This window comes from Rhea pennata, chromosome 17 (genome assembly GCF_028389875.1).
Source record: "Rhea pennata isolate bPtePen1 chromosome 17, bPtePen1.pri, whole genome shotgun sequence".
In the NCBI taxonomy this organism is placed as follows: Eukaryota; Metazoa; Chordata; class Aves; order Rheiformes; family Rheidae; genus Rhea; species Rhea pennata.
In genome coordinates, this window is record NC_084679.1 from 17,114,958 (window position 1) to 17,183,392 (window position 68,435).

Here is a 68,435-nt window from a genome sequence, read left to right on the forward strand (position 1 = left end):
CTCGACATCGCCCCCACGGGCCCGGGGCGGCACCCTGGGGCCAAGGGCCATGGTTGTTGGGGAACCCCGGGGGCGGGCACGGAGCGCCGGGAGGCCAGGTGACCCACAGGCCGCGCTGCTGCCAGGCAACGGGGGCGGGCGGGCAGCAGCGAGGGGTCGTGTCACCGGCACGCAGGCCGTTGGCAGGCAATGGCGGGCAACCGCAGGCGGCCCTGGCGGTGGTGTCCCCAGGCGGCAGTGCGCAGCGCCGGCAGTGCCAGGGCAGATTGCTCCTACAGCTGTGAATTCCTCCATCTCTAAGCCGTTCCTTTCCAGCATTGCAGGCGTTTTATTTCAGTACCTTCTGCGAACTTCACACGCAGGAAGGACATTCAAACCTAGGCTAGCGTGTGCCAAGAACAGAGCGAGGCGCGGACAAGTTTGCCCCAAGGGCTGATGCAGTTCCTCACTGTGGAGGACCAGGGCTTGGGCAAGCATCTCTTGGCAGGGATGCGGGTCAGGCTGGAGGCGGCCTCGAGAGCCTGCCTCCGTGGGGAGGTTCACAGGGCAGGTTCTTTGGCCGTTTTCCCCGTTAAAAGACACCACGGGCAAGTGTGCCAAGAGGAAGGAGAGCCGCTGAGGTTGGAAGATGCCTCTGGAGACTGTCTAGTCTGACCCCCGCTGAGAGCATGAAGCAGCCAGGGATCGTGCTCTTCCTCGCTCCACACTGCCATGGGGTGGCCAGCAGCTCCATCTTCCTTCTCTTCATCAGCCTACACCGCCATGGGGCAGCAGGGCAGACCAAACTCCTCTTCCTCCCTCCGCAGTAGATGGACGGGGACACCTTCCTCGCCCCACATGCCCCTGGGCTTGTGGGGGGGCTCCATCCTCTTCCTCGCCCCAGGCTGCTTCCCCCATGGCAGACCCTGCATCCCGCCGCCCCTCAGGCCCTCTAGCTGCCCCAGGGGTGATGTCAGGGCCCTTTGTGACCCCCATCACATCACCTGGTGCCTCACGGCCCCTCAGTGAGTGGGGACGAGGACAGCTGGGATCTCTCCAGAGAGGACCCTCAGTCGCCCCACGGCAGGGACCCACGGTCCTGTGCAGGACCCTTTTCTCCCTGCTGCTTCGCATCCCACCTGGGCTCCGGCCACGGGATGGCGGAGAGATGCCCCAGCCGCCCCACATCGGCACGGAGCGAGGAAGATGCCTGTCCTCCCAGCCACCCCATGGAGGCCTGGATTGAGGATGGGGCTGGAAGCCCCAGCGAGCCCCTGGAGGGCTGGGATGAGGAGGAGGACGGACTCCCCGGCTTCTCCGTGGGCGCCTGCGTCGAGGAGGAGGATAGAGCTCCCAGCCACGCCACGGGGCCGCACACAGACGTGGTCCTCATGGCCATCGAGGGGACGAAGCACAGCAGTGCCCATGACACCCCAGGCACAACCCGCCTGCTGGAGGATATGATGGAATACTGCGCCGCCAACCCGCAGCACGTAAGCCTGCAGCGCGCTGGCCGTGGTCGCCAAACCCAGGGCTCTGCAGTGCAGTCAGAGTCTGGGCAGAGGTTCATTCGCCTGTGGCAGCAGGCTGGTGCCACCCCCACCCCGTCCCTTGCAGCTGCAGCTGATCGTGCAGGACATCCACGAGAACCTGCCACGCGTCAGTGAGGCCACAGTCCAGACCCTCAGGACCTTCCTTCTCCTCCTGACGTGCCGCTGCCCCAGCGAGGTGGTCGCTGGCCTGCTGAGCTGCTCGCTGAATGTTGACGGGTACAGCTGCCGCGTTGCCAGCCTGAGTGCAGCATCCCTGGGGCTGGAGCTGTGCACTCTCCAGGCCTCCTGGAGCCCCCGCCCGAGCCAGGTCTGGCAAGGGTCAGCGGGATGCAAGGACACTGACCCAACCCTTTGTGGCTGTCCTTTGCAGCATTGCCGGGACCATGTGGGAGGCGATGGTGTCGCAGTCATCGACTGCTGAGAAGGTGCTGCAGGAGCTTCTCTGCGTGCTGCAGAAGCGGTCCGTCTGCACGCCAGACACCTCTGTGCAGGGCCTCACCTGCATCTTCCCGCTGACTGTGAGTTGCTCCACGGGCTCGCCGGGCGAGGGAGGCCTCCTTGCGCATGCACGCGTGGCACTAGCGAGGGCTATCTTTGGCATCCTTGCAGGCGATCCGGGCATTGAAAATCATCCTCCTGCAGCACACCTGCAAGCAGGCAGTGAAGGCCCTCTTCCCCCGCATCTACGTGGCCCTCCTGTTGCAGATGTCCTTTAGCCTTCAGCGTGGGCAAAAGGACAGCGCTGCCTTCAGCCACGAGGGCAAGCCTCCTTGCCCTGTCAGGTAGCCTGCTGCCCCGGTCCCTGCCCCACTGCCTGTGCGGGAGCATGGGGTGGTAGACCAGCGCTCTTCTCCCTGGCAGTGCGGCAGTGCAAACCATGCAAGTGCTCCTGTGCTGCGCTGGCTACACGGACCAGGTGACTGCTGTACAGCAGCGCGGTGGCTGGGACAGGATCAGCCGGCCCGAGACCAACGTCACGGGGGTTTCCTTGCTGGCCAGGTAAGCCCCCCCCAGCCCTCCTTGGCCCCTCATCTCACCCTGCGGTCCCAGCATGGTTTGCCCATTCGCCTTGGGTGCAACGGTGCCTCTCTCACCCGTTGCCAGGCACCTGGAGGAGAACCCCCTGGAGGAGCGCACTGCCATCTTCCTGCACTTGAGCCTGGCCCTGAGGGGCAACGACATGTGCGAGGAGATCCCCTCCATGACCTTCCTCATTGAGGCAGGATGCAGGCTGCTGGCATGAGTGGGAAGGGGCGGGCTGGTGGCGGCAGAGTTTGGGCTCTGCCAATGCCTCCGTTAGTCCCCAGCTGTCCCCTGTGTTTCAAGCAGCCTCTGTGCTGGCCCCCTGCACCTCACGTCGTCTACAGAGAGGCCAGAGGGCTGCAGATGGGGAGAGGCTGAGGGGATGGGGACCTGAGCATGGGGGCACAGGGCTGGGGTGGAGGGGCCATGGAGGAGCAGACAAGGATGAGGGAGTGCAGACTGGGCTGGAGATGAGGGGCAGCGGCCAAAGCTGGGCACGTGGGGCCACAGCAAGGGCCAGGCGATGAGGATGAGGACAAGGACAAGGGGCTGGGGCTGAAGGGCCTCTGGTGGGACTGGGGCCGAGCGTGAGGGGGCAGCTGGGATGCCATACCACGTGCCGGGCTCCCAGTCCTGGGGGTGGCAACCAGGCCGCGTGCCAACGTGGCCACTTGCCGTTGCAGCTGCTGCAGAGCTCTAATCTGGGTGCGGCGGTCGACGAGGTGGCGCTGCACCTCTGCCACGCGCGGCTGGACAGCGAGCAGCGGCTCATGCGCTGGCTGGCGCTCCGCGGCCTCCTCTCCCTCTCCCAGAATGCCGCCACGGTGAGCAAGGACCCGCTGCCGGCGCCCGTGTCCGCAGCATTTGCACTGGCAGCATTCTGAGGCAAATGCTGCCCATCTGCCTGCAGGCTCAGAAGATGCAGGAGCTGATCCCAGCCGTGATGGAGCGGCTGCATGACGCTGACGGGCAGATGAACGCCAAGGCGCTGGCGGTGCTGCGCAATGTGCTGCGGCATGCCGAGCCGCGGCAGACCGGCCAGCTGGCTGTGCTGCTGGCCCGCGACCTCCCGTCCTTCTTCCCCAACGTGAGGATGGGGGCAGGGAGGCGGCACGGGGCCCCTTCTCGTTGCCCCCAGCACCGCTGCAGAGGTTGCTGTTTGCCATGGCAGGAGACCAGTGCCGTGCGGGAGCTGGCCCTGGTGCACTTCGGGGAGCTGCTGAGCCGAGCCGTCGGCCGCGAGAGGCGGCAGATGAAGCAGCTGGCGCGCCAGGGACTGCTGCGCCTCTTCCTCCACCTCAGCGACCCCGATGTCGGCGCGGCACAGGTACAGGGCGCCGTGGCGTGGCGTGCGGCCACCGCGGTGGGCACCCTGGGCACGGCAGCAGCCGTGGGGGAGACCTGGCCTGGCTGCGGTGCCATCGCCCGTCTCCCTGCTCCTCCTCAGGCCGCCCGGGCAGCCCTCATGGACGCTGCAAAGCTGCTTGGCTGGAAGCAGCTCCGGAAGCTGGCTGAGACGGTGCAGACCTGGCGCATTGGCGAGTGCCTGGTGAGGAGGCCCCGGCAGTGGCAGGCCTGTGCTGGCGGTGCTGGCTCCCGTCCCAGTGGTGCCAGCAGAGCTCCTGGTAGAGCCAGCGCTGTCCCGCGGGTGCCAGCCAAGTTCTGGCTGGTGCCAGCCCCTGTCCCAGCAGTGGCAGCCTCTTTCCTGAGGGTGCCAGCCACTGTCCCAGAGGCGCTGGTCCCTGTCCTGGAAGGAGGGACAGGCCCAGCGTTGCCAATGCCTGTCCTAGGGAGGGGAAGGGTTGTCCCAGGGAGGGCAACAGGCCCGGCAGTGCCAACACCTGTACCGGGGGTGCCTGCAGCTGCAGAAGGCCAGGCCAGTAGCCAGGGAGTACGTGAGCCACAGCTGCCGCTACCTGGAGGACCCCCGGGCTCCCCTGCGTGAGCAAGCCGTGCGCTTCATCGGTGAGACCCCCGCAGACACCCACAACCCTCTCCCAACCTCCCACGTCCCTCTCCCCCACCCCCAGCTCCTTCTCCCTCTCCCAAGCGCCCAACTCCCTCTCCTCAACGTCTGGGACCCTCTCCCCAGCCCCCAACTCTTTCTCCCCAGCCCCTGTCCCCTCCCAAGTGCCCACGTCCCTCTCCCCAGCCCCTGGGAGCCTCCTGCCAGTCCCCAGGTCCTTCTCTGCAATGCCTCCGTCCCTCTCCCTAGCCCCTCCGTCCCTCTCTCCAGTGCCACGTCCCTGTGCCAAAGCCCAGGTCCCTCTCCCCAGTGGCCAGGTGCCTCCCCCCAGCCCCAGGTCCCTCTTCCCCTGGCTCAGGCCTTGCCTTGTGACGGGCCACGTGTGCCTAGGGCTCGCTGGGCGGCTCCTGGACTGGCACGGGCAGAAGCTGGAGGAGATGTGCAGCCGTGCGTAGCGCGCGGGGAGGTGGCCGGGGCTGGCGGGAGGAGGCCGGGCCTGGGGACAGAGGGGATTCCTGGAGCTTTTGAGGGCTGGTGCTCTTGGCCAGGCCGAGAGCGCCCATGGCTTGCGCCAGGCTGCAGGGCTCTCACATGAGTTCCTGGAGGGACTTTTGGGGGTACTGGGGGTATTTGGGGTATTGCTGAGCATGGATAGATCCCCTTGTGCCCTGCTCTTCCCCGGTCCTCTCTCTGGAGGAGCAGCCCGGGGTCTCTGCTGATACCGGGCTTGATGGCCACTCTCTTTCCTCCCTTTGCAGTCCTCCAGCGCTTGGAAAATGACAGCAGCCCTACGGTGCGCTGCCTGGCTATGCAGACCATCTTCATCCTCCAAGCGCCCAGGAGAGCACCCTTGTCAGGCTGCATCTCCCGATCCCTGTGTGCCCGCCTCCGGAGAGCCTGGCAGCACTGGCACCCAGGCCCAGGCAACGGCACGGCCTGAGCATCCCCAGATTCAGCACTGCCCGGTTGCCAGTCCAGCCCCTGTGCGGGGCACCTTCATCAAAGCAGGTGCCTCTGGGCTGTGTCCCCCTGGGCTTGCACAAGGATGAAGACACCCCAAGGCGCCTGGCTCTGCCCATGCCCATATTAAAAAGAGGCTTTTTCTTGTGTTTACTTGGAAGGCTGGGTGAGACGGGGCTGCGAGGCAAGCGGGTGGGGAGGAGCGCTAATGCCCAACTTTGGCTGTGGAGACAAGGCAGATGCAGCTGGAGGGCAGGAGATGCCGGAGAGCGTGGGGGTGCACATGCTTTGTGGGGCAAGCAAGCAAGCCAGGCCCCTGCCCACCACCCCTGGGGCATCTGAAGGAGCATGATTCACCCTGCAGTCCCAGCAGCACACATCCGTGCGCCTTTGGGTGCACCCCAGGGCTCTCGGTGAACCTTGCTGCACACATGAGGCCCCTCCGTGCACCTTTTGGGCTATCCCAGGAGCCTCCGTGCACGTTTTGCAGTGCACCTCAGGCCCCTCTCTGCACCTTTTGGTGCTCCTCGGGACCCCAGGGACGGCCTGTCCGAACCCCCACAGAGCCCCCCCGAGCCCTGCCCCCCCGGTACAGCTGCCCCTGAGCCACAGCACTTCCCAAATCCACACGTGGTGCTAGGTCCCACATCGCCTCTTGCATCTCCCCAGGCACCTACACACCACATGGGGCTCTGGGTGGCTCCAGCAGTGTTGTGGCAGCCCGGTGCCTCCTCCAGAACGTGGGGCCCCATAAAATCCTCAAACCCTGACAAGCATCCATAACACCACCCCCCTCCCCCGCCTTCCTAAGAGCTCCCAACAAAGACCAGAACCAGCCTCTGGGCTCCCATAACACCCCACACCTGATGCAGGGCCATGTAAAAGCCCCACACCATGCCTCAAGGCCCCCTTAGCACCCCACAACCTGCCCCAGGGATCCCATAAAACCCCCACATACTGCCTCGGGGCCACAAACCCCGCACTAGGGCTCCGTAACACCTGCCAGCTGCAGCCTACAAGCAAAGCCGCCCTGGGGGCCATTTCCTGCAGCTCTCCAACCTCTAATCCTCCTTCATCACACTGCACTAACCCAAGTCCACGATTTCCTCTCAAAAAGCAAGTCTGCGGGCAGCCGAGAAGTCCCGCAGCGAGCGCAAAAGCACAAGCGTTGTGCAGTCGCCCTGCGATTTCAATGGGGGCACAGAAGTATTTTAACTGATTGCTTCTGCTTTAGATTGCGTACTCCTGCTCTGTCTTGGCACCCATGTGCTATCGTGGAAATGCACACTGAAAACTCCCGACTACGCAGCGTTGAAGCTCGACTCCGACTGCTTTATAGCCCCTCATGCCCTCAGACCACCTTCTCCCTATTTCACGCGCCGCATCTCATTAACTGTCACATTTCTGGTGACAAAACACACAAGAGCGCCCGGTGCGCACGGCAAGGCGCACAGACCCGTTGCCTGAGGCTGCGCAGAAAAGAGCCCGCAAGCGGCCGGGTGCTGCCACAATTGCCACAATGCTATAATAAAGCCCTGTCTCTCAAGTCAAAGCTACAGGAAAAAAAATCCCCTTAACGTGACACGTGGCCGTGGCAGTTTTGCTGCCCCCCCACCCAAGGGGGCCAGGTCGCCTGCAGCGCTCCCACGTCCGCGTCCAGCTGCCGCTGCTGCAGTTCTGTCTTTTCCCAACTAACTCCCCAAGACTGAGCTTGGTCTCGACCCCGGATGTCTGATGTGTTTTGCAAGACCGTGAACACGCTGCTTTACAAAGACGGGAAGGGCCACCGGGCAGCTGTTTTGCAGCGCGGGAATTTCTGCTCCCTGCTAAGTGCAGGGCACGCGCGATTCCTCAACAGGTTATCCGACCACCTGCGGGTGCCGAGGGCGACGCACCGGGAAGCCAGGCACTAGAAAGAAGGGGCGCCGAGACGCAAGAGCGTGCGACTGTCCTCTCTAAAGCACAACCCTGAAGGGACGGTGAACCTCTGTAAGAAAGCGCAGTCAAACACCTTAAGGAGTGCTGGAAACAGCTCTTCAGCTGACCAGATCATTTTACTAAACTGAAGCGCTAATTTGATGCTTCGTGTGAAATAAAGAGAACACAGGCGCTGTTTGGATGACATTAAAGAGCGAACGGAAAAGGGAGACGGAGTCCTGGGAAGCTGCGCCAAACCCTTACGTGTTTCCTTTCAGAAGCCTTATGGAAGAAGCAAGCTTTAACAGGAAGACACGGCCTCTCTGCACAGAGACGGGGAGGGCAGAAAGGAGGTGGCCGAGCTGAGACCAGAAGCCAAGCCGCACGCGTCTCTGACGAGCACCCGAGGGAGAAAAAGCCAAACAGCAGGCGATACCTGCTCCTCGTCCCCTCAGAGGATGCCCAAACAACAGGCTGCAGCTCAAAACACGGCAAACCCAAGACTGCAGGCTGTATTTACCCTTCTGAAGGGTAACAGCAGCATGAGAGACCCCCACTTATTTGGATTTAAAGCCCACCGAGAGCATACAGCCAATCCAACAATCACTCTCCTTTCATTTGCTCAGATAAACAGATGCCAAATGCTTCCAACTGCCACTTACTGAGCCACAAGATGGGACTCAGAAATTTGGGTTTGTTTACTAATGCTCCACAACACCTCCATAACGAGCTTTTAATTAAAATCTCATTCTGTTAATCACAAAGGAGGCCGGAAATGCAGCCAGGTGTAACTCGGCAGGTGGTGTGGCCGAGCACATTTCTTGGTGGCTGCCCGAGATGGAGCGTGGTGGGTACAAGGGAGGACAAGCTGCAGTACCTGAGGCGGACACTGAAGCGAGTGGTGCAGGGAAGGGAGCCAGGGATGGCCCAGAGCATCGTTTCCAGTACTCAGGGCAGGGCTGCGCAATTTAAGCAGGAACGTAGCGACGTGATGCAGTGGAAGAAGCTCCAAGAAGCGTCGAGAAGGACCTTGCCCCTCCAGGGGCCTCCCATCTTCTCTCTCAAGACGAGGCTAAAGGCACGCTCAGGTCCCACCGCAGTGCCCCTGCGCTGCTGCCGCAGAGGCTACGGAAGGCACCTCCGTGCGGAGGATTACTGCGGGCACTCTGCACGGAGCCAGACGCAGGGGGCATCTCATGGCAGGCGAGACTCCCCCCGACAATCCGTCACCTGTCGGGAGCTTGCCGCCACGGAAAGCCGAACCACCTGGAGTCCACGACGCTGGGCAACGTGGGGAAAAAAAAGTTCAGGCTTGCCCCAACGATTTGCAAGTTTATCCTTGAATGACTCAAAGCAAAACCTTGTGCGCTCTCAGGTGCTCGCCTGCTTGATTTTCCCAAAAGTGCCGCCTCCAAGCTGCCAGCAGATCGTTCCCAGAGCCGCTTCCCTGCTCCAGGGCTTCCAGCCTGGAAACCCGCCCAGCTGAAAGACACTAGCTGTACAAAAAAGGTATGAAAGGGCATCATAAGGAGTAATTGTAAATGTTGCTCAAAACTGCAGTCAATACCAGAAGAGAAAGACATGTTTCCGTCTCAAACGTCGTCTCGCCTCCCCCTTTGCGTGAACATGCTTCCTTGGCACTAAGCACCGAGTCAGGGGACCGGCAGCATTTTGGAACCTTCAAATATGAAGTCGGATGAGAAAGCCTACCACTTTCCTGGTTGGTTGGTTGGTTGGTTTTTAAAAGAAACCCACGTCGGGAGCAACCAAACGGCACAAACTCCCAAGCACTTCCAGCCAAGCGAGACGGAAGCAGGGTAGGGGTACACGAGGAACACAAACGCCACCTTGCCAGCTGGTATCCCGACCATTTACTGAAGATCCCTTTGTAGCCGAGGGGATTCCTTCTCGCAGCTTTTTTGTGTAGCCGCTACTGCCCACAGATTTGCCTTTTCCACTCCAGCCTTCTGCCAGCTTGCAGAAGCTCTGCAGCCTCCAAAGAGGTCACTGTTGTTACTAACAGCAGTGAGAAGCTGCAAAGCGCTCAACCAGGGATGGAGGAACCTCTACACAAGCCCTCCCGAGTATTCACAGAGCCGAGGGAAGCTGCCTCATTCCCTGTTTGCTTCCTGTGCCTTTCAGTTTTGGGGCAGGGACCAGAGTGAGGTCAAAACCACCCCCATTTCTGGCACCTGCTCTTACACAGGAACTCCAGGTTCGCATCAGTGCTATGAAGATGGCTACAGAGCAACAGCCTTGGGGAAAAGCGCTACCACCCCAAACAGAGAGCGCTACGGCCCAGCCGCAGCCGCTGCAACAAGGAAGGGGCAAAGACACACCCGAGAATGAGACCAGGGCTCTCCCATCAGCCAGCTACCTCGGGTCCCAGGGAAAAGCCTGCACCTCAGCACATCGGAGCAGAAAACTTGACCACAGCAGCTCCTACGCGAACGAGATCCTGCCAGAGGAAGAGCATGGAAAAAAGCCTCAAAAGATCCAGAATGCCATGGGGCTAAGCCATGCCAGGGAGGATGGACAGCAGACCACCTCGTCTGGAAGGGGCGCCAGCACACCGAGTTGTGCAGACCTGGGGCTGACCAGCTTGTTTTCATTGGGACAACCACGAGTGACGACAGCAGGTACCGCCAGAAAGCAGCAGCCGCAGAGGAAACTCTCGGCAACGGCACCTCGCAGCAGTATCAAAACCCTTGTGATTCAAGTACCACCACGCTCCAGTAAGCTCCGATTTGGCCTACTGACACGAGTAATAACTTCCCGAGTCGCTCCTTGGGCAGCACCCAGCACATCACTGCTGCGTCCATCGCAGGAGAACATCTGCTCCCAGCGCCTTTTGGGAAGCTTTCTCGGGCAGCTCTGCTCGTACTACGGCCTCTCCTCACCGAGGGGTGGCAGCCCCAGCACCAGGAGGATGCGGGCAGCGTGCTGTGTTGATCATGGGGCCTGCAGCCGGAGGCCACCCAAAGGTGCAGCTCCTACTCCGAGGGACTCACAGCCCTGCAGAGGAACCGCCAGACCCTCGTTGCCTGCTACCTCCATCCCACAGCGGCGCCGGGAGGCGGCTGCAAAGCGGCAGCATGGACAGGGACAAGCACGCGGAGGAGCAGCCGGAAGCGGCAGCCGTTCCCTATATCCTCCTCCCAACCGGGCTCCCCGGGAGAGGTCGGCTCCTCTGCAAGCGGAGAGCAGCGCTAGCAACGCCCGACTCCCCCTCGGCGCGTTCAGACGGGGCCACCAAGGACCGAGCGAGCTCCCTCTCTGCCTGACTAAGGCTCCCACCGCTCCTGCGCCACGCGCGGTGTGAACCAGCCCTGTGACCTCCCTGCTTTGCTCAGGTTTTCCCCAGCTCGCGTGCTCCACTGTGCTCAAAGACGACATCTGGCCACCCTCTTCCCCGCAGCAGCGGGGTAGGATCCCTCCTGCAGCCTCGCAGCTCCTTCCCGGGTGCAGGGAAGCCACTTGGCAGCGACGACCGTTTGGAGCAGAACCTGCCGACGAGCCCTCTTCAGAGGCACGAGTCACACCGCCAGACTTGACTCGAGCGCACTGCGTCCCCACATCACAAATTCTTGGAGCCCCACGAGAAATGACGAGCGGCCGCACCACTACTAAAGCAGCGTTGCCTTGTCCTTATCTTTGGCAGCCTCGGGGAAGCAGGGGAGAAGCGAGCTAGGACACTTCACCTCTCGCGGCAGCGCGACAGTGGGAACCTCACACCGCCGTGGCTGAAAATAAACCCTTGATCCCTGGGAACGACAGCAAGCTCCGCAGACACATCTCCTCAGCAACAAAGACCACAAGGACAAATACTAGTTTACGTTTTCATCTCGGTGCCTTTCCGTGCCTAATCTAGAGGCCTGGCTGATCGCGTGAAAACAGCAATTACAAGTGAGGCTCCTGGGGGCTGGCATCAGCCCCCAAGGGAAGCGCGCCAAAGAATCATCAAGGGCCAGGAAAAGGAAGGACCAAAGAAAGAGAAAAGCAGAAGAGAAGAGAAGTGAGTAGCGGAACAGCATCCTGTGCCTTCTCAAACACATTTCTTCCAGCCGATGGACCTCGGCAGTCAGGCAGCGTTTGAAAACCCTCCTGGAAACCAACTTTTGAGTGGAATCCTTCTCGATTTATGCCTTGGCACACAACATAACTCGAGCCCTAGTCTCCTCACAAGGGCTGCTCAGCAGCCAGCAGCAAAGCAAAACTCGAGGTACTAACGATCCCCTTTCCTTCTCTCCCACCTCCCTAACACGCTTTCTTTGTGCGCTTGCACTTTCCACGTCTGCTCTCAGCAGGAACGTAAGACACGGCAAACGTGAAAGCACCCAGGCGCAGGGGCTTGCTTCCCCCTCTGCTCAGCAAAGGCGGCGGCGCGGGGCACCGCGCAGCCGCTTGCCGCTCTTCCTGGCGGCCCACGGCTCAGCTTGCGCCTGCTGCTGCTCCCTGGCGCCGGAGAAAGGCCAAAGCGCAGCCGCCGGCGCCGGCGCGAGAGGGCCGGCGGGGCGGGATCCCGCTGGCCGGCGGCGAGCCGCAGCCTGCGGCTCCCTCGGAGCGGCTGGGGCGCCGCACAGCTCAGGCGCTGCGGCCCCAAAGCCGAGGCTGCGCCGGCGCCGGGAGCCGCGCCGCTGCCGGTGGGGCCGCCGCTCCGCGCTCGAGGCGCCGGGAGGCTCCGGCGGCGCCGGGGCCCTGCTGCGGCCCACGGCCCCGAGAGCGAGCGGCGAGAGGCGGCGCGCAGGCTAGCGGGGGCAGCGGGCTAACGACCCCGGGGGGCAACGAGAGGGAGCAAAGACCCGCAAACGGGCAGGGCGACCCCGCCCGGCGCTGGCCCCCGCCCCGGGGGCGCCGTGGCCCCGGCCTGGCGGGCGGCGGCGGGGCCCCGGGGCGGCGGCGGCGGGGCCGGTACCTCGCAGCTGAACTCCATCTCGGCGTCCATGGTGACAACGCGCACCGTGAAGGTCTTGGGCTGCTTCCTCTTCAGCGAGCTGAAGCTCATGCGGGACGCGATGGCCCCGGCCATGGCGGCGGCGGCCGGGGCGGGCAGGGCGCGGCCGCTCAGCGCCGCGGGCCGCGGCACCGGGGCGGGGGCAGGGCCATCACGGGGGCGCCCGGGGGCCGCGCAGCGCCGAGCCGCGGCGCGGCCCGGCCCGGCCCAGCCCGCTGCCCGCGGCGCACCCTAGCCGCCCCGCTCCGCCATCGGCCCCGCGCGCGGCGGCGTCCCGCCCCTTCGCCGCGGGTCCCGCGGCGCCGCGGCCAATAGGAAGCTTGCGCGTGCCGCGCCGTGGTGTTCGCTGGTGAGGGAACTCACTGCCCGCTGCCGTGAGTGGTTGAGACGGCCGCCACTCAGGGCGGTGGGGCCGGCCCTTCCGGAGCCCCCTGCCCCTTCCCAGGAGGCCGCGTTGAGAGGCAGCGCGGGCGCGCGGCCTGGCGCGGGCGCCCCCTGGCGGCGAGGGGGACCGGGCTCCACAGGGCCTCCGTGCGCTTGCGTGCGAGAGGGGCGGGGGAGGGAAGTGCCTGGGCACGCCGAGCGTGCGGCGGCTGCCGGCGCGGGTTCCTGCCCCGGGAGCTGCGCTGAGGGCCTGTGGGGCTGCCGGGGGCTCTGGGGCGGGAAGGGGGCAAAGGGGCAAGAGGGGGCTCTGGGGCGGCAGGCGGTTATGGGGTAGGAGGGGGCTGCAGTCACGGGTCAGTGCTGCCCTTCGCTCCCCAGAGAAAAGCAGCAATAGGTTTTATTGAGAGAAAACAGTGCTGACGGCAAGGTTTGCTCGGGCATTTCCTGGAGGCACGGCAGGCTTAGGCCAACGTGTCCGGGAGGCCCTCCCGTGGGGTGATGAGGCTCGGAGCGGACCCTCTTGCTTTCTAAAGTCCTTCCCAGAGGTGTCTGGGGGCGGCTGCATCCCTCCTTAGTCACAGACCTGGTCAGGGGGCTATGTCGAAAGGATTATGTGCAGTCAAGCAGAGATGCAACTTAGCAAAGTTTCAGCACGCTATTAGTTGCTTACAGAGGACTTGCTGCGGGTAAGGGATCTCTCAGCCTCGAGGAGTAACCTTGAGAGGCGTCCCTGCTCAAGGGGAGATTTTGCCGTGCAGCCCGTGGCCGTGCAGGAGAGCTAACGAGCAGCCTGGGCTGATTCAGGCGGAAACGCACCCTACAGCGTATGAACGATGCTCTCCACTAATATAAGTAAGGGGCTGTTGGCACAGTTAGAACAGGAAAAAGATGTCTGTGTGTGGTCCAAGAAAACTGGATAAAAGCGGTCCTTCTTTTTCAACCTCTTGAGCTTGTGGTCTTTGAGTTTTCTGTTGGACTGTGTTTAAGCCTAGATGCCTCCTGCCATAGCTGTAGGGGTTTGACAAAGGCCCCTACGTGCTTCCCAGTGTGGTAACTTAGTACACATTGCAGGAGATTTAACTCAGTCTGCTTATTTGATTGTGATCGACCCATAACTGCCCAGAAGGGAAGCGGGTTCAGAGAAGAACACAGAGGGTGACTGAGCACAGTTGTTGCAAAGAAGGCTGATTTTGTCTCGACACACAAGGGACTGGAGGGTGGCCTTGGCTTTAGGCTCCCCTCTGGCCTCCTGCAAAAAGCTGAAGGCTGGCAATGCATCGTTACAGGAGTAGAAATAATTAGTGGTAGAGGGAACGTGCTTCCCACCTGAGCTGCGCCTGGTCCAGCAACCAGTGCTGGTTTGAACTGGTGGTTTGCTACTTTTCCCTGGCCCAGAGAGATGCAACCTGATACTGGGTCACAGTTTGAGAATAACCAGCTGCAAACTTGGTGTGCTTCAAGTGCAGCTCCGTGGGCTTTCTACCTGCTCTAACGACCTCAGAGCAGTGAATGGGCTACACAAACAAGAGCTACACCATAGCGACTCCATTAATCCTTCCAAGAGAGGGATCCCATGTCTGGGAAGCTGCTAGTCGGCTACAGAAGCAACAAGCCCCCATGGCAAGTGCCATGGAGAAGGGATTCCTGTCAGTAGCTGCATGAATTCCTGTTGAAATGCAAGCGGATCCCCCTCAACGTCCTGGAGATGAGGCGGTGGTCAAACAGGCAGCTCAGGGCTCAATCTGGGCGTCTCTGCTCGTTTGCAAAGGGAAAGGAGTACGGGATGCTGTGGACTCTACTGGGAGCAAGTTAACCCTAAGTGAGGCTTGAGTTCCGTCTGAGACCTGAGTGTCTTCCCTTGCGGGGAAATGTGGTGTCACCTTCTCAGCGTGGGAACACTGATAACTGGCAGAGCCCCCAAAGGCCGTCTCTGACTGGTTCTGTCCATGGGACAACATGGGTATTGAGGATCAGCTGCAACCCGTCTTTAAAACTCGGGTTTCCGGAGCAGTATCAGCTGTAATGGCATGAGGTCAAGGACTGATAGCAGGCAATAGTTACCCTCGCTAGCACTCCCTAGTGTTACTCGCTGTATGATACTGTAGTGTGTCACTCACTCGCGTTACACCACACAGTTAGTCCAAATGTAACGGTATGTAACACACCATCAGATGGAAGCTGCGCGTGGTTTTTCCAGTAGAGTGAAATAGGTACTACAGACATGAGGGGCAACATACGTTTTTCGACCAAATCGCCACGCCGACTTACCTTTTAACCTCTCATCTGACTGAACAAGATGGCTTGTTTTTGCACCATCAGTAACAGACCTCTGTAACAGTCAGGGTTTCCTTGCATCATCAGCTTGATAACTTTCTCAAATAAAGCACCGAGGTGACTCAACCCCCGTCTGAAAGTAGAATTTGCTTAGAAGAAAGTGAAGGAATGATGATAGCTGATAGCAATGAACGGATTCAGTTAGCAAAAGTGGAAAGCAGCCTTGCTGAACATCGTGGGTGTGATATCGCTAAAGGCTCGTCACCAAAAGCTGCCCGTGGGCTGCAACGGATGTTGACATCCTGGGCTCACGCTGTTGGTGAGCACTGTCTTGTTATTGGTTGTAACCTTGATTCTGATTTTTTTTTCTTTTAACACATGAATGAAGCATTAAGTTTGATCACACACCAGACATACCAGACTATGTGGCGGTTGCTGGCGTAATGAGTGTCGCCCGGCCGCCGCTTGGACTCTCCTGTGAGAGGAGCGGCGAGCACTGCAGTTTGGCGCCAGGGCCAGAGCCGGGAGCTGCCAGGGAGCCCGGCTGCCACATCGCCCGGGGCCGCAGGAACCGTCAGCCGGGGCCACCAGGCAGCTGCCGGCCCAGCTCGACATCGCCCCCACGGGCCCGGGGCGGCACCCTGGGGCCAAGGGCCGTGGTTGTTGGGGAACCCCGGGGGCGGGCACGGAGCGCCGGGAGGCCAGGTGACCCACAGGCCGCGCTGCTGCCAGGCAACAGGGGCGGGCGGGCAGCAGCGAGGGGTCGTGTCACCGGCACGCAGGCCGTTGGCAGGCAATGGCGGGCAACCGCAGGCGGCCCTGGCGGTGGTGTCCCCAGGCGGCAGTGCGCAGCGCCGGCAGTGCCAGGGCAGATTGCTCCTACAGCTGTGAATTCCTCCATCTCTAAGCCGTTCCTTTCCAGCATTGCAGGCGTTTTATTTCAGTACCTTCTGCGAACTTCACACGCAGGAAGGACATTCAAACCTAGGCTAGCGTGTGCCAAGAACAGAGCGAGGCGCGGACAAGTTTGCCCCAAGGGCTGATGCAGTTCCTCACTGTGGAGGACCAGGGCTTGGGCAAGCATCTCTTGGCAGGGATGCGGGTCAGGCTGGAGGCGGCCTCGAGAGCCTGCCTCCGTGGGGAGGTTCACAGGGCAGGTTCTTTGGCCGTTTTCCCCGTTAAAAGACACCACGGGCAAGTGTGCCAAGAGGAAGGAGAGCCGCTGAGGTTGGAAGATGCCTCTGGAGACTGTCTAGTCTGACCCCCGCTGAGAGCATGAAGCAGCCAGGGATCGTGCTCTTCCTCGCTCCACACTGCCATGGGGTGGCCAGCAGCTCCATCTTCCTTCTCTTCATCAGCCTACACCGCCATGGGGCAGCAGGGCAGACCAAACTCCTCTTCCTCCCTCCGCAGTAGATGGACGGGGACACCTTCCTCGCCCCACATGCCCCTGGGCTTGTGGGGGGCTCCATCCTCTTCCTCGCCCCAGGCTGCTTCCCCCATGGCAGACCCTGCATCCCGCCGCCCCTCAGGCCCTCTAGCTGCCCCAGGGGTGATGTCAGGGCCCTTTGTGACCCCCATCACATCACCTGGTGCCTCACGGCCCCTCAGTGAGTGGGGACGAGGACAGCTGGGATCTCTCCAGAGAGGACCCTCAGTCGCCCCACGGCAGGGACCCACGGTCCTGTGCAGGACCCTTTTCTCCCTGCTGCTTCGCATCCCACCTGGGCTCCGGCCACGGGATGGCGGAGAGATGCCCCAGCCGCCCCACATCGGCACGGAGCGAGGAAGATGCCTGTCCTCCCAGCCACCCCATGGAGGCCTGGATTGAGGATGGGGCTGGAAGCCCCAGCGAGCCCCTGGAGGGCTGGGATGAGGAGGAGGACGGACTCCCCGGCTTCTCCGTGGGCGCCTGCGTCGAGGAGGAGGATAGAGCTCCCAGCCACGCCACGGGGCCGCACACAGACGTGGTCCTCATGGCCATCGAGGGGACGAAGCACAGCAGTGCCCATGACACCCCAGGCACAACCCGCCTGCTGGAGGATATGATGGAATACTGCGCCGCCAACCCGCAGCACGTAAGCCTGCAGCGCGCTGGCCGTGGTCGCCAAACCCAGGGCTCTGCAGTGCAGTCAGAGTCTGGGCAGAGGTTCATTCGCCTGTGGCAGCAGGCTGGTGCCACCCCCACCCCGTCCCTTGCAGCTGCAGCTGATCGTGCAGGACATCCACGAGAACCTGCCACGCGTCAGTGAGGCCACAGTCCAGACCCTCAGGACCTTCCTTCTCCTCCTGACGTGCCGCTGCCCCAGCGAGGTGGTCGCTGGCCTGCTGAGCTGCTCGCTGAATGTTGACGGGTACAGCTGCCGCGTTGCCAGCCTGAGTGCAGCATCCCTGGGGCTGGAGCTGTGCACTCTCCAGGCCTCCTGGAGCCCCCGCCCGAGCCAGGTCTGGCAAGGGTCAGCGGGATGCAAGGACACTGACCCAACCCTTTGTGGCTGTCCTTTGCAGCGTTGCCGGGACCATTTGGGAGGCGATGGTGTCGCAGTCATCGACTGCTGAGAAGGTGCTGCAGGAGCTTCTCTGCGTGCTGCAGAAGCGGTCCGTCTGCACGCCAGACACCTCTGTGCAGGGCCTCACCTGCATCTTCCCGCTGACTGTGAGTTGCTCCACGGGCTCGCCGGGCGAGGGAGGCCTCCTTGCGCATGCACGCGTGGCACTAGCGAGGGCTATCTTTGGCATCCTTGCAGGCGATCCGGGCATTGAAAATCATCCTCCTGCAGCACACCTGCAAGCAGGCAGTGAAGGCCCTCTTCCCCCGCATCTACGTGGCCCTCCTGTTGCAGATGTCCTTTAGCCTTCAGCGTGGGCAAAAGGACAGCGCTGCCTTCAGCCACGAGGGCAAGCCTCCTTGCCCTGTCAGGTAGCCTGCTGCCCCGGTCCCTGCCCCACTGCCTGTGCGGGAGCATGGGGTGGTAGACCAGCGCTCTTCTCCCTGGCAGTGCGGCAGTGCAAACCATGCAAGTGCTCCTGTGCTGCGCTGGCTACACGGACCAGGTGACTGCTGTACAGCAGCGCGGTGGCTGGGACAGGATCAGCCGGCCCGAGACCAACGTCACGGGGGTTTCCTTGCTGGCCAGGTAAGCCCCCCCCAGCCCTCCTTGGCCCCTCATCTCACCCTGCGGTCCCAGCATGGTTTGCCCATTCGCCTTGGGTGCAACGGTGCCTCTCTCACCCGTTGCCAGGCACCTGGAGGAGAACCCCCTGGAGGAGCGCACTGCCATCTTCCTGCACTTGAGCCTGGCCCTGAGGGGCAACGACATGTGCGAGGAGATCCCCTCCATGACCTTCCTCATTGAGGCAGGATGCAGGCTGCTGGCATGAGTGGGAAGGGGCGGGCTGGTGGCGGCAGAGTTTGGGCTCTGCCAATGCCTCCGTTAGTCCCCAGCTGTCCCCTGTGTTTCAAGCAGCCTCTGTGCTGGCCCCCTGCACCTCACGTCGTCTACAGAGAGGCCAGAGGGCTGCAGATGGGGAGAGGCTGAGGGGATGGGGACCTGAGCATGGGGGCACAGGGCTGGGGTGGAGGGGCCATGGAGGAGCAGACAAGGATGAGGGAGTGCAGACTGGGCTGGAGATGAGGGGCAGCGGCCAAAGCTGGGCACGTGGGGCCACAGCAAGGGCCAGGCGATGAGGATGAGGACAAGGACAAGGGGCTGGGGCTGAAGGGCCTCTGGTGGGACTGGGGCCGAGCGTGAGGGGGCAGCTGGGATGCCATACCACGTGCCGGGCTCCCAGTCCTGGGGGTGGCAACCAGGCCGCGTGCCAACGTGGCCACTTGCCGTTGCAGCTGCTGCAGAGCTCTAATCTGGGTGCGGCGGTCGACGAGGTGGCGCTGCACCTCTGCCACGCGCGGCTGGACAGCGAGCAGCGGCTCATGCGCTGGCTGGCGCTCCGCGGCCTCCTCTCCCTCTCCCAGAATGCCGCCACGGTGAGCAAGGACCCGCTGCCGGCGCCCGTGTCCGCAGCATTTGCACTGGCAGCATTCTGAGGCAAATGCTGCCCATCTGCCTGCAGGCTCAGAAGATGCAGGAGCTGATCCCAGCCGTGATGGAGCGGCTGCATGACGCTGACGGGCAGATGAACGCCAAGGCGCTGGCGGTGCTGCGCAATGTGCTGCGGCATGCCGAGCCGCGGCAGACCGGCCAGCTGGCTGTGCTGCTGGCCCGCGACCTCCCGTCCTTCTTCCCCAACGTGAGGATGGGGGCAGGGAAGCGGCACGGGGCCCCTTCTCGTTGCCCCCAGCACCGCTGCAGAGGTTGCTGTTTGCCATGGCAGGAGACCAGTGCCGTGCGGGAGCTGGCCCTGGTGCACTTCGGGGAGCTGCTGAGCCGAGCCGTCGGCCGCGAGAGGCGGCAGATGAAGCAGCTGGCGCGCCAGGGACTGCTGCGCCTCTTCCTCCACCTCAGCGACCCCGATGTCGGCGCGGCACAGGTACAGGGCGCCGTGGCGTGGCGTGCGGCCACCGCGGTGGGCACCCTGGGCACGGCAGCAGCCGTGGGGGAGACCTGGCCTGGCTGCGGTGCCATCGCCCGTCTCCCTGCTCCTCCTCAGGCCGCCCGGGCAGCCCTCATGGACGCTGCAAAGCTGCTTGGCTGGAAGCAGCTCCGGAAGCTGGCTGAGACGGTGCAGACCTGGCGCATTGGCGAGTGCCTGGTGAGGAGGCCCCGGCAGTGGCAGGCCTGTGCTGGCGGTGCTGGCTCCCGTCCCAGTGGTGCCAGCAGAGCTCCTGGTAGAGCCAGCGCTGTCCCGCTGGTGCCAGCCCCTGTCCCAGCAGTGGCAGCCTCTTTCCTGAGGGTGCCAGCCACTGTCCCAGAGGCGCTGGTCCCTGTCCTGGAAGGAGGGACAGGCCCAGCGTTGCCAATGCCTGTCCTAGGGAGGGGAAGGGTTGTCCCAGGGAGGGCAACAGGCCCGGCAGTGCCAACACCTGTACCGGGGGTGCCTGCAGCTGCAGAAGGCCAGGCCAGTAGCCAGGGAGTACGTGAGCCACAGCTGCCGCTACCTGGAGGACCCCCGGGCTCCCCTGCGTGAGCAAGCCGTGCGCTTCATCGGTGAGACCCCCGCAGACACCCACAACCCTCTCCCAACCTCCCACGTCCCTCTCCCCCACCCCCAGCTCCTTCTCCCTCTCCCAAGCGCCCAACTCCCTCTCCTCAACGTCTGGGACCCTCTCCCCAGCCCCCAACTCTTTCTCCCCAGCCCCTGTCCCCTCCCAAGTGCCCACGTCCCTCTCCCCAGCCCCTGGGAGCCTCCTGCCAGTCCCCAGGTCCTTCTCTGCAATGCCTCCGTCCCTCTCCCTAGCCCCTCCGTCCCTCTCTCCAGTGCCACGTCCCTGTGCCAAAGCCCAGGTCCCTCTCCCCAGTGGCCAGGTGCCTCCCCCCAGCCCCAGGTCCCTCTTCCCCTGGCTCAGGCCTTGCCTTGTGACGGGCCACGTGTGCCTAGGGCTCGCTGGGCGGCTCCTGGACTGGCACGGGCAGAAGCTGGAGGAGATGTGCAGCCGTGCGTAGCGCGCGGGGAGGTGGCCGGGGCTGGCGGGAGGAGGCCGGGCCTGGGGACAGAGGGGATTCCTGGAGCTTTTGAGGGCTGGTGCTCTTGGCCAGGCCGAGAGCGCCCATGGCTTGCGCCAGGCTGCAGGGCTCTCACATGAGTTCCTGGAGGGACTTTTGGGGGTACTGGGGGTATTTGGGGTATTGCTGAGCATGGATAGATCCCCTTGTGCCCTGCTCTTCCCCGGTCCTCTCTCTGGAGGAGCAGCCCGGGGTCTCTGCTGATACCGGGCTTGATGGCCACTCTCTTTCCTCCCTTTGCAGTCCTCCAGCGCTTGGAAAATGACAGCAGCCCTACGGTGCGCTGCCTGGCTATGCAGACCATCTTCATCCTCCAAGCGCCCAGGAGAGCACCCTTGTCAGGCTGCATCTCCCGATCCCTGTGTGCCCGCCTCCGGAGAGCCTGGCAGCACTGGCACCCAGGCCCAGGCAACGGCACGGCCTGAGCATCCCCAGATTCAGCACTGCCCGGTTGCCAGTCCAGCCCCTGTGCGGGGCACCTTCATCAAAGCAGGTGCCTCTGGGCTGTGTCCCCCTGGGCTTGCACAAGGATGAAGACACCCCAAGGCGCCTGGCTCTGCCCATGCCCATATTAAAAAGAGGCTTTTTCTTGTGTTTACTTGGAAGGCTGGGTGAGACGGGGCTGCGAGGCAAGCGGGTGGGGAGGAGCGCTAATGCCCAACTTTGGCTGTGGAGACAAGGCAGATGCAGCTGGAGGGCAGGAGATGCCGGAGAGCGTGGGGGTGCACATGCTTTGTGGGGCAAGCAAGCAAGCCAGGCCCCTGCCCACCACCCCTGGGGCATCTGAAGGAGCATGATTCACCCTGCAGTCCCAGCAGCACACATCCGTGCGCCTTTGGGTGCACCCCAGGGCTCTCGGTGAACCTTGCTGCACACATGAGGCCCCTCCGTGCACCTTTTGGGCTATCCCAGGAGCCTCCGTGCACGTTTTGCAGTGCACCTCAGGCCCCTCTCTGCACCTTTTGGTGCTCCTCGGGACCCCAGGGACGGCCTGTCCGAACCCCCACAGAGCCCCCCCGAGCCCTGCCCCCCCGGTACAGCTGCCCCTGAGCCACAGCACTTCCCAAATCCACACGTGGTGCTAGGTCCCACATCGCCTCTTGCATCTCCCCAGGCACCTACACACCACATGGGGCTCTGGGTGGCTCCAGCAGTGTTGTGGCAGCCCGGTGCCTCCTCCAGAACGTGGGGCCCCATAAAATCCTCAAACCCTGACAAGCATCCATAACACCACCCCCCGCCCCCGCCTTCCTAAGAGCTCCCAACAAAGACCAGAACCAGCCTCTGGGCTCCCATAACACCCCACACCTGATGCAGGGCCATGTAAAAGCCCCACACCATGCCTCAAGGCCCCCTTAGCACCCCACAACCTGCCCCAGGGATCCCATAAAACCCCCACATACTGCCTCGGGGCCACAAACCCCGCACTAGGGCTCCGTAACACCTGCCAGCTGCAGCCTACAAGCAAAGCCGCCCTGGGGGCCATTTCCTGCAGCTCTCCAACCTCTAATCCTCCTTCATCACACTGCACTAACCCAAGTCCACGATTTCCTCTCAAAAAGCAAGTCTGCGGGCAGCCGAGAAGTCCCGCAGCGAGCGCAAAAGCACAAGCGTTGTGCAGTCGCCCTGCGATTTCAATGGGGGCACAGAAGTATTTTAACTGATTGCTTCTGCTTTAGATTGCGTACTCCTGCTCTGTCTTGGCACCCATGTGCTATCGTGGAAATGCACACTGAAAACTCCCGACTACGCAGCGTTGAAGCTCGACTCCGACTGCTTTATAGCCCCTCATGCCCTCAGACCACCTTCTCCCTATTTCACGCGCCGCGTCTCATTAACTGTCACATTTCTGGTGACAAAACACACAAGAGCGCCCGGTGCGCACGGCAAGGCGCACAGACCCGTTGCCTGAGGCTGCGCAGAAAAGAGCCCGCAAGCGGCCGGGTGCTGCCACAATTGCCACAATGCTATAATAAAGCCCTGTCTCTCAAGTCAAAGCTACAGGAAAAAAAATCCCCTTAACGTGACACGTGGCCGTGGCAGTTTTGCTGCCCCCCCACCCAAGGGGGCCAGGTCGCCTGCAGCGCTCCCACGTCCGCGTCCAGCTGCCGCTGCTGCAGTTCTGTCTTTTCCCAACTAACTCCCCAAGACTGAGCTTGGTCTCGACCCCGGATGTCTGATGTGTTTTGCAAGACCGTGAACACGCTGCTTTACAAAGACGGGAAGGGCCACCGGGCAGCTGTTTTGCAGCGCGGGAATTTCTGCTCCCTGCTAAGTGCAGGGCACGCGCGATTCCTCAGCAGGTTATCCGACCACCTGCGGGTGCCGAGGGCGACGCACCGGGAAGCCAGGCACTAGAAAGAAGGGGCGCCGAGACGCAAGAGCGTGCGACTGTCCTCTCTAAAGCACAACCCTGAAGGGACGGTGAACCTCTGTAAGAAAGCGCAGTCAAACACCTTAAGGAGTGCTGGAAACAGCTCTTCAGCTGACCAGATCATTTTACTAAACTGAAGCGCTAATTTGATGCTTCGTGTGAAATAAAGAGAACACAGGCGCTGTTTGGATGACATTAAAGAGCGAACGGAAAAGGGAGACGGAGTCCTGGGAAGCTGCGCCAAACCCTTACGTGTTTCCTTTCAGAAGCCTTATGGAAGAAGCAAGCTTTAACAGGAAGACACGGCCTCTCTGCACAGAGACGGGGAGGGCAGAAAGGAGGTGGCCGAGCTGAGACCAGAAGCCAAGCCGCACGCGTCTCTGACGAGCACCCGAGGGAGAAAAAGCCAAACAGCAGGCGATACCTGCTCCTCGTCCCCTCAGAGGATGCCCAAACAACAGGCTGCAGCTCAAAACACGGCAAACCCAAGACTGCAGGCTGTATTTACCCTTCTGAAGGGTAACAGCAGCATGAGAGACCCCCACTTATTTGGATTTAAAGCCCACCGAGAGCATACAGCCAATCCAACAATCACTCTCCTTTCATTTGCTCAGATAAACAGATGCCAAATGCTTCCAACTGCCACTTACTGAGCCACAAGATGGGACTCAGAAATTTGGGTTTGTTTACTAATGCTCCACAACACCTCCATAACGAGCTTTTAATTAAAATCTCATTCTGTTAATCACAAAGGAGGCCGGAAATGCAGCCAGGTGTAACTCGGCAGGTGGTGTGGCCGAGCACATTTCTTGGTGGCTGCCCGAGATGGAGCGTGGTGGGTACAAGGGAGGACAAGCTGCAGTACCTGAGGCGGACACTGAAGCGAGTGGTGCAGGGAAGGGAGCCAGGGATGGCCCAGAGCATCGTTTCCAGTACTCAGGGCAGGGCTGCGCAATTTAAGCAGGAACGTAGCGACGTGATGCAGTGGAAGAAGCTCCAAGAAGCGTCGAGAAGGACCTTGCCCCTCCAGGGGCCTCCCATCTTCTCTCTCAAGACGAGGCTAAAGGCACGCTCAGGTCCCACCGCAGTGCCCCTGCGCTGCTGCCGCAGAGGCTACGGAAGGCACCTCCGTGCGGAGGATTACTGCGGGCACTCTGCACGGAGCCAGACGCAGGGGGCATCTCATGGCAGGCGAGACTCCCCCCGACAATCCGTCACCTGTCGGGAGCTTGCCGCCACGGAAAGCCGAACCACCTGGAGTCCACGACGCTGGGCAACGTGGGGAAAAAAAAGTTCAGGCTTGCCCCAACGATTTGCAAGTTTATCCTTGAATGACTCAAAGCAAAACCTTGTGCGCTCTCAGGTGCTCGCCTGCTTGATTTTCCCAAAAGTGCCGCCTCCAAGCTGCCAGCAGATCGTTCCCAGAGCCGCTTCCCTGCTCCAGGGCTTCCAGCCTGGAAACCCGCCCAGCTGAAAGACACTAGCTGTACAAAAAAGGTATGAAAGGGCATCATAAGGAGTAATTGTAAATGTTGCTCAAAACTGCAGTCAATACCAGAAGAGAAAGACATGTTTCCGTCTCAAACGTCTTCTCGCCTCCCCCTTTGCGTGAACATGCTTCCTTGGCACTAAGCACCGAGTCAGGGGACCGGCAGCATTTTGGAACCTCCAAATATGAAGTCGGATGAGAAAGCCTACCACTTTCCTGGTTGGTTGGTTGGTTGGTTTTTAAAAGAAACCCACGTCGGGAGCAACCAAACGGCACAAACTCCCAAGCACTTCCAGCCAAGTGAGACGGAAGCAGGGTAGGGGTACACGAGGAACACAAACGCCACCTTGCCAGCTGGTATCCCGACCATTTACTGAAGATCCCTTTGTAGCCGAGGGGATTCCTTCTCGCAGCTTTTTTGTGTAGCCGCTACTGCCCACAGATTTGCCTTTTCCACTCCAGCCTTCTGCCAGCTTGCAGAAGCTCTGCAGCCTCCAAAGAGGTCACTGTTGTTACTAACAGCAGTGAGAAGCTGCAAAGCGCTCAACCAGGGATGGAGGAACCTCTACACAAGCCCTCCCGAGTATTCACAGAGCCGAGGGAAGCTGCCTCATTCCCTGTTTGCTTCCTGTGCCTTTCAGTTTTGGGGCAGGGACCAGAGTGAGGTCAAAACCACCCCCATTTCTGGCACCTGCTCTTACACAGGAACTCCAGGTTCGCATCAGTGCTATGAAGATGGCTACAGAGCAACAGCCTTGGGGAAAAGCGCTACCACCCCAAACAGAGAGCGCTACGGCCCAGCCGCAGCCGCTGCAACAAGGAAGGGGCAAAGACACACCCGAGAATGAGACCAGGGCTCTCCCATCAGCCAGCTACCTCGGGTCCCAGGGAAAAGCCTGCACCTCAGCACATCGGAGCAGAAAACTTGACCACAGCAGCTCCTACGCGAACGAGATCCTGCCAGAGGAAGAGCATGGAAAAAAGCCTCAAAAGATCCAGAATGCCATGGGGCTAAGCCATGCCAGGGAGGATGGACAGCAGACCACCTCGTCTGGAAGGGGCGCCAGCACACCGAGTTGTGCAGACCTGGGGCTGACCAGCTTGTTTTCATTGGGACAACCACGAGTGACGACAGCAGGTACCGCCAGAAAGCAGCAGCCGCAGAGGAAACTCTCGGCAACGGCACCTCGCAGCAGTATCAAAACCCTCGTGATTCAAGTACCACCACGCTCCAGTAAGCTCCGATTTGGCCTACTGACACGAGTAATAACTTCCCGAGTCGCTCCTTGGGCAGCACCCAGCACATCACTGCTGCGTCCATCGCAGGAGAACATCTGCTCCCAGCGCCTTTTGGGAAGCTTTCTCGGGCAGCTCTGCTCGTACTACGGCCTCTCCTCACCGAGGGGTGGCAGCCCCAGCACCAGGAGGATGCGGGCAGCGTGCTGTGTTGATCATGGGGCCTGCAGCCGGAGGCCACCCAAAGGTGCAGCTCCTACTCCGAGGGACTCACAGCCCTGCAGAGGAACCGCCAGACCCTCGTTGCCTGCTACCTCCATCCCACAGCGGCGCCGGGAGGCGGCTGCAAAGCGGCAGCATGGACAGGGACAAGCACGCGGAGGAGCAGCCGGAAGCGGCAGCCGTTCCCTATATCCTCCTCCCAAACGGGCTCCCCGGGAGAGGTCGGCTCCTCTGCAAGCGGAGAGCAGCGCTAGCAACGCCCGACTCCCCCTCGGCGCGTTCAGACGGGGCCACCAAGGACCGAGCGAGCTCCCTCTCTGCCTGACTAAGGCTCCCACCGCTCCTGCGCCACGCGCGGTGTGAACCAGCCCTGTGACCTCCCTGCTTTGCTCAGGTTTTCCCCAGCTCGCGTGCTCCACTGTGCTCAAAGACGACATCTGGCCACCCTCTTCCCCGCAGCAGCGGGGTAGGATCCCTCCTGCAGCCTCGCAGCTCCTTCCCGGGTGCAGGGAAGCCACTTGGCAGCGACGACCGTTTGGAGCAGAACCTGCCGACGAGCCCTCTTCAGAGGCACGAGTCACACCGCCAGACTTGACTCGAGCGCACTGCGTCCCCACATCACAAATTCTTGGAGCCCCACGAGAAATGACGAGCGGCCGCACCACTACTAAAGCAGCGTTGCCTTGTCCTTATCTTTGGCAGCCTCGGGGAAGCAGGGGAGAAGCGAGCTAGGACACTTCACCTCTCGCGGCAGCGCGACAGTGGGAACCTCACACCGCCGTGGCTGAAAATAAACCCTTGATCCCTGGGAACGACAGCAAGCTCCGCAGACACATCTCCTCAGCAACAAAGACCACAAGGACAAATACTAGTTTACGTTTTCATCTCGGTGCCTTTCCGTGCCTAATCTAGAGGCCTGGCTGATCGCGTGAAAACAGCAATTACAAGTGAGGCTCCTGGGGGCTGGCATCAGCCCCCAAGGGAAGCGCGCCAAAGAATCATCAAGGGCCAGGAAAAGGAAGGACCAAAGAAAGAGAAAAGCAGAAGAGAAGAGAAGTGAGTAGCGGAACAGCATCCTGTGCCTTCTCAAACACATTTCTTCCAGCCGATGGACCTCGGCAGTCAGGCAGCGTTTGAAAACCCTCCTGGAAACCAACTTTTGAGTGGAATCCTTCTCGATTTATGCCTTGGCACACAACATAACTCGAGCCCTAGTCTCCTCACAAGGGCTGCTCAGCAGCCAGCAGCAAAGCAAAACTCGAGGTACTAACGATCCCCTTTCCTTCTCTCCCACCTCCCTAACACGCTTTCTTTGTGCGCTTGCACTTTCCACGTCTGCTCTCAGCAGGAACGTAAGACACGGCAAACGTGAAAGCACCCAGGCGCAGGGGCTTGCTTCCCCCTCTGCTCAGCAAAGGCGGCGGCGCGGGGCACCGCGCAGCCGCTTGCCGCTCTTCCTGGCGGCCCACGGCTCAGCTTGCGCCTGCTGCTGCTCCCTGGCGCCGGAGAAAGGCCAAAGCGCAGCCGCCGGCGCCGGCGCGAGAGGGCCGGCGGGGCGGGATCCCGCTGGCCGGCGGCGAGCCGCAGCCTGCGGCTCCCTCGGAGCGGCTGGGGCGCCGCACAGCTCAGGCGCTGCGGCCCCAAAGCCGAGGCTGCGCCGGCGCCGGGAGCCGCGCCGCTGCCGGTGGGGCCGCCGCTCCGCGCTCGAGGCGCCGGGAGGCTCCGGCGGCGCCGGGGCCCTGCTGCGGCCCACGGCCCCGAGAGCGAGCGGCGAGAGGCGGCGCGCAGGCTAGCGGGGGCAGCGGGCTAACGACCCCGGGGGGCAACGAGAGGGAGCAAAGACCCGCAAACGGGCAGGGCGACCCCGCCCGGCGCTGGCCCCCGCCCCGGGGGCGCCGTGGCCCCGGCCTGGCGGGCGGCGGCGGGGCCCCGGGGCGGCGGCGGCGGGGCCGGTACCTCGCAGCTGAACTCCATCTCGGCGTCCATGGTGACAACGCGCACCGTGAAGGTCTTGGGCTGCTTCCTCTTCAGCGAGCTGAAGCTCATGCGGGACGCGATGGCCCCGGCCATGGCGGCGGCGGCCGGGGCGGGCAGGGCGCGGCCGCTCAGCGCCGCGGGCCGCGGCACCGGGGCGGGGGCAGGGCCATCACGGGGGCGCCCGGGGGCCGCGCAGCGCCGAGCCGCGGCCCGGCCCGGCCCAGCCCGCTGCCCGCGGCGCACCCTAGCCGCCCCGCTCCGCCATCGGCCCCGCGCGCGGCGGCGTCCCGCCCCTTCGCCGCGGGTCCCGCGGCGCCGCGGCCAATAGGAAGCTTGCGCGTGCCGCGCCGTGGTGTTCGCTGGTGAGGGAACTCACTGCCCGCTGCCGTGAGTGGTTGAGACGGCCGCCACTCAGGGCGGTGGGGCCGGCCCTTCCGGAGCCCCCTGCCCCTTCCCAGGAGGCCGCGTTGAGAGGCAGCGCGGGCGCGCGGCCTGGCGCGGGCGCCCCCTGGCGGCGAGGGGGACCGGGCTCCACAGGGCCTCCGTGCGCTTGCGTGCGAGAGGGGCGGGGGAGGGAAGTGCCTGGGCACGCCGAGCGTGCGGCGGCTGCCGGCGCGGGTTCCTGCCCCGGGAGCTGCGCTGAGGGCCTGTGGGGCTGCCGGGGGCTCTGGGGCGGGAAGGGGGCAAAGGGGCAAGAGGGGGCTCTGGGGCGGCAGGCGGTTATGGGGTAGGAGGGGGCTGCAGTCACGGGTCAGTGCTGCCCTTCGCTCCCCAGAGAAAAGCAGCAATAGGTTTTATTGAGAGAAAACAGTGCTGACGGCAAGGTTTGCTCGGGCATTTCCTGGAGGCACGGCAGGCTTAGGCCAACGTGTCCGGGAGGCCCTCCCGTGGGGTGATGAGGCTCGGAGCGGACCCTCTTGCTTTCTAAAGTCCTTCCCAGAGGTGTCTGGGGGCGGCTGCATCCCTCCTTAGTCACAGACCTGGTCAGGGGGCTATGTCTAAAGGATTATGTGCAGTCAAGCAGAGATGCAACTTAGCAAAGTTTCAGCACGCTATTAGTTGCTTACAGAGGACTTGCTGCGGGTAAGGGATCTCTCAGCCTCTAGGAGTAACCTTGAGAGGCGTCCCTGCTCAAGGGGAGATTTTGCCGTGCAGCCCGTGGCCGTGCAGGAGAGCTAACGAGCAGCCTGGGCTGATTCAGGCGGAAACGCACCCTACAGCGTATGAACGATGCTCTCCACTAATATAAGTAAGGGGCTGTTGGCACAGTTAGAACAGGAAAAAGATGTCTGTGTGTGGTCCAAGAAAACTGGATAAAAGCGGTCCTTCTTTTTCAACCTCTTGAGCTTGTGGTCTTTGAGTTTTCTGTTGGACTGTGTTTAAGCCTAGATGCCTCCTGCCATAGCTGTAGGGGTTTGACAAAGGCCCCTACGTGCTTCCCAGTGTGGTAACTTAGTACACATTGCAGGAGATTTAACTCAGTCTGCTTATTTGATTGTGATCGACCCATAACTGCCCAGAAGGGAAGCGGGTTCAGAGAAGAACACAGAGGGTGACTGAGCACAGTTGTTGCAAAGAAGGCTGATTTTGTCTCGACACACAGGGGACTGGAGGGTGGCCTTGGCTTTAGGCTCCCCTCTGGCCTCCTGCAAAAAGCTGAAGGCTGGCAATGCATCGTTACAGGAGTAGAAATAATTAGTGGTAGAGGGAACGTGCTTCCCACCTGAGCTGCGCCTGGTCCAGCAACCAGTGCTGGTTTGAACTGGTGGTTTGCTACTTTTCCCTGGCCCAGAGAGATGCAACCTGATACTGGGTCACAGTTTGAGAATAACCAGCTGCAAACTTGGTGTGCTTCAAGTGCAGCTCCGTGGGCTTTCTACCTGCTCTAACGACCTCAGAGCAGTGAATGGGCTACACAAACAAGAGCTACACCACAGCGACTCCATTAGTCCTTCCAAGAGAGGGATCCCATGTCTGGGAAGCTGCTAGTCGGCTACAGAAGCAACAAGCCCCCATGGCAAGTGCCATGGAGAAGGGATTCCTGTCAGTAGCTGCATGAATTCCTGTTGAAATGCAAGCGGATCCCCCTCAACGTCCTGGAGATGAGGCGGTGGTCAAACAGGCAGCTCAGGGCTCAATCTGGGCGTCTCTGCTCGTTTGCAAAGGGAAAGGAGTACGGGATGCTGTGGACTCTACTGGGAGCAAGTTAACCCTAAGTGAGGCTTGAGTTCCGTCTGAGACCTGAGTGTCTTCCCTTGCGGGGAAATGTGGTGTCACCTTCTCAGCGTGGGAACACTGATAACTGGCAGAGCCCCCAAAGGCCGTCTCTGACTGGTTCTGTCCATGGGACAACATGGGTATTGAGGATCAGCTGCAACCCGTCTTTAAAACTCGGGTTTCCGGAGCAGTATCAGCTGTAATGGCATGAGGTCAAGGACTGATAGCAGGCAATAGTTACCCTCGCTAGCACTCCCTAGTGTTACTCGCTGTATGATACTGTAGTGTGTCACTCACTCGCGTTACACCACACAGTTAGTCCAAATGTAACGGTATGTAACACACCATCAGATGGAAGCTGCGCGTGGTTTTTCCAGTAGAGTGAAATAGGTACTACAGACATGAGGGGCAACATACGTTTTTCGACCAAATCGCCACGCCGACTTACCTTTTAACCTCTCATCTGACTGAACAAGATGGCTTGTTTTTGCACCATCAGTAACAGACCTCTGTAACAGTCAGGGTTTCCTTGCATCATCAGCTTGATAACTTTCTCAAATAAAGCACCGAGGTGACTCAACCCCCGTCTGAAAGTAGAATTTGCTTAGAAGAAAGTGAAGGAATGATGATAGCTGATAGCAATGAACGGATTCAGTTAGCAAAAGTGGAAAGCAGCCTTGCTGAACATCGTGGGTGTGATATCGCTAAAGGCTCGTCACCAAAAGCTGCCCGTGGGCTGCAACGGATGTTGACATCCTGGGCTCACGCTGTTGGTGAGCACTGTCTTGTTATTGGTTGTAACCTTGATTCTGATTTTTTTTTTCTTTTAACACATGAATGAAGCATTAAGTTTGATCACACACCAGACATACCAGACTATGTGGCGGTTGCTGGCGTAATGAGTGTCGCCCGGCCGCCGCTTGGACTCTCCTGTGAGAGGAGCGGCGAGCACTGCAGTTTGGCGCCAGGGCCAGAGCCGGGAGCTGCCAGGGAGCCCGGCTGCCACATCGCCCGGGGCCGCAGGAACCGTCAGCCGGGGCCACCAGGCAGCTGCCGGCCCAGCTCGACATCGCCCCCACGGGCCCGGGGCGGCACCCTGGGGCCAAGGGCCGTGGTTGTTGGGGAACCCCGGGGGCGGGCACGGAGCGCCGGGAGGCCAGGTGACCCGCAGGCCGCGCTGCTGCCAGGCAACAGGGGCGGGCGGGCAGCAGCGAGGGGTCATGTAACCGGCACGCAGGCCGTTGGCAGGCAATGGCGGGCAACCGCAGGCGGCCCTGGCGGGGGTGTCCCCAGGCGGCAGTGCGCAGCGCCGGCAGTGCCAGGGCAGATTGCTCCTACAGCTGTGAATTCCTCCATCTCTAAGCCGTTCCTTTCCAGCATTGCAGGCGTTTTATTTCAGTACCTTCTGCGAACTTCACACGCAGGAAGGACATTCAAACCTAGGCTAGCGTGTGCCAAGAACAGAGCGAGGCGCGGACAAGTTTGCCCCAAGGGCTGATGCAGTTCCTCACTGTGGAGGACCAGGGCTTGGGCAAGCATCTCTTGGCAGGGATGCGGGTCAGGCTGGAGGCGGCCTCGAGAGCCTGCCTCCGTGGGGAGGTTCACAGGGCAGGTTCTTTGGCCGTTTTCCCCGTTAAAAGACACCACGGGCAAGTGTGCCAAGAGGAAGGAGAGCCGCTGAGGTTGGAAGATGCCTCTGGAGACTGTCTAGTCTGACCCCCCGCTGAGAGCATGAAGCAGCCAGGGATCGTGCTCTTCCTCGCTCCACACTGCCATGGGGTGGCCAGCAGCTCCATCTTCCTTCTCTTCATCAGCCTACACCGCCATGGGGCAGCAGGGCAGACCAAACTCCTCTTCCTCCCTCCGCAGTAGATGGACGGGGACACCTTCCTCGCCCCACATGCCCCTGGGCTTGTGGGGGGCTCCATCCTCTTCCTCGCCCCAGGCTGCTTCCCCCATGGCAGACCCTGCATCCCGCCGCCCCTCAGGCCCTCTAGCTGCCCCAGGGGTGATGTCAGGGCCCTTTGTGACCCCCATCGCATCACCTGGTGCCTCACGGCCCCTCAGTGAGTGGGGACGAGGACAGCTGGGATCTCTCCAGAGAGGACCCTCAGTCGCCCCACGGCAGGGACCCACGGTCCTGTGCAGGACCCTTTTCTCCCTGCTGCTTCGCATCCCACCTGGGCTCCGGCCACGGGATGGCGGAGAGATGCCCCAGCCGCCCCACATCGGCACGGAGCGAGGAAGATGCCTGTCCTCCCAGCCACCCCATGGAGGCCTGGATTGAGGATGGGGCTGGAAGCCCCAGCGAGCCCCTGGAGGGCTGGGATGAGGAGGAGGACGGACTCCCCGGCTTCTCCGTGGGCGCCTGCGTCGAGGAGGAGGATAGAGCTCCCAGCCACGCCACGGGGCCGCACACAGACGTGGTCCTCATGGCCATCGAGGGGACGAAGCACAGCAGTGCCCATGATACCCCAGGCACAACCCGCCTGCTGGAGGATATGATGGAATACTGCGCCGCCAACCCGCAGCACGTAAGCCTGCAGCGCGCTGGCCGTGGTCGCCAAACCCAGGGCTCTGCAGTGCAGTCAGAGTCTGGGCAGAGGTTCATTCGCCTGTGGCAGCAGGCTGGTGCCACCCCCACCCCGTCCCTTGCAGCTGCAGCTGATCGTGCAGGACATCCACGAGAACCTGCCACGCGTCAGTGAGGCCACAGTCCAGACCCTCAGGACCTTCCTTCTCCTCCTGACGTGCCGCTGCCCCAGCGAGGTGGTCGCTGGCCTGCTGAGCTGCTCGCTGAATGTTGACGGGTACAGCTGCCGCGTTGCCAGCCTGAGTGCAGCATCCCTGGGGCTGGAGCCCCCGCCCGAGCCAGGTCTGGCAAGGGTCAGCGGGATGCAAGGACACTGACCCAACCCTTTGTGGCTGTCCTTTGCAGCGTTGCCGGGACCATGTGGGAGGCGATGGTGTCGCAGTCATCGACTGCTGAGAAGGTGCTGCAGGAGCTTCTCTGCGTGCTGCAGAAGCGGTCCGTCTGCACGCCAGACACCTCTGTGCAGGGCCTCACCTGCATCTTCCCGCTGACTGTGAGTTGCTCCACGGGCTCGCCGGGCGAGGGAGGCCTCCTTGCGCATGCACGCGTGGCACTAGCGAGGGCTATCTTTGGCATCCTTGCAGGCGATCCGGGCATTGAAAATCATCCTCCTGCAGCACACCTGCAAGCAGGCAGTGAAGGCCCTCTTCCCCCGCATCTACGTGGCCCTCCTGTTGCAGATGTCCTTTAGCCTTCAGCGTGGGCAAAAGGACAGCGCTGCCTTCAGCCACGAGGGCAAGCCTCCTTGCCCTGTCAGGTAGCCTGCTGCCCCGGTCCCTGCCCCACTGCCTGTGCGGGAGCATGGGGTGGTAGACCAGCGCTCTTCTCCCTGGCAGTGCGGCAGTGCAAACCATGCAAGTGCTCCTGTGCTGCGCTGGCTACACGGACCAGGTGACTGCTGTACAGCAGCGCGGTGGCTGGGACAGGATCAGCCGGCCCGAGACCAACGTCACGGGGGTTTCCTTGCTGGCCAGGTAAGCCCCCCCCAGCCCTCCTTGGCCCCTCATCTCACCCTGCGGTCCCAGCATGGTTTGCCCATTCGCCTTGGGTGCAACGGTGCCTCTCTCACCCGTTGCCAGGCACCTGGAGGAGAACCCCCTGGAGGAGCGCACTGCCATCTTCCTGCACTTGAGCCTGGCCCTGAGGGGCAACGACATGTGCGAGGAGATCCCCTCCATGACCTTCCTCATTGAGGCAGGATGCAGGCTGCTGGCATGAGTGGGAAGGGGCGGGCTGGTGGCGGCAGAGTTTGGGCTCTGCCAATGCCTCCGTTAGTCCCCAGCTGTCCCCTGTGTTTCAAGCAGCCTCTGTGCTGGCCCCCTGCACCTCACGTCGTCTACAGAGAGGCCAGAGGGCTGCAGATGGGGAGAGGCTGAGGGGATGGGGACCTGAGCATGGGGGCACAGGGCTGGGGTGGAGGGGCCATGGAGGAGCAGACAAGGATGAGGGAGTGCAGACTGGGCTGGAGATGAGGGGCAGCGGCCAAAGCTGGGCACGTGGGGCCACAGCAAGGGCCAGGCGATGAGGATGAGGACAAGGACAAGGGGCTGGGGCTGAAGGGCCTCTGGTGGGACTGGGGCCGAGCGTGAGGGGGCAGCTGGGATGCCATACCACGTGCCGGGCTCCCAGTCCTGGGGGTGGCAACCAGGCCGCGTGCCAACGTGGCCACTTGCCGTTGCAGCTGCTGCAGAGCTCTAATCTGGGTGCGGCGGTCGACGAGGTGGCGCTGCACCTCTGCCACGCGCGGCTGGACAGCGAGCAGCGGCTCATGCGCTGGCTGGCGCTCCGCGGCCTCCTCTCCCTCTCCCAGAATGCCGCCACGGTGAGCAAGGACCCGCTGCCGGTGCCCGTGTCCGCAGCATTTGCACTGGCAGCATTCTGAGGCAAATGCTGCCCATCTGCCTGCAGGCTCAGAAGATGCAGGAGCTGATCCCAGCCGTGATGGAGCGGCTGCATGACGCTGACGGGCAGATGAACGCCAAGGCGCTGGCAGTGCTGCGCAATGTGCTGCGGCATGCCGAGCCGCGGCAGACCGGCCAGCTGGCTGTGCTGCTGGCCCGCGACCTCCCGTCCTTCTTCCCCAACGTGAGGATGGGGGCAGGGAGGCGGCACGGGGCCCCTTCTCGTTGCCCCCAGCACCGCTGCAGAGGTTGCTGTTTGCCATGGCAGGAGACCAGTGCCGTGCGGGAGCTGGCCCTGGTGCACTTCGGGGAGCTGCTGAGCCGAGCCGTCGGCCGCGAGAGGCGGCAGATGAAGCAGCTGGCGCGCCAGGGACTGCTGCGCCTCTTCCTCCACCTCAGCGACCCCGATGTCGGCGCGGCACAGGTACAGGGCGCCGTGGCGTGGCGTGCGGCCACCGCGGTGGGCACCCTGGGCACGGCAGCAGCCGTGGGGGAGACCTGGCCTGGCTGCGGTGCCATCGCCCGTCTCCCTGCTCCTCCTCAGGCCGCCCGGGCAGCCCTCATGGACGCTGCAAAGCTGCTTGGCTGGAAGCAGCTCCGGAAGCTGGCTGAGACGGTGCAGACCTGGCGCATTGGCGAGTGCCTGGTGAGGAGGCCCCGGCAGTGGCAGGCCTGTGCTGGCGGTGCTGGCTCCCGTCCCAGTGGTGCCAGCAGAGCTCCTGGTAGAGCCAGCGCTGTCCCGCTGGTGCCAGCCAAGTTCTGGCTGGTGCCAGCCCCTGTCCCAGCAGTGGCAGCCTCTTTCCTGAGGGTGCCAGCCACTGTCCCAGAGGCGCTGGTCCCTGTCCTGGAAGGAGGGACAGGCCCAGCATTGCCAATGCCTGTCCTAGGGAGGGGAAGGGTTGTCCCAGGGAGGGCAACAGGCCCGGCAGTGCCAACACCTGTACCGGGGGTGCCTGCAGCTGCAGAAGGCCAGGCCAGTAGCCAGGGAGTACGTGAGCCACAGCTGCCGCTACCTGGAGGACCCCCGGGCTCCCCTGCGTGAGCAAGCCGTGCGCTTCATCGGTGAGACCCCCGCAGACACCCACAACCCTCTCCCAACCTCCCACGTCCCTCTCCCCCACCCCCAGCTCCTTCTCCCTCTCCCAAGCGCCCAACTCCCTCTCCTCAACGTCTGGGACCCTCTCCCCAGCCCCCAACTCTTTCTCCCCAGCCCCTGTCCCCTCCCAAGTGCCCACGTCCCTCTCCCCAGCCCCTGGGAGCCTCCTGCCAGTCCCCAGGTCCTTCTCTGCAATGCCTCCGTCCCTCTCCCTAGCCCCTCCGTCCCTCTCTCCAGTGCCACGTCCCTGTGCCAAAGCCCAGGTCCCTCTCCCCAGTGGCCAGGTGCCTCCCCCCAGCCCCAGGTCCCTCTTCCCCTGGCTCAGGCCTTGCCTTGTGACGGGCCACGTGTGCCTAGGGCTCGCTGGGCGGCTCCTGGACTGGCACGGGCAGAAGCTGGAGGAGATGTGCAGCCGTGCGTAGCGCGCGGGGAGGTGGCCGGGGCTGGCGGGAGGAGGCCGGGCCTGGGGACAGAGGGGATTCCTGGAGCTTTTGAGGGCTGGTGCTCTTGGCCAGGCCGAGAGCGCCCATGGCTTGCGCCAGGCTGCAGGGCTCTCACATGAGTTCCTGGAGGGACTTTTGGGGGTACTGGGGGTATTTGGGGTATTGCTGAGCATGGATAGATCCCCTTGTGCCCTGCTCTTCCCCGGTCCTCTCTCTGGAGGAGCAGCCCGGGGTCTCTGCTGATACCGGGCTTGATGGCCACTCTCTTTCCTCCCTTTGCAGTCCTCCAGCGCTTGGAAAATGACAGCAGCCCTACGGTGCGCTGCCTGGCTATGCAGACCATCTTCATCCTCCAAGCGCCCAGGAGAGCACCCTTGTCAGGCTGCATCTCCCGATCCCTGTGTGCCCGCCTCCGGAGAGCCTGGCAGCACTGGCACCCAGGCCCAGGCAACGGCACGGCCTGAGCATCCCCAGATTCAGCACTGCCCGGTTGCCAGTCCAGCCCCTGTGCGGGGCACCTTCATCAAAGCAGGTGCCTCTGGGCTGTGTCCCCCTGGGCTTGCACAAGGATGAAGACACCCCAAGGCGCCTGGCTCTGCCCATGCCCATATTAAAAAGAGGCTTTTTCTTGTGTTTACTTGGAAGGCTGGGTGAGACGGGGCTGCGAGGCAAGCGGGTGGGGAGGAGCGCTAATGCCCAACTTTGGCTGTGGAGACAAGGCAGATGCAGCTGGAGGGCAGGAGATGCCGGAGAGCGTGGGGGTGCACATGCTTTGTGGGGCAAGCAAGCAAGCCAGGCCCCTGCCCACCACCCCTGGGGCATCTGAAGGAGCATGATTCACCCTGCAGTCCCAGCAGCACACATCCGTGCGCCTTTGGGTGCACCCCAGGGCTCTCGGTGAACCTTGCTGCACACATGAGGCCCCTCCGTGCACCTTTTGGGCTATCCCAGGAGCCTCCGTGCACGTTTTGCAGTGCACCTCAGGCCCCTCTCTGCACCTTTTGGTGCTCCTCGGGACCCCAGGGACGGCCTGTCCGAACCCCCACAGAGCCCCCCCGAGCCCTGCCCCCCCGGTACAGCTGCCCCTGAGCCACAGCACTTCCCAAATCCACATGTGGTGCTAGGTCCCACATCGCCTCTTGCATCTCCCCAGGCACCTACACACCACATGGGGCTCTGGGTGGCTCCAGCAGTGTTGTGGCAGCCCGGTGCCTCCTCCAGAACGTGGGGCCCCATAAAATCCTCAAACCCTGACAAGCATCCATAACACCACCCCCCGCCCCCGCCTTCCTAAGAGCTCCCAACAAAGACCAGAACCAGCCTCTGGGCTCCCATAACACCCCACACCTGATGCAGGGCCATGTAAAAGCCCCACACCATGCCTCAAGGCCCCCTTAGCACCCCACAACCTGCCCCAGGGATCCCATAAAACCCCCACATACTGCCTCGGGGCCACAAACCCCGCACTAGGGCTCCGTAACACCTGCCAGCTGCAGCCTACAAGCAAAGCCGCCCTGGGGGCCATTTCCTGCAGCTCTCCAACCTCTAATCCTCCTTCATCACACTGCACTAACCCAAGTCCACGATTTCCTCTCAAAAAGCAAGTCTGCGGGCAGCCGAGAAGTCCCGCAGCGAGCGCAAAAGCACAAGCGTTGTGCAGTCGCCCTGCGATTTCAATGGGGGCACAGAAGTATTTTAACTGATTGCTTCTGCTTTAGATTGCGTACTCCTGCTCTGTCTTGGCACCCATGTGCTATCGTGGAAATGCACACTGAAAACTCCCGACTACGCAGCGTTGAAGCTCGACTCCGACTGCTTTATAGCCCCTCATGCCCTCAGACCACCTTCTCCCTATTTCACGCGCCGCGTCTCATTAACTGTCACATTTCTGGTGACAAAACACACAAGAGCGCCCGGTGCGCACGGCAAGGCGCACAGACCCGTTGCCTGAGGCTGCGCAGAAAAGAGCCCGCAAGCGGCCGGGTGCTGCCACAATTGCCACAATGCTATAATAAAGCCCTGTCTCTCAAGTCAAAGCTACAGGAAAAAAAATCCCCTTAACGTGACACGTGGCCGTGGCAGTTTTGCTGCCCCCCCACCCAAGGGGGCCAGGTCGCCTGCAGCGCTCCCACGTCCGCGTCCAGCTGCCGCTGCTGCAGTTCTGTCTTTTCCCAACTAACTCCCCAAGACTGAGCTTGGTCTCGACCCCGGATGTCTGATGTGTTTTGCAAGACCGTGAACACGCTGCTTTACAAAGACGGGAAGGGCCACCGGGCAGCTGTTTTGCAGCGCGGGAATTTCTGCTCCCTGCTAAGTGCAGGGCACGCGCGATTCCTCAGCAGGTTATCCGACCACCTGCGGGTGCCGAGGGCGACGCACCGGGAAGCCAGGCACTAGAAAGAAGGGGCGCCGAGACGCAAGAGCGTGCGACTGTCCTCTCTAAAGCACAACCCTGAAGGGACGGTGAACCTCTGTAAGAAAGCGCAGTCAAACACCTTAAGGAGTGCTGGAAACAGCTCTTCAGCTGACCAGATCATTTTACTAAACTGAAGCGCTAATTTGATGCTTCGTGTGAAATAAAGAGAACACAGGCGCTGTTTGGATGACATTAAAGAGCGAACGGAAAAGGGAGACGGAGTCCTGGGAAGCTGCGCCAAACCCTTACGTGTTTCCTTTCAGAAGCCTTATGGAAGAAGCAAGCTTTAACAGGAAGACACGGCCTCTCTGCACAGAGACGGGGAGGGCAGAAAGGAGGTGGCCGAGCTGAGACCAGAAGCCAAGCCGCACGCGTCTCTGACGAGCACCCGAGGGAGAAAAAGCCAAACAGCAGGCGATACCTGCTCCTCGTCCCCTCAGAGGATGCCCAAACAACAGGCTGCAGCTCAAAACACGGCAAACCCAAGACTGCAGGCTGTATTTACCCTTCTGAAGGGTAACAGCAGCATGAGAGACCCCCACTTATTTGGATTTAAAGCCCACCGAGAGCATACAGCCAATCCAACAATCACTCTCCTTTCATTTGCTCAGATAAACAGATGCCAAATGCTTCCAACTGCCACTTACTGAGCCACAAGATGGGACTCAGAAATTTGGGTTTGTTTACTAATGCTCCACAACACCTCCATAACGAGCTTTTAATTAAAATCTCATTCTGTTAATCACAAAGGAGGCCGGAAATGCAGCCAGGTGTAACTCGGCAGGTGGTGTGGCCGAGCACATTTCTTGGTGGCTGCCCGAGATGGAGCGTGGTGGGTACAAGGGAGGACAAGCTGCAGTACCTGAGGCGGACACTGAAGCGAGTGGTGCAGGGAAGGGAGCCAGGGATGGCCCAGAGCATTGTTTCCAGTACTCAGGGCAGGGCTGCGCAATTTAAGCAGGAACGTAGCGACGTGATGCAGTGGAAGAAGCTCCAAGAAGCGTCGAGAAGGACCTTGCCCCTCCAGGGGCCTCCCATCTTCTCTCTCAAGACGAGGCTAAAGGCACGCTCAGGTCCCACCGCAGTGCCCCTGCGCTGCTGCCGCAGAGGCTACGGAAGGCACCTCCGTGCGGAGGATTACTGCGGGCACTCTGCACGGAGCCAGACGCAGGGGGCATCTCATGGCAGGCGAGACTCCCCCCGACAATCCGTCACCTGTCGGGAGCTTGCCGCCACGGAAAGCCGAACCACCTGGAGTCCACGACGCTGGGCAACGTGGGGAAAAAAAAGTTCAGGCTTGCCCCAACGATTTGCAAGTTTATCCTTGAATGACTCAAAGCAAAACCTTGTGCGCTCTCAGGTGCTCGCCTGCTTGATTTTCCCAAAAGTGCCGCCTCCAAGCTGCCAGCAGATCGTTCCCAGAGCCGCTTCCCTGCTCCAGGGCTTCCAGCCTGGAAACCCGCCCAGCTGAAAGACACTAGCTGTACAAAAAAGGTATGAAAGGGCATCATAAGGAGTAATTGTAAATGTTGCTCAAAACTGCAGTCAATACCAGAAGAGAAAGACATGTTTCCGTCTCAAACGTCTTCTCGCCTCCCCCTTTGCGTGAACATGCTTCCTTGGCACTAAGCACCGAGTCAGGGGACCGGCAGCATTTTGGAACCTCCAAATATGAAGTCGGATGAGAAAGCCTACCACTTTCCTGGTTGGTTGGTTGGTTGGTTTTTAAAAGAAACCCACGTCGGGAGCAACCAAACGGCACAAACTCCCAAGCACTTCCAGCCAAGTGAGACGGAAGCAGGGTAGGGGTACACGAGGAACACAAACGCCACCTTGCCAGCTGGTATCCCGACCATTTACTGAAGATCCCTTTGTAGCCGAGGGGATTCCTTCTCGCAGCTTTTTTGTGTAGCCGCTACTGCCCACAGATTTGCCTTTTCCACTCCAGCCTTCTGCCAGCTTGCAGAAGCTCTGCAGCCTCCAAAGAGGTCACTGTTGTTACTAACAGCAGTGAGAAGCTGCAAAGCGCTCAACCAGGGATGGAGGAACCTCTACACAAGCCCTCCCGAGTATTCACAGAGCCGAGGGAAGCTGCCTCATTCCCTGTTTGCTTCCTGTGCCTTTCAGTTTTGGGGCAGGGACCAGAGTGAGGTCAAAACCACCCCCATTTCTGGCACCTGCTCTTACACAGGAACTCCAGGTTCGCATCAGTGCTATGAAGATGGCTACAGAGCAACAGCCTTGGGGAAAAGCGCTACCACCCCAAACAGAGAGCGCTACGGCCCAGCCGCAGCCGCTGCAACAAGGAAGGGGCAAAGACACACCCGAGAATGAGACCAGGGCTCTCCCATCAGCCAGCTACCTCGGGTCCCAGGGAAAAGCCTGCACCTCAGCACATCGGAGCAGAAAACTTGACCACAGCAGCTCCTACGCGAACGAGATCCTGCCAGAGGAAGAGCATGGAAAAAAGCCTCAAAAGATCCAGAATGCCATGGGGCTAAGCCATGCCAGGGAGGATGGACAGCAGACCACCTCGTCTGGAAGGGGCGCCAGCACACCGAGTTGTGCAGACCTGGGGCTGACCAGCTTGTTTTCATTGGGACAACCACGAGTGACGACAGCAGGTACCGCCAGAAAGCAGCAGCCGCAGAGGAAACTCTCGGCAACGGCACCTCGCAGCAGTATCAAAACCCTCGTGATTCAAGTACCACCACGCTCCAGTAAGCTCCGATTTGGCCTACTGACACGAGTAATAACTTCCCGAGTCGCTCCTTGGGCAGCACCCAGCACATCACTGCTGCGTCCATCGCAGGAGAACATCTGCTCCCAGCGCCTTTTGGGAAGCTTTCTCGGGCAGCTCTGCTCGTACTACGGCCTCTCCTCACCGAGGGGTGGCAGCCCCAGCACCAGGAGGATGCGGGCAGCGTGCTGTGTTGATCATGGGGCCTGCAGCCGGAGGCCACCCAAAGGTGCAGCTCCTACTCCGAGGGACTCACAGCCCTGCAGAGGAACCGCCAGACCCTCGTTGCCTGCTACCTCCATCCCACAGCGGCGCCGGGAGGCGGCTGCAAAGCGGCAGCATGGACAGGGACAAGCACGCGGAGGAGCAGCCGGAAGCGGCAGCCGTTCCCTATATCCTCCTCCCAAACGGGCTCCCCGGGAGAGGTCGGCTCCTCTGCAAGCGGAGAGCAGCGCTAGCAACGCCCGACTCCCCCTCGGCGCGTTCAGACGGGGCCACCAAGGACCGAGCGAGCTCCCTCTCTGCCTGACTAAGGCTCCCACCGCTCCTGCGCCACGCGCGGTGTGAACCAGCCCTGTGACCTCCCTGCTTTGCTCAGGTTTTCCCCAGCTCGCGTGCTCCACTGTGCTCAAAGACGACATCTGGCCACCCTCTTCCCCGCAGCAGCGGGGTAGGATCCCTCCTGCAGCCTCGCAGCTCCTTCCCGGGTGCAGGGAAGCCACTTGGCAGCGACGACCGTTTGGAGCAGAACCTGCCGACGAGCCCTCTTCAGAGGCACGAGTCACACCGCCAGACTTGACTCGAGCGCACTGCGTCCCCACATGACAAATTCTTGGAGCCCCACGAGAAATGACGAGCGGCCGCACCACTACTAAAGCAGCGTTGCCTTGTCCTTATCTTTGGCAGCCTCGGGGAAGCAGGGGAGAAGCGAGCTAGGACACTTCACCTCTCGCGGCAGCGCGACAGTGGGAACCTCACACCGCCGTGGCTGAAAATAAACCCTTGATCCCTGGGAACGACAGCAAGCTCCGCAGACACATCTCCTCAGCAACAAAGACCACAAGGACAAATACTAGTTTACGTTTTCATCTCGGTGCCTTTCCGTGCCTAATCTAGAGGCCTGGCTGATCGCGTGAAAACAGCAATTACAAGTGAGGCTCCTGGGGGCTGGCATCAGCCCCCAAGGGAAGCGCGCCAAAGAATCATCAAGGGCCAGGAAAAGGAAGGACCAAAGAAAGAGAAAAGCAGAAGAGAAGAGAAGTGAGTAGCGGAACAGCATCCTGTGCCTTCTCAAACACATTTCTTCCAGCCGATGGACCTCGGCAGTCAGGCAGCGTTTGAAAACCCTCCTGGAAACCAACTTTTGAGTGGAATCCTTCTCGATTTATGCCTTGGCACACAACATAACTCGAGCCCTAGTCTCCTCACAAGGGCTGCTCAGCAGCCAGCAGCAAAGCAAAACTCGAGGTACTAACGATCCCCTTTCCTTCTCTCCCACCTCCCTAACACGCTTTCTTTGTGCGCTTGCACTTTCCACGTCTGCTCTCAGCAGGAACGTAAGACACGGCAAACGTGAAAGCACCCAGGCGCAGGGGCTTGCTTCCCCCTCTGCTCAGCAAAGGCGGCGGCGCGGGGCACCGCGCAGCCGCTTGCCGCTCTTCCTGGCGGCCCACGGCTCAGCTTGCGCCTGCTGCTGCTCCCTGGCGCCGGAGAAAGGCCAAAGCGCAGCCGCCGGCGCCGGCGCGAGAGGGCCGGCGGGGCGGGATCCCGCTGGCCGGCGGCGAGCCGCAGCCTGCGGCTCCCTCGGAGCGGCTGGGGCGCCGCACAGCTCAGGCGCTGCGGCCCCAAAGCCGAGGCTGCGCCGGCGCCGGGAGCCGCGCCGCTGCCGGTGGGGCCGCCGCTCCGCGCTCGAGGCGCCGGGAGGCTCCGGCGGCGCCGGGGCCCTGCTGCGGCCCACGGCCCCGAGAGCGAGCGGCGAGAGGCGGCGCGCAGGCTAGCGGGGGCAGCGGGCTAACGACCCCGGGGGGCAACGAGAGGGAGCAGAGACCCGCAAACGGGCAGGGCGACCCCGCCCGGCGCTGGCCCCCGCCCCGGGGGCGCCGTGGCCCCGGCCTGGCGGGCGGCGGCGGGGCCCCGGGGCGGCGGCGGCGGGGCCGGTACCTCGCAGCTGAACTCCATCTCGGCGTCCATGGTGACAACGCGCACCGTGAAGGTCTTGGGCTGCTTCCTCTTCAGCGAGCTGAAGCTCATGCGGGACGCGATGGCCCCGGCCATGGCGGCGGCGGCCGGGGCGGGCAGGGCGCGGCCGCTCAGCGCCGCGGGCCGCGGCACCGGGGCGGGGGCAGGGCCATCACGGGGGCGCCCGGGGGCCGCGCAGCGCCGAGCCGCGGCGCGGCCCGGCCCGGCCCAGCCCGCTGCCCGCGGCGCACCCTAGCCGCCCCGCTCCGCCATCGGCCCCGCGCGCGGCGGCGTCCCGCCCCTTCGCCGCGGGTCCCGCGGCGCCGCGGCCAATAGGAAGCTTGCGCGTGCCGCGCCGTGGTGTTCGCTGGTGAGGGAACTCACTGCCCGCTGCCGTGAGTGGTTGAGACGGCCGCCACTCAGGGCGGTGGGGCCGGCCCTTCCGGAGCCCCCTGCCCCTTCCCAGGAGGCCGCGTTGAGAGGCAGCGCGGGCGCGCGGCCTGGCGCGGGCGCCCCCTGGCGGCGAGGGGGACCGGGCTCCACAGGGCCTCCGTGCGCTTGCGTGCGAGAGGGGCGGGGGAGGGAAGTGCCTGGGCACGCCGAGCGTGCGGCGGCTGCCGGCGCGGGTTCCTGCCCCGGGAGCTGCGCTGAGGGCCTGTGGGGCTGCCGGGGGCTCTGGGGCGGGAAGGGGGCAAAGGGGCAAGAGGGGGCTCTGGGGCGGCAGGCGGTTATGGGGTAGGAGGGGGCTGCAGTCACGGGTCAGTGCTGCCCTTCGCTCCCCAGAGAAAAGCAGCAATAGGTTTTATTGAGAGAAAACAGTGCTGACGGCAAGGTTTGCTCGGGCATTTCCTGGAGGCACGGCAGGCTTAGGCCAACGTGTCCGGGAGGCCCTCCCGTGGGGTGATGAGGCTCGGAGCGGACCCTCTTGCTTTCTAAAGTCCTTCCCAGAGGTGTCTGGGGGCGGCTGCATCCCTCCTTAGTCACAGACCTGGTCAGGGGGCTATGTCTAAAGGATTATGTGCAGTCAAGCAGAGATGCAACTTAGCAAAGTTTCAGCACGCTATTAGTTGCTTACAGAGGACTTGCTGCGGGTAAGGGATCTCTCAGCCTCTAGGAGTAACCTTGAGAGGCGTCCCTGCTCAAGGGGAGATTTTGCCGTGCAGCCCGTGGCCGTGCAGGAGAGCTAACGAGCAGCCTGGGCTGATTCAGGCGGAAACGCACCCTACAGCGTATGAACGATGCTCTCCACTAATATAAGTAAGGGGCTGTTGGCACAGTTAGAACAGGAAAAAGATGTCTGTGTGTGGTCCAAGAAAACTGGATAAAAGCGGTCCTTCTTTTTCAACCTCTTGAGCTTGTGGTCTTTGAGTTTTCTGTTGGACTGTGTTTAAGCCTAGATGCCTCCTGCCATAGCTGTAGGGGTTTGACAAAGGCCCCTACGTGCTTCCCAGTGTGGTAACTTAGTACACATTGCAGGAGATTTAACTCAGTCTGCTTATTTGATTGTGATCGACCCATAACTGCCCAGAAGGGAAGCGGGTTCAGAGAAGAACACAGAGGGTGACTGAGCACAGTTGTTGCAAAGAAGGCTGATTTTGTCTCGACACACAGGGGACTGGAGGGTGGCCTTGGCTTTAGGCTCCCCTCTGGCCTCCTGCAAAAAGCTGAAGGCTGGCAATGCATCGTTACAGGAGTAGAAATAATTAGTGGTAGAGGGAACGTGCTTCCCACCTGAGCTGCGCCTGGTCCAGCAACCAGTGCTGGTTTGAACTGGTGGTTTGCTACTTTTCCCTGGCCCAGAGAGATGCAACCTGATACTGGGTCACAGTTTGAGAATAACCAGCTGCAAACTTGGTGTGCTTCAAGTGCAGCTCCGTGGGCTTTCTACCTGCTCTAACGACCTCAGAGCAGTGAATGGGCTACACAAACAAGAGCTACACCACAGCGACTCCATTAGTCCTTCCAAGAGAGGGATCCCATGTCTGGGAAGCTGCTAGTCGGCTACAGAAGCAACAAGCCCCCATGGCAAGTGCCATGGAGAAGGGATTCCTGTCAGTAGCTGCATGAATTCCTGTTGAAATGCAAGCGGATCCCCCTCAACGTCCTGGAGATGAGGCGGTGGTCAAACAGGCAGCTCAGGGCTCAATCTGGGCGTCTCTGCTCGTTTGCAAAGGGAAAGGAGTACGGGATGCTGTGGACTCTACTGGGAGCAAGTTAACCCTAAGTGAGGCTTGAGTTCCGTCTGAGACCTGAGTGTCTTCCCTTGCGGGGAAATGTGGTGTCACCTTCTCAGCGTGGGAACACTGATAACTGGCAGAGCCCCCAAAGGCCGTCTCTGACTGGTTCTGTCCATGGGACAACATGGGTATTGAGGATCAGCTGCAACCCGTCTTTAAAACTCGGGTTTCCGGAGCAGTATCAGCTGTAATGGCATGAGGTCAAGGACTGATAGCAGGCAATAGTTACCCTCGCTAGCACTCCCTAGTGTTACTCGCTGTATGATACTGTAGTGTGTCACTCACTCGCGTTACACCACACAGTTAGTCCAAATGTAACGGTATGTAACACACCATCAGATGGAAGCTGCGCGTGGTTTTTCCAGTAGAGTGAAATAGGTACTACAGACATGAGGGGCAACATACGTTTTTCGACCAAATCGCCACGCCGACTTACCTTTTAACCTCTCATCTGACTGAACAAGATGGCTTGTTTTTGCACCATCAGTAACAGACCTCTGTAACAGTCAGGGTTTCCTTGCATCATCAGCTTGATAACTTTCTCAAATAAAGCACCGAGGTGACTCAACCCCCGTCTGAAAGTAGAATTTGCTTAGAAGAAAGTGAAGGAATGATGATAGCTGATAGCAATGAACGGATTCAGTTAGCAAAAGTGGAAAGCAGCCTTGCTGAACATCGTGGGTGTGATATCGCTAAAGGCTCGTCACCAAAAGCTGCCCGTGGGCTGCAACGGATGTTGACATCCTGGGCTCACGCTGTTGGTGAGCACTGTCTTGTTATTGGTTGTAACCTTGATTCTGATTTTTTTTTTCTTTTAACACATGAATGAAGCATTAAGTTTGATCACACACCAGACATACCAGACTATGTGGCGGTTGCTGGCGTAATGAGTGTCGCCCGGCCGCCGCTTGGACTCTCCTGTGAGAGGAGCGGCGAGCACTGCAGTTTGGCGCCAGGGCCAGAGCCGGGAGCTGCCAGGGAGCCCGGCTGCCACATCGCCCGGGGCCGCAGGAACCGTCAGCCGGGGCCACCAGGCAGCTGCCGGCCCAGCTCGACATCGCCCCCACGGGCCCGGGGCGGCACCCTGGGGCCAAGGGCCGTGGTTGTTGGGGAACCCCGGGGGCGGGCACGGAGCGCCGGGAGGCCAGGTGACCCGCAGGCCGCGCTGCTGCCAGGCAACAGGGGCGGGCGGGCAGCAGCGAGGGGTCATGTAACCGGCACGCAGGCCGTTGGCAGGCAATGGCGGGCAACCGCAGGCGGCCCTGGCGGGGGTGTCCCCAGGCGGCAGTGCGCAGCGCCGGCAGTGCCAGGGCAGATTGCTCCTACAGCTGTGAATTCCTCCATCTCTAAGCCGTTCCTTTCCAGCATTGCAGGCGTTTTATTTCAGTACCTTCTGCGAACTTCACACGCAGGAAGGACATTCAAACCTAGGCTAGCGTGTGCCAAGAACAGAGCGAGGCGCGGACAAGTTTGCCCCAAGGGCTGATGCAGTTCCTCACTGTGGAGGACCAGGGCTTGGGCAAGCATCTCTTGGCAGGGATGCGGGTCAGGCTGGAGGCGGCCTCGAGAGCCTGCCTCCGTGGGGAGGTTCACAGGGCAGGTTCTTTGGCCGTTTTCCCCGTTAAAAGACACCACGGGCAAGTGTGCCAAGAGGAAGGAGAGCCGCTGAGGTTGGAAGATGCCTCTGGAGACTGTCTAGTCTGACCCCCCGCTGAGAGCATGAAGCAGCCAGGGATCGTGCTCTTCCTCGCTCCACACTGCCATGGGGTGGCCAGCAGCTCCATCTTCCTTCTCTTCATCAGCCTACACCGCCATGGGGCAGCAGGGCAGACCAAACTCCTCTTCCTCCCTCCGCAGTAGATGGACGGGGACACCTTCCTCGCCCCACATGCCCCTGGGCTTGTGGGGGGCTCCATCCTCTTCCTCGCCCCAGGCTGCTTCCCCCATGGCAGACCCTGCATCCCGCCGCCCCTCAGGCCCTCTAGCTGCCCCAGGGGTGATGTCAGGGCCCTTTGTGACCCCCATCGCATCACCTGGTGCCTCACGGCCCCTCAGTGAGTGGGGACGAGGACAGCTGGGATCTCTCCAGAGAGGACCCTCAGTCGCCCCACGGCAGGGACCCACGGTCCTGTGCAGGACCCTTTTCTCCCTGCTGCTTCGCATCCCACCTGGGCTCCGGCCACGGGATGGCGGAGAGATGCCCCAGCCGCCCCACATCGGCACGGAGCGAGGAAGATGCCTGTCCTCCCAGCCACCCCATGGAGGCCTGGATTGAGGATGGGGCTGGAAGCCCCAGCGAGCCCCTGGAGGGCTGGGATGAGGAGGAGGACGGACTCCCCGGCTTCTCCGTGGGCGCCTGCGTCGAGGAGGAGGATAGAGCTCCCAGCCACGCCACGGGGCCGCACACAGACGTGGTCCTCATGGCCATCGAGGGGACGAAGCACAGCAGTGCCCATGATACCCCAGGCACAACCCGCCTGCTGGAGGATATGATGGAATACTGCGCCGCCAACCCGCAGCACGTAAGCCTGCAGCGCGCTGGCCGTGGTCGCCAAACCCAGGGCTCTGCAGTGCAGTCAGAGTCTGGGCAGAGGTTCATTCGCCTGTGGCAGCAGGCTGGTGCCACCCCCACCCCGTCCCTTGCAGCTGCAGCTGATCGTGCAGGACATCCACGAGAACCTGCCACGCGTCAGTGAGGCCACAGTCCAGACCCTCAGGACCTTCCTTCTCCTCCTGACGTGCCGCTGCCCCAGCGAGGTGGTCGCTGGCCTGCTGAGCTGCTCGCTGAATGTTGACGGGTACAGCTGCCGCGTTGCCAGCCTGAGTGCAGCATCCCTGGGGCTGGAGCCCCCGCCCGAGCCAGGTCTGGCAAGGGTCAGCGGGATGCAAGGACACTGACCCAACCCTTTGTGGCTGTCCTTTGCAGCGTTGCCGGGACCATGTGGGAGGCGATGGTGTCGCAGTCATCGACTGCTGAGAAGGTGCTGCAGGAGCTTCTCTGCGTGCTGCAGAAGCGGTCCGTCTGCACGCCAGACACCTCTGTGCAGGGCCTCACCTGCATCTTCCCGCTGACTGTGAGTTGCTCCACGGGCTCGCCGGGCGAGGGAGGCCTCCTTGCGCATGCACGCGTGGCACTAGCGAGGGCTATCTTTGGCATCCTTGCAGGCGATCCGGGCATTGAAAATCATCCTCCTGCAGCACACCTGCAAGCAGGCAGTGAAGGCCCTCTTCCCCCGCATCTACGTGGCCCTCCTGTTGCAGATGTCCTTTAGCCTTCAGCGTGGGCAAAAGGACAGCGCTGCCTTCAGCCACGAGGGCAAGCCTCCTTGCCCTGTCAGGTAGCCTGCTGCCCCGGTCCCTGCCCCACTGCCTGTGCGGGAGCATGGGGTGGTAGACCAGCGCTCTTCTCCCTGGCAGTGCGGCAGTGCAAACCATGCAAGTGCTCCTGTGCTGCGCTGGCTACACGGACCAGGTGACTGCTGTACAGCAGCGCGGTGGCTGGGACAGGATCAGCCGGCCCGAGACCAACGTCACGGGGGTTTCCTTGCTGGCCAGGTAAGCCCCCCCCAGCCCTCCTTGGCCCCTCATCTCACCCTGCGGTCCCAGCATGGTTTGCCCATTCGCCTTGGGTGCAACGGTGCCTCTCTCACCCGTTGCCAGGCACCTGGAGGAGAACCCCCTGGAGGAGCGCACTGCCATCTTCCTGCACTTGAGCCTGGCCCTGAGGGGCAACGACATGTGCGAGGAGATCCCCTCCATGACCTTCCTCATTGAGGCAGGATGCAGGCTGCTGGCATGAGTGGGAAGGGGCGGGCTGGTGGCGGCAGAGTTTGGGCTCTGCCAATGCCTCCGTTAGTCCCCAGCTGTCCCCTGTGTTTCAAGCAGCCTCTGTGCTGGCCCCCTGCACCTCACGTCGTCTACAGAGAGGCCAGAGGGCTGCAGATGGGGAGAGGCTGAGGGGATGGGGACCTGAGCATGGGGGCACAGGGCTGGGGTGGAGGGGCCATGGAGGAGCAGACAAGGATGAGGGAGTGCAGACTGGGCTGGAGATGAGGGGCAGCGGCCAAAGCTGGGCACGTGGGGCCACAGCAAGGGCCAGGCGATGAGGATGAGGACAAGGACAAGGGGCTGGGGCTGAAGGGCCTCTGGTGGGACTGGGGCCGAGCGTGAGGGGGCAGCTGGGATGCCATACCACGTGCCGGGCTCCCAGTCCTGGGGGTGGCAACCAGGCCGCGTGCCAACGTGGCCACTTGCCGTTGCAGCTGCTGCAGAGCTCTAATCTGGGTGCGGCGGTCGACGAGGTGGCGCTGCACCTCTGCCACGCGCGGCTGGACAGCGAGCAGCGGCTCATGCGCTGGCTGGCGCTCCGCGGCCTCCTCTCCCTCTCCCAGAATGCCGCCACGGTGAGCAAGGACCCGCTGCCGGTGCCCGTGTCCGCAGCATTTGCACTGGCAGCATTCTGAGGCAAATGCTGCCCATCTGCCTGCAGGCTCAGAAGATGCAGGAGCTGATCCCAGCCGTGATGGAGCGGCTGCATGACGCTGACGGGCAGATGAACGCCAAGGCGCTGGCAGTGCTGCGCAATGTGCTGCGGCATGCCGAGCCGCGGCAGACCGGCCAGCTGGCTGTGCTGCTGGCCCGCGACCTCCCGTCCTTCTTCCCCAACGTGAGGATGGGGGCAGGGAGGCGGCACGGGGCCCCTTCTCGTTGCCCCCAGCACCGCTGCAGAGGTTGCTGTTTGCCATGGCAGGAGACCAGTGCCGTGCGGGAGCTGGCCCTGGTGCACTTCGGGGAGCTGCTGAGCCGAGCCGTCGGCCGCGAGAGGCGGCAGATGAAGCAGCTGGCGCGCCAGGGACTGCTGCGCCTCTTCCTCCACCTCAGCGACCCCGATGTCGGCGCGGCACAGGTACAGGGCGCCGTGGCGTGGCGTGCGGCCACCGCGGTGGGCACCCTGGGCACGGCAGCAGCCGTGGGGGAGACCTGGCCTGGCTGCGGTGCCATCGCCCGTCTCCCTGCTCCTCCTCAGGCCGCCCGGGCAGCCCTCATGGACGCTGCAAAGCTGCTTGGCTGGAAGCAGCTCCGGAAGCTGGCTGAGACGGTGCAGACCTGGCGCATTGGCGAGTGCCTGGTGAGGAGGCCCCGGCAGTGGCAGGCCTGTGCTGGCGGTGCTGGCTCCCGTCCCAGTGGTGCCAGCAGAGCTCCTGGTAGAGCCAGCGCTGTCCCGCTGGTGCCAGCCAAGTTCTGGCTGGTGCCAGCCCCTGTCCCAGCAGTGGCAGCCTCTTTCCTGAGGGTGCCAGCCACTGTCCCAGAGGCGCTGGTCCCTGTCCTGGAAGGAGGGACAGGCCCAGCATTGCCAATGCCTGTCCTAGGGAGGGGAAGGGTTGTCCCAGGGAGGGCAACAGGCCCGGCAGTGCCAACACCTGTACCGGGGGTGCCTGCAGCTGCAGAAGGCCAGGCCAGTAGCCAGGGAGTACGTGAGCCACAGCTGCCGCTACCTGGAGGACCCCCGGGCTCCCCTGCGTGAGCAAGCCGTGCGCTTCATCGGTGAGACCCCCGCAGACACCCACAACCCTCTCCCAACCTCCCACGTCCCTCTCCCCCACCCCCAGCTCCTTCTCCCTCTCCCAAGCGCCCAACTCCCTCTCCTCAACGTCTGGGACCCTCTCCCCAGCCCCCAACTCTTTCTCCCCAGCCCCTGTCCCCTCCCAAGTGCCCACGTCCCTCTCCCCAGCCCCTGGGAGCCTCCTGCCAGTCCCCAGGTCCTTCTCTGCAATGCCTCCGTCCCTCTCCCTAGCCCCTCCGTCCCTCTCTCCAGTGCCACGTCCCTGTGCCAAAGCCCAGGTCCCTCTCCCCAGTGGCCAGGTGCCTCCCCCCAGCCCCAGGTCCCTCTTCCCCTGGCTCAGGCCTTGCCTTGTGACGGGCCACGTGTGCCTAGGGCTCGCTGGGCGGCTCCTGGACTGGCACGGGCAGAAGCTGGAGGAGATGTGCAGCCGTGCGTAGCGCGCGGGGAGGTGGCCGGGGCTGGCGGGAGGAGGCCGGGCCTGGGGACAGAGGGGATTCCTGGAGCTTTTGAGGGCTGGTGCTCTTGGCCAGGCCGAGAGCGCCCATGGCTTGCGCCAGGCTGCAGGGCTCTCACATGAGTTCCTGGAGGGACTTTTGGGGGTACTGGGGGTATTTGGGGTATTGCTGAGCATGGATAGATCCCCTTGTGCCCTGCTCTTCCCCGGTCCTCTCTCTGGAGGAGCAGCCCGGGGTCTCTGCTGATACCGGGCTTGATGGCCACTCTCTTTCCTCCCTTTGCAGTCCTCCAGCGCTTGGAAAATGACAGCAGCCCTACGGTGCGCTGCCTGGCTATGCAGACCATCTTCATCCTCCAAGCGCCCAGGAGAGCACCCTTGTCAGGCTGCATCTCCCGATCCCTGTGTGCCCGCCTCCGGAGAGCCTGGCAGCACTGGCACCCAGGCCCAGGCAACGGCACGGCCTGAGCATCCCCAGATTCAGCACTGCCCGGTTGCCAGTCCAGCCCCTGTGCGGGGCACCTTCATCAAAGCAGGTGCCTCTGGGCTGTGTCCCCCTGGGCTTGCACAAGGATGAAGACACCCCAAGGCGCCTGGCTCTGCCCATGCCCATATTAAAAAGAGGCTTTTTCTTGTGTTTACTTGGAAGGCTGGGTGAGACGGGGCTGCGAGGCAAGCGGGTGGGGAGGAGCGCTAATGCCCAACTTTGGCTGTGGAGACAAGGCAGATGCAGCTGGAGGGCAGGAGATGCCGGAGAGCGTGGGGGTGCACATGCTTTGTGGGGCAAGCAAGCAAGCCAGGCCCCTGCCCACCACCCCTGGGGCATCTGAAGGAGCATGATTCACCCTGCAGTCCCAGCAGCACACATCCGTGCGCCTTTGGGTGCACCCCAGGGCTCTCGGTGAACCTTGCTGCACACATGAGGCCCCTCCGTGCACCTTTTGGGCTATCCCAGGAGCCTCCGTGCACGTTTTGCAGTGCACCTCAGGCCCCTCTCTGCACCTTTTGGTGCTCCTCGGGACCCCAGGGACGGCCTGTCCGAACCCCCACAGAGCCCCCCCGAGCCCTGCCCCCCCGGTACAGCTGCCCCTGAGCCACAGCACTTCCCAAATCCACACGTGGTGCTAGGTCCCACATCGCCTCTTGCATCTCCCCAGGCACCTACACACCACATGGGGCTCTGGGTGGCTCCAGCAGTGTTGTGGCAGCCCGGTGCCTCCTCCAGAACGTGGGGCCCCATAAAATCCTCAAACCCTGACAAGCATCCATAACACCACCCCCCGCCCCCGCCTTCCTAAGAGCTCCCAACAAAGACCAGAACCAGCCTCTGGGCTCCCATAACACCCCACACCTGATGCAGGGCCATGTAAAAGCCCCACACCATGCCTCAAGGCCCCCTTAGCACCCCACAACCTGCCCCAGGGATCCCATAAAACCCCCACATACTGCCTCGGGGCCACAAACCCCGCACTAGGGCTCCGTAACACCTGCCAGCTGCAGCCTACAAGCAAAGCCGCCCTGGGGGCCATTTCCTGCAGCTCTCCAACCTCTAATCCTCCTTCATCACACTGCACTAACCCAAGTCCACGATTTCCTCTCAAAAAGCAAGTCTGCGGGCAGCCGAGAAGTCCCGCAGCGAGCGCAAAAGCACAAGCGTTGTGCAGTCGCCCTGCGATTTCAATGGGGGCACAGAAGTATTTTAACTGATTGCTTCTGCTTTAGATTGCGTACTCCTGCTCTGTCTTGGCACCCATGTGCTATCGTGGAAATGCACACTGAAAACTCCCGACTACGCAGCGTTGAAGCTCGACTCCGACTGCTTTATAGCCCCTCATGCCCTCAGACCACCTTCTCCCTATTTCACGCGCCGCGTCTCATTAACTGTCACATTTCTGGTGACAAAACACACAAGAGCGCCCGGTGCGCACGGCAAGGCGCACAGACCCGTTGCCTGAGGCTGCGCAGAAAAGAGCCCGCAAGCGGCCGGGTGCTGCCACAATTGCCACAATGCTGTAATAAAGCCCTGTCTCTCAAGTCAAAGCTACAGGAAAAAAAATCCCCTTAACGTGACACGTGGCCGTGGCAGTTTTGCTGCCCCCCCACCCAAGGGGGCCAGGTCGCCTGCAGCGCTCCCACGTCCGCGTCCAGCTGCCGCTGCTGCAGTTCTGTCTTTTCCCAACTAACTCCCCAAGACTGAGCTTGGTCTCGACCCCGGATGTCTGATGTGTTTTGCAAGACCGTGAACACGCTGCTTTACAAAGACGGGAAGGGCCACCGGGCAGCTGTTTTGCAGCGCGGGAATTTCTGCTCCCTGCTAAGTGCAGGGCACGCGCGATTCCTCAGCAGGTTATCCGACCACCTGCGGGTGCCGAGGGCGACGCACCGGGAAGCCAGGCACTAGAAAGAAGGGGCGCCGAGACGCAAGAGCGTGCGACTGTCCTCTCTAAAGCACAACCCTGAAGGGACGGTGAACCTCTGTAAGAAAGCGCAGTCAAACACCTTAAGGAGTGCTGGAAACAGCTCTTCAGCTGACCAGATCATTTTACTAAACTGAAGCGCTAATTTGATGCTTCGTGTGAAATAAAGAGAACACAGGCGCTGTTTGGATGACATTAAAGAGCGAACGGAAAAGGGAGACGGAGTCCTGGGAAGCTGCGCCAAACCCTTACGTGTTTCCTTTCAGAAGCCTTATGGAAGAAGCAAGCTTTAACAGGAAGACACGGCCTCTCTGCACAGAGACGGGGAGGGCAGAAAGGAGGTGGCCGAGCTGAGACCAGAAGCCAAGCCGCACGCGTCTCTGACGAGCACCCGAGGGAGAAAAAGCCAAACAGCAGGCGATACCTGCTCCTCGTCCCCTCAGAGGATGCCCAAACAACAGGCTGCAGCTCAAAACACGGCAAACCCAAGACTGCAGGCTGTATTTACCCTTCTGAAGGGTAACAGCAGCATGAGAGACCCCCACTTATTTGGATTTAAAGCCCACCGAGAGCATACAGCCAATCCAACAATCACTCTCCTTTCATTTGCTCAGATAAACAGATGCCAAATGCTTCCAACTGCCACTTACTGAGCCACAAGATGGGACTCAGAAATTTGGGTTTGTTTACTAATGCTCCACAACACCTCCATAACGAGCTTTTAATTAAAATCTCATTCTGTTAATCACAAAGGAGGCCGGAAATGCAGCCAGGTGTAACTCGGCAGGTGGTGTGGCCGAGCACATTTCTTGGTGGCTGCCCGAGATGGAGCGTGGTGGGTACAAGGGAGGACAAGCTGCAGTACCTGAGGCGGACACTGAAGCGAGTGGTGCAGGGAAGGGAGCCAGGGATGGCCCAGAGCATCGTTTCCAGTACTCAGGGCAGGGCTGCGCAATTTAAGCAGGAACGTAGCGACGTGATGCAGTGGAAGAAGCTCCAAGAAGCGTCGAGAAGGACCTTGCCCCTCCAGGGGCCTCCCATCTTCTCTCTCAAGACGAGGCTAAAGGCACGCTCAGGTCCCACCGCAGTGCCCCTGCGCTGCTGCCGCAGAGGCTACGGAAGGCACCTCCGTGCGGAGGATTACTGCGGGCACTCTGCACGGAGCCAGACGCAGGGGGCATCTCATGGCAGGCGAGACTCCCCCCGACAATCCGTCACCTGTCGGGAGCTTGCCGCCACGGAAAGCCGAACCACCTGGAGTCCACGACGCTGGGCAACGTGGGGAAAAAAAAGTTCAGGCTTGCCCCAACGATTTGCAAGTTTATCCTTGAATGACTCAAAGCAAAACCTTGTGCGCTCTCAGGTGCTCGCCTGCTTGATTTTCCCAAAAGTGCCGCCTCCAAGCTGCCAGCAGATCGTTCCCAGAGCCGCTTCCCTGCTCCAGGGCTTCCAGCCTGGAAACCCGCCCAGCTGAAAGACACTAGCTGTACAAAAAAGGTATGAAAGGGCATCATAAGGAGTAATTGTAAATGTTGCTCAAAACTGCAGTCAATACCAGAAGAGAAAGACATGTTTCCGTCTCAAACGTCTTCTCGCCTCCCCCTTTGCGTGAACATGCTTCCTTGGCACTAAGCACCGAGTCAGGGGACCGGCAGCATTTTGGAACCTCCAAATATGAAGTCGGATGAGAAAGCCTACCACTTTCCTGGTTGGTTGGTTGGTTGGTTTTTAAAAGAAACCCACGTCGGGAGCAACCAAACGGCACAAACTCCCAAGCACTTCCAGCCAAGTGAGACGGAAGCAGGGTAGGGGTACACGAGGAACACAAACGCCACCTTGCCAGCTGGTATCCCGACCATTTACTGAAGATCCCTTTGTAGCCGAGGGGATTCCTTCTCGCAGCTTTTTTGTGTAGCCGCTACTGCCCACAGATTTGCCTTTTCCACTCCAGCCTTCTGCCAGCTTGCAGAAGCTCTGCAGCCTCCAAAGAGGTCACTGTTGTTACTAACAGCAGTGAGAAGCTGCAAAGCGCTCAACCAGGGATGGAGGAACCTCTACACAAGCCCTCCCGAGTATTCACAGAGCCGAGGGAAGCTGCCTCATTCCCTGTTTGCTTCCTGTGCCTTTCAGTTTTGGGGCAGGGACCAGAGTGAGGTCAAAACCACCCCCATTTCTGGCACCTGCTCTTACACAGGAACTCCAGGTTCGCATCAGTGCTATGAAGATGGCTACAGAGCAACAGCCTTGGGGAAAAGCGCTACCACCCCAAACAGAGAGCGCTACGGCCCAGCCGCAGCCGCTGCAACAAGGAAGGGGCAAAGACACACCCGAGAATGAGACCAGGGCTCTCCCATCAGCCAGCTACCTCGGGTCCCAGGGAAAAGCCTGCACCTCAGCACATCGGAGCAGAAAACTTGACCACAGCAGCTCCTACGCGAACGAGATCCTGCCAGAGGAAGAGCATGGAAAAAAGCCTCAAAAGATCCAGAATGCCATGGGGCTAAGCCATGCCAGGGAGGATGGACAGCAGACCACCTCGTCTGGAAGGGGCGCCAGCACACCGAGTTGTGCAGACCTGGGGCTGACCAGCTTGTTTTCATTGGGACAACCACGAGTGACGACAGCAGGTACCGCCAGAAAGCAGCAGCCGCAGAGGAAACTCTCGGCAACGGCACCTCGCAGCAGTATCAAAACCCTCGTGATTCAAGTACCACCACGCTCCAGTAAGCTCCGATTTGGCCTACTGACACGAGTAATAACTTCCCGAGTCGCTCCTTGGGCAGCACCCAGCACATCACTGCTGCGTCCATCGCAGGAGAACATCTGCTCCCAGCGCCTTTTGGGAAGCTTTCTCGGGCAGCTCTGCTCGTACTACGGCCTCTCCTCACCGAGGGGTGGCAGCCCCAGCACCAGGAGGATGCGGGCAGCGTGCTGTGTTGATCATGGGGCCTGCAGCCGGAGGCCACCCAAAGGTGCAGCTCCTACTCCGAGGGACTCACAGCCCTGCAGAGGAACCGCCAGACCCTCGTTGCCTGCTACCTCCATCCCACAGCGGCGCCGGGAGGCGGCTGCAAAGCGGCAGCATGGACAGGGACAAGCACGCAGAGGAGCAGCCGGAAGCGGCAGCCGTTCCCTATATCCTCCTCCCAAACGGGCTCCCCGGGAGAGGTCGGCTCCTCTGCAAGCGGAGAGCAGCGCTAGCAACGCCCGACTCCCCCTCGGCGCGTTCAGACGGGGCCACCAAGGACCGAGCGAGCTCCCTCTCTGCCTGACTAAGGCTCCCACCGCTCCTGCGCCACGCGCGGTGTGAACCAGCCCTGTGACCTCCCTGCTTTGCTCAGGTTTTCCCCAGCTCGCGTGCTCCACTGTGCTCAAAGACGACATCTGGCCACCCTCTTCCCCGCAGCAGCGGGGTAGGATCCCTCCTGCAGCCTCGCAGCTCCTTCCCGGGTGCAGGGAAGCCACTTGGCAGCGACGACCGTTTGGAGCAGAACCTGCCGACGAGCCCTCTTCAGAGGCACGAGTCACACCGCCAGACTTGACTCGAGCGCACTGCGTCCCCACATCACAAATTCTTGGAGCCCCACGAGAAATGATGAGCGGCCGCACCACTACTAAAGCAGCGTTGCCTTGTCCTTATCTTTGGCAGCCTCGGGGAAGCAGGGGAGAAGCGAGCTAGGACACTTCACCTCTCGCGGCAGCGCGACAGTGGGAACCTCACACCGCCGTGGCTGAAAATAAACCCTTGATCCCTGGGAACGACAGCAAGCTCCGCAGACACATCTCCTCAGCAACAAAGACCACAAGGACAAATACTAGTTTACGTTTTCATCTCGGTGCCTTTCCGTGCCTAATCTAGAGGCCTGGCTGATCGCGTGAAAACAGCAATTACAAGTGAGGCTCCTGGGGGCTGGCATCAGCCCCCAAGGGAAGCGCGCCAAAGAATCATCAAGGGCCAGGAAAAGGAAGGACCAAAGAAAGAGAAAAGCAGAAGAGAAGAGAAGTGAGTAGCGGAACAGCATCCTGTGCCTTCTCAAACACATTTCTTCCAGCCGATGGACCTCGGCAGTCAGGCAGCGTTTGAAAACCCTCCTGGAAACCAACTTTTGAGTGGAATCCTTCTCGATTTATGCCTTGGCACACAACATAACTCGAGCCCTAGTCTCCTCACAAGGGCTGCTCAGCAGCCAGCAGCAAAGCAAAACTCGAGGTACTAACGATCCCCTTTCCTTCTCTCCCACCTCCCTAACACGCTTTCTTTGTGCGCTTGCACTTTCCACGTCTGCTCTCAGCAGGAACGTAAGACACGGCAAACGTGAAAGCACCCAGGCGCAGGGGCTTGCTTCCCCCTCTGCTCAGCAAAGGCGGCGGCGCGGGGCACCGCGCAGCCGCTTGCCGCTCTTCCTGGCGGCCCACGGCTCAGCTTGCGCCTGCTGCTGCTCCCTGGCGCCGGAGAAAGGCCAAAGCGCAGCCGCCGGCGCCGGCGCGAGAGGGCCGGCGGGGCGGGATCCCGCTGGCCGGCGGCGAGCCGCAGCCTGCGGCTCCCTCGGAGCGGCTGGGGCGCCGCACAGCTCAGGCGCTGCGGCCCCAAAGCCGAGGCTGCGCCGGCGCCGGGAGCCGCGCCGCTGCCGGTGGGGCCGCCGCTCCGCGCTCGAGGCGCCGGGAGGCTCCGGCGGCGCCGGGGCCCTGCTGCGGCCCACGGCCCCGAGAGCGAGCGGCGAGAGGCGGCGCGCAGGCTAGCGGGGGCAGCGGGCTAACGACCCCGGGGGGCAACGAGAGGGAGCAAAGACCCGCAAACGGGCAGGGCGACCCCGCCCGGCGCTGGCCCCCGCCCCGGGGGCGCCGTGGCCCCGGCCTGGCGGGCGGCGGCGGGGCCCCGGGGCGGCGGCGGCGGGGCCGGTACCTCGCAGCTGAACTCCATCTCGGCGTCCATGGTGACAACGCGCACCGTGAAGGTCTTGGGCTGCTTCCTCTTCAGCGAGCTGAAGCTCATGCGGGACGCGATGGCCCCGGCCATGGCGGCGGCGGCCGGGGCGGGCAGGGCGCGGCCGCTCAGCGCCGCGGGCCGCGGCACCGGGGCGGGGGCAGGGCCATCACGGGGGCGCCCGGGGGCCGCGCAGCGCCGAGCCGCGGCCCGGCCCGGCCCAGCCCGCTGCCCGCGGCGCACCCTAGCCGCCCCGCTCCGCCATCGGCCCCGCGCGCGGCGGCGTCCCGCCCCTTCGCCGCGGGTCCCGCGGCGCCGCGGCCAATAGGAAGCTTGCGCGTGCCGCGCCGTGGTGTTCGCTGGTGAGGGAACTCACTGCCCGCTGCCGTGAGTGGTTGAGACGGCCGCCACTCAGGGCGGTGGGGCCGGCCCTTCCGGAGCCCCCTGCCCCTTCCCAGGAGGCCGCGTTGAGAGGCAGCGCGGGCGCGCGGCCTGGCGCGGGCGCCCCCTGGCGGCGAGGGGGACCGGGCTCCACAGGGCCTCCGTGCGCTTGCGTGCGAGAGGGGCGGGGGAGGGAAGTGCCTGGGCACGCCGAGCGTGCGGCGGCTGCCGGCGCGGGTTCCTGCCCCGGGAGCTGCGCTGAGGGCCTGTGGGGCTGCCGGGGGCTCTGGGGCGGGAAGGGGGCAAAGGGGCAAGAGGGGGCTCTGGGGCGGCAGGCGGTTATGGGGTAGGAGGGGGCTGCAGTCACGGGTCAGTGCTGCCCTTCGCTCCCCAGAGAAAAGCAGCAATAGGTTTTATTGAGAGAAAACAGTGCTGACGGCAAGGTTTGCTCGGGCATTTCCTGGAGGCACGGCAGGCTTAGGCCAACGTGTCCGGGAGGCCCTCCCGTGGGGTGATGAGGCTCGGAGCGGACCCTCTTGCTTTCTAAAGTCCTTCCCAGAGGTGTCTGGGGGCGGCTGCATCCCTCCTTAGTCACAGACCTGGTCAGGGGGCTATGTCTAAAGGATTATGTGCAGTCAAGCAGAGATGCAACTTAGCAAAGTTTCAGCACGCTATTAGTTGCTTACAGAGGACTTGCTGCGGGTAAGGGATCTCTCAGCCTCGAGGAGTAACCTTGAGAGGCGTCCCTGCTCAAGGGGAGATTTTGCCGTGCAGCCCGTGGCCGTGCAGGAGAGCTAACGAGCAGCCTGGGCTGATTCAGGACCCTACAGCGTATGAACGATGCTCTCCACTAATATAAGTAAGGGGCTGTTGGCACAGTTAGAACAGGAAAAAGATGTCTGTGTGTGGTCCAAGAAAACTGGATAAAAGCGGTCCTTCTTTTTCAACCTCTTGAGCTTGTGGTCTTTGAGTTTTCTGTTGGACTGTGTTTAAGCCTAGATGCCTCCTGCCATAGCTGTAGGGGTTTGACAAAGCCCCCTACGTGCTTCCCAGTGTGGTAACTTAGTACACATTGCAGGAGATTTAACTCAGTCTGCTTATTTGATTGTGATCGACCCATAACTGCCCAGAAGGGAAGCGGGTTCAGAGAAGAACACAGAGGGTGACTGAGCACAGTTGTTGCAAAGAAGGCTGATTTTGTCTCGACACACAGGGGACTGGAGGGTGGCCTTGGCTTTAGGCTCCCCTCTGGCCTCCTGCAAAAAGCTGAAGGCTGGCAATGCATCGTTACAGGAGTAGAAATAATTAGTGGTAGAGGGAACGTGCTTCCCACCTGAGCTGCGCCTGGTCCAGCAACCAGTGCTGGTTTGAACTGGTGGTTTGCTACTTTTCCCTGGCCCAGAGAGATGCAACCTGATACTGGGTCACAGTTTGAGAATAACCAGCTGCAAACTTGGTGTGCTTCAAGTGCAGCTCCGTGGGCTTTCTACCTGCTCTAACGACCTCAGAGCAGTGAATGGGCTACACAAACAAGAGCTACACCACAGCGACTCCATTAGTCCTTCCAAGAGAGGGATCCCATGTCTGGGAAGCTGCTAGTCGGCTACAGAAGCAACAAGCCCCCATGGCAAGTGCCATGGAGAAGGGATTCCTGTCAGTAGCTGCATGAATTCCTGTTGAAATGCAAGCGGATCCCCCTCAACGTCCTGGAGATGAGGCGGTGGTCAAACAGGCAGCTCAGGGCTCAATCTGGGCGTCTCTGCTCGTTTGCAAAGGGAAAGGAGTACGGGATGCTGTGGACTCTACTGGGAGCAAGTTAACCCTAAGTGAGGCTTGAGTTCCGTCTGAGACCTGAGTGTCTTCCCTTGCGGGGAAATGTGGTGTCACCTTCTCAGCGTGGGAACACTGATAACTGGCAGAGCCCCCAAAGGCCGTCTCTGACTGGTTCTGTCCATGGGACAACATGGGTATTGAGGATCAGCTGCAACCCGTCTTTAAAACTCGGGTTTCCGGAGCAGTATCAGCTGTAATGGCATGAGGTCAAGGACTGATAGCAGGCAATAGTTACCCTCGCTAGCACTCCCTAGTGTTACTCGCTGTATGATACTGTAGTGTGTCACTCACTCGCGTTACACCACACAGTTAGTCCAAATGTAACGGTATGTAACACACCATCAGATGGAAGCTGCGCGTGGTTTTTCCAGTAGAGTGAAATAGGTACTACAGACATGAGGGGCAACATACGTTTTTCGACCAAATCGCCACGCCGACTTACCTTTTAACCTCTCATCTGACTGAACAAGATGGCTTGTTTTTGCACCATCAGTAACAGACCTCTGTAACAGTCAGGGTTTCCTTGCATCATCAGCTTGATAACTTTCTCAAATAAAGCACCGAGGTGACTCAACCCCTGTCTGAAAGTAGAATTTGCTTAGAAGAAAGTGAAGGAATGATGATAGCTGATAGCAATGAACGGATTCAGTTAGCAAAAGTGGAAAGCAGCCTTGCTGAACATCGTGGGTGTGATATCGCTAAAGGCTCGTCACCAAAAGCTGCCTGTGGGCATGCTGCTTCTCATGCTAGGGACAAACTGAGAGCAGGTGCCTCACTCGCGCTTCTATGTGCCGAGACTTGGAGCTGGCCAACGCGCAGCTTCCCGCTCTGTGTGCTGCTGGACGCAGGCAGCCTCCAAAGAAAGCAGGGCGCTAAGGCAAGCGCTCTGGGCACCCCAGGAGTGCTTCTGCCTGCTGAGGGCAGACACGCAGCCACTTCCCTGACTCGTAGGCAAAGTCTGCTCACAGTTTGTTGTTGGGCATGCCGCTGTGTTCAGAAGCCACCCCGCAGGAGGCAGCATCCAGCGGGAAGCGTTCTGGGCATGCAGAGTGCTGCTTCGCATGCGCGGGGCAAACCGAGAGCAAGTGCCTGCCTTGTGCTTCTACCTGCCGAGGCGTAGAGGCGGACAAGCAGGAAGCTTCGCGCTGTGCGTGCTGCTGTCCGCAACCAGCCTCCAAAGAAAGCAGGGTGCTAAGGCAGGAGAACTAAGCGCTCCAGGAGTGAACCTGCCTGCGAGGGAAGATGTGCAGCACATGCCTTGTTGCGCTCGCCACTTCCCCTGTAGAGAATTGGCTTCCTGAGCATGGATATCAGGCTGTGCAAATGAGCAACCCTGACTTGCTGATTTGGAGTAACCTTGGAGACACCTTGAAGGACAAGTAATGAGGGAGTAAGAATGAATGCTGTGTAAAAGCAGGATGAAGGGGTTGGTGAGACGGGACAGTGAATATGTCGATAGCCAATAGCACAGAGCTTTGTGGTGTGAACTATCGTAGTAAACCAATTAGATATAACCAGCTGGATGCTTGAGCGTGTGAACAGCATACGATGGTATAAAAGCAGGTTAAGTTGCTGAAATAAACGGATCATATTGCTAGCTCATATTGAGTCGTCTTATGATTCCGCAAGCCCGCCTCCGACAAGTGGTGCCCGAACATGGACACCGAAGATATAAGTGAATCTGCTTTCTATGAGAGCTGGAGGAAAGGCCATGCGCGCACTAAAGAGGAATTCGTGCAGCTGCCCTCCGAGTGCCAGTAAGACCGCTGATCCTTGCCATAGAGATGGAACGAGAAGCGTCAATACAGTTATTGACGGAATTCCTTGCTAAGCGAGGGGCGCCCGTCTCTACTAAGAAGTTACTTGCCCTCTGTGAGTGGGCTAGGGGGCATGGACATTTAAGTGACCCCACCTTGGTATTTAGTGTTGTTGACGAATGGCGGGAGGTTGGCAGCACCCTATGGGACAAGACTCTGGATGGTAGCAAAATCGCGAAGGAATTGGGTGCAACGTGGCGGGAAGTGATTAATGCCCTGCAGAAATATCAGGCAGAAAAAAGGGTCGCATGTGCCGCATTGGCAATGCTGGGGGATCGCCCCTCGGAAACCTCCTCCGCAGTTACTCCCTCACAGCTTTTTGCGAGCCTGTCTTCTGCAGGAGGAATGGAGGTTCCTGTGGCTGTGAGCGCAGCGGAGATAAGGGCAAAAGCGGCTCAGAGCCAGGCAGAGCAGGAGGGGCAGACTTCTCGTTTGGACAAAGACCAAGGGGGCCCTTGTTGCCGTCCCTCTGCACCGCCTCTGCCAGAGAACGAGAATAGTGATAATGAAGGGAAAACAGCTGGGGCAAGGAGTGCGCATGTGGAAACTGGGGAGGAGGACCGCTTCCTTGACCCCCCTCCTCTGCCGTGGTCGCGCCGCTCGGGGCCTCAGCCTTCAGACCATCTGTTGGAGGAAGTTACTCCGTGCATGAGCAATTTGTGAGCCGGAGAAGTGGGTGATGTGCTTGTTATCTCTTCTGGCGGAGTGCAATTAAAGCCCTTGAATACACAACATCGGTGGTCAGAGGTGATCCGCGATGCCCTTTTGGAGGGTGAGTGGCAGGCCGCCGCTGCCTGTCCTCCCTCCACCTTCCCTGTGACTATTACGAATGCAGGTGGTCAGGCCACTGCTAGGTATCACCCCTTCGAGTGGAAGTTGATGCAGCAAATTCGCAATACAGTCGCTACCTATGGATTACACGGAGAGCTGTCACGACAAATGATTACGTATTTGTTTGCATCAAATGTCATGACACCGGATGACTGTGTTTCGGTGGCAAAACTGGTGTTGACCCCGGCGCAGTTTCTCCTGTGGGAACGATATTGGGAGGAGGGCTGTCGCAAGGTGGTCAACATGCCGAGGCCACAAACTGATCCCCTGCGAGATGTCACCTTGGACATGCTGATGGGCAAAGGAATTTATGCTGCCGCTGCTCAACAACTGCAGTTTCCGGTGGATTTCCACAACGCCTCTGCTGAAGCAGCTAAAAACGCGCTGTGGAGAGTGCCGATGGAAAAGAAGCCACCTAGTTGGGCTACGTTGCGTCAAGGAGTCCAGGAGCCCTTTGACTCCTTTGTCAACAAGCTCGTGGCGTCTATTGAGGCGTCTCACGAGATCAGAGAAGGGGTCAAGGATCAGCTGTTGCGTGCTTTTGCGTTTGAGAATGCGAATGCGAAAACGAAAATGTTGCTAAGCCCCTTGCCTAGGAGTGCCATGCTCTCTGAGATGCTGGAGAGAGTAGCTAATTCTGGCCTCCAGCAGCAAGCTGCGTTTGTGTCTGAGGCGGTCGCCGCTGCTGTTAAACAGCAAAGCAAATCGCTTGCGGAAGCAGTGGCGCAGCAGACACAGGCGCTTGCCGCTGCCTTACAGGGCCCGACCCAGCAGAAGAGGCCTCCAAACTTAGGGGCTTGCTTCCGCTGTGGGAAACCGGGCCACACCCGGAAACAACGCAGGGAGGCACAAGTGTGGTGTGAGGACTGTCAAAGCAACACTCATGCCTCTGCTGCGTGTCGGCGGCCGGGAAATGGCTTGCGGAGCGCAAAGGGGGTCGCGCGCAGACAACAATAACCCCTCCTCTGACTCCGGTGGTTGGGGGACTCCAGCCACTGCCGGGAGCTTGGGGTGCGACCTGGCAACAGCAGTAGAAATCACCCTGATTGACACCAGGCCACAGAAAATTCCAACAGGGTGGCACCAACTGCCTGATTGAGTGGGGGGCCTTTTGTTAGGCCGCTCCTCGGCCGGATTGAAGGGCATCATTGTATGCCCTGGGGTTCTTGATGCTGATTATACGGGTCAAGTTTGGATAGTAGCATATACTCTAACTCCTCCCATTTTTATACCAAGGGGAAGTAAAATTGCCCAAATAGTTACATTTCCGCAGTTATTAGCAGAATTGATCAATCCTGCGCAACTTTGAGAGTTGCCCCAGCGGGGGAATGCTGGGTTTGGAAGCACCAACCCGCTGGCTTGTCTAACTCTTAATATGAACCGTAGACCGATGGTCTCGGTGCAGGTGAATTATGCCGGTGAGCAACGGCACTTTCGCCTGCTGTTGTACACAGGAGCTGATGTTACGATCATGTCGGCCACGGTTTGGCCCAGACTCTGGCCGGTTCGTCTGTCTCCGGATGCAGTTGCAGGTGTGGGGGGATCAGCTCAAGCCATGGTAACTTTGCAGCCTGCGGAGCTGATCCTTGAGCAACGCAGGGCCCGGGTACTCCTTACTGTCCTGCCACTACCTGAAGGGGTCAATGGGTTGGTGGGACGGGAGTGCCTCACACAATGGGGAGTTGTTTTAGCAACCCCTGACTCGTTTTTTTCTCAGCGGCCGCTGTGAAGCTGTCGACACCCCTGAAGCTCACTTGGCTCACTAATGAACCAGTGTGGGTGGAGCAGTGGCCACTGACACAGGAACGGTTGCAACGGGCGCATGAACTAGTTGCTGAACAGTTACGCGTCGGGCATATTCAACCTTCGATAAGTCCTTGGAACACACCTATACTTGTTATTCCAAAAAAATCAGGGAAGTGGCGCTTGTTACATGACCTAAGAAAGGTAAACGAGCAAATGCTGCCAATGGGGGCGCTGCAGCCAGGGCTGCCAGCACCTACGATGATTCCACGTGAATGGCACATTCTGATTGTAGACCTTAAGGATTGTTTTTTCACAATTCCACTTCACCCAGATGATACACCTCAATTTGCCTTTTCGCTTCCAGCGCTCAATAAGGCCGCCCCGAGTCAGAGATTTGAATGGGTCGTGCTCCATCAAGGGATGCGTAACAGCCCCACCATATGTCAGTTATTTGTAGTGGCCGCCTTGCAGCCCATCTGTCAAGCATGGCTGCAAGCAATCATTTGTCATTATATGAATGACATTTTAGTAGCCGAGGCTGCTCGCTTTTCACACCATCAAAGCAAATATTTGCATGATACGTTACTGGCCAGAGGATTACAGGTTGCTCCAGAAAAGATACAGGTTACCAGCCCATGGAAATATTTGGGATGGCACATCAGTGACACTATGGTCAGACCACAAAAGGTTACATTGATGACTGCCGTCCACACCCTATGGGATGCACAGAAACTTATGGGAGATTTACAATGGGTCAGGGCCATAGCAGGCATTCGAAACAAGGAGCTGGAGCCTCTTCGCCCCTTATTAAAGGGCTCGGATCCAGCTACCCCTGTCCGTTTGTCTACGGCACAACAGGCTTGTTTACAGCACTTAACGGATTTAGTTACATCACGATGGGCATCTCGTCGGTTTGAAGACGAGCCATATAGGCTTGTCGTATTGTTATCTGCGACCTCAGTGTGTGCAGTCATCATGCAGTGGCAAAAGAAAAAAGGGGGAGATGTGATAGCGGTTTTGGAATGGATATTTCTCCCTCTCCAACCGAAGCGTAGTATTGTTACACACCTGGAGCAAGTAGGGGAAGTGATTAGAAAAGGACGGGATAGGCTGGTGGCCATCACCGGACAAGAGCCCGATACAATTCACATACCAATGGCACAAGCAGATTTGGAATGGGCGCTGTGCCACTCCACGGCGCTGCAACTGTCACTCCTAGGCTGGCCAGGATTACTGTCTACCCATGTGCCTAATGGGAAGGATAGCAGATTTTTACAGTCACAAACATGGGCAGGCAAGCCGCTATTTTTGGAGCGGCCACTTCAAAATGCCGTTACCGCCTTCACAGATGCAGGAAAAGCCAGCAGAAAGGCTGCCGTTGTGTGGCAGGACAAGGGGCGTTGGCAGCATCAGGTCCTCCCGGCAGTGGCGGGAGACAGTTTGCAGACATTGGAGTTAGCAGCAGTTTGTTGGACAGTGACTCACTGGATGCATGTACCACTGAATGTGGTTACGAATTCATTGTACGTAGCTGGTGTTGTTCAGCAGATTGAAGATGCTGTGCTCAGGCAGGTACATAACGCTAGGTTGCTTGCCCTATTTATGCAGTTGCAACAAGCCTTACGGCAAAGATCGCAACCGTATTGTATTATTCATGTACAGAGTCATCAAACGATGGAAGGTTTAGGGTTAGGTAATCACCTGGCAGATCAATTGGTTAGCATGGCTATTCAACCCCTAAATCAGTTTGAGGCGGCGCGGGCCTCACACAATCAGTTTCATCAGAATGCCAAAGGCCTTAGTAGACAATTCTCTCTCACTATTACCGAGGCACAGGGCATTGTGCGTACCTGTCCACAATGCAGCCATCATGGACCGGGGTTAGGGATAGGAGTCAATCCGAGAGGTTTGAAAGCCCTGGATCTTTGGCAAATGGATATCACCCATATTGTTAGCTTTGGGAGATTGAAATATGTGCATGTTACGGTAGATACATTTTCGAGATTCATTTGGGCCACAGCACAGCCGGGAGAAAAAACCTTACATGTCCGTAAACACCTGACACAGTGCATGGCGATCATGGGGGTCCCACAACATATAAAGACTGATAATGGCCCTGCCTACACTAGTAATAGCATACATCAATTTATGATGCACTGGGGAATTAGGCATACGACAGGGCTACCAAATTCACCAACAGGCCAAGCTATTGTTGAACGGGCTAATAGAACCCTGAAAAACCTATCTGCAAAAGTATTCTGACATAACAGACGCTAAAGAGCAGTTGGATAAGACCTTGTTTGTGTTGAATCACTTGTGCATTTTCGGGGATTCCGAGGTTCCTCCTGTGGTGGTTCACAATCAGCATGTACAACAAGTGGTGACACCACGGGTGGCCAAGGTGTTGTATCGGAATCCACGAACTGAAATTTGGGAAGGACCTGCAGAGGTTGTGTATGTTGGAAGAGGTTACGTGTGTGTTTCTACCCCCTCAGGTCCACTATGGGTGCCCAGCAAATGGACTAAGGCCTCCACCACTGAAAGGCATCAAGCGGATGTCTCCGACCACAATGGGCTGGGTCAATCCGTTGATACTCTGGCTCATCTGCTTGGAGGCCCAGACGCTGCTTGTTGAGGCACTAACAGACATTGATGTGAGACAGAATCTGTGGGTTACTTGGGCTAATCGTACTGGACAGTCCACCTTTTGCCTTTCCAT

The 68,435-nt window shown here is 60.7% G+C and overlaps 2 protein-coding genes across 5 annotated transcripts; both read right to left on the reverse strand.

The window, feature by feature from the left end:
- Positions 1-308: 308 nt before the first annotated feature.
- LOC134148419 (collagen alpha-1(I) chain-like) lies at positions 309-12,493 on the reverse strand. Of its 2 annotated transcripts, XM_062590431.1 has the most exons (3): positions 12,314-12,493; positions 4,887-5,017; positions 309-4,341 (listed from the first exon to the last, which is right to left on the reverse strand). In XM_062590431.1, the coding sequence occupies exons 1-3, from the start codon at positions 12,425-12,427 to the stop codon at positions 3,999-4,001; spliced, it is 588 nt and encodes a 195-aa protein (XP_062446415.1). In that variant the 5' UTR covers positions 12,428-12,493; the 3' UTR covers positions 309-3,998. The 2 variants fall into 2 exon arrangements, with proteins under 2 accessions (XP_062446415.1, XP_062446414.1); XM_062590430.1 differs by lacking the exon at positions 12,314-12,493 and having other exon boundaries at positions 309-4,492; positions 4,887-6,042.
- A 3,432-nt stretch (positions 12,494-15,925) lies between these two features.
- On the reverse strand, positions 15,926-28,088 carry LOC134148420 (collagen alpha-1(I) chain-like). 3 transcript variants are annotated; one of them, XM_062590433.1, is made up of 3 exons: positions 27,909-28,088; positions 20,482-20,612; positions 15,926-19,936 (listed from the first exon to the last, which is right to left on the reverse strand). In XM_062590433.1, exons 1-3 carry the CDS (start codon positions 28,020-28,022, stop codon positions 19,615-19,617), a joined length of 567 nt encoding a protein of 188 aa, XP_062446417.1. In that variant the 5' UTR covers positions 28,023-28,088; the 3' UTR covers positions 15,926-19,614. The 3 variants fall into 3 exon arrangements, with proteins under 3 accessions (XP_062446417.1, XP_062446416.1, XP_062446418.1); XM_062590432.1 differs by lacking the exon at positions 27,909-28,088 and having other exon boundaries at positions 15,926-20,087; positions 20,482-21,636; XM_062590434.1 differs by lacking the exons at positions 15,926-19,936; positions 20,482-20,612 and adding an exon at positions 22,970-24,489.
- Positions 28,089-68,435: the final 40,347 nt, after the last annotated feature.

Excerpts from the sequence above, each read along its gene's own strand:
- LOC134148419 (XM_062590430.1), bottom strand. The coding sequence starts at position 5,385 with ATGCAGCCTGACAAGGGTGCTCTCCTGGGCGCTTGGAGGATGAAGATG. Across the intron at positions 4,493-4,886 it reads CACACGTGGCCCGTCACAAG|GGGAGCCCGGGGGTCCTCCA; the intron begins GCAAGGCCTGAG and ends TTGCTCACGCAG.
- LOC134148420 (XM_062590432.1), bottom strand. The coding sequence starts at position 20,980 with ATGCAGCCTGACAAGGGTGCTCTCCTGGGCGCTTGGAGGATGAAGATG. Across the intron at positions 20,088-20,481 it reads CACACGTGGCCCGTCACAAG|GGGAGCCCGGGGGTCCTCCA; the intron begins GCAAGGCCTGAG and ends TTGCTCACGCAG.